This window comes from Hevea brasiliensis, chromosome 3, assembly GCF_030052815.1.
Source record: "Hevea brasiliensis isolate MT/VB/25A 57/8 chromosome 3, ASM3005281v1, whole genome shotgun sequence".
NCBI classification, from domain to species: Eukaryota; Viridiplantae; Streptophyta; class Magnoliopsida; order Malpighiales; family Euphorbiaceae; genus Hevea; species Hevea brasiliensis.
In genome coordinates, this window is record NC_079495.1 from 414,495 (window position 1) to 480,804 (window position 66,310).

The 66,310-nt window shown below is 32.8% G+C and overlaps 6 protein-coding genes and 1 long non-coding RNA gene across 13 annotated transcripts; 5 read left to right on the forward strand and 2 right to left on the reverse strand.

Annotated features, from left to right (window-relative positions):
* The first annotated feature begins 2,341 nt into the window (after window positions 1–2,341).
* On the forward strand, window positions 2,342–5,868 carry LOC110655000 (uncharacterized). 2 transcript variants are annotated; one of them, XM_021811155.2, is made up of 4 exons: window positions 2,342–4,577; window positions 4,650–4,773; window positions 4,877–5,295; window positions 5,419–5,868. In XM_021811155.2, the coding sequence occupies exons 1-4, from the start codon at window positions 4,546–4,548 to the stop codon at window positions 5,573–5,575; spliced, it is 732 nt and encodes a 243-aa protein (XP_021666847.2). In that variant the 5' UTR covers window positions 2,342–4,545; the 3' UTR covers window positions 5,576–5,868. The 2 variants fall into 2 exon arrangements, with proteins under 2 accessions (XP_021666847.2, XP_021666848.2); XM_021811156.2 differs by having other exon boundaries at window positions 5,440–5,868.
* A 2,033-nt stretch (window positions 5,869–7,901) lies between these two features.
* LOC110655002 (probable protein phosphatase 2C 38) lies at window positions 7,902–14,204 on the forward strand. Its single transcript, XM_021811158.2, has 4 exons — window positions 7,902–8,291; window positions 12,164–12,531; window positions 12,635–12,871; window positions 13,200–14,204. Exons 1-4 carry the CDS (start codon window positions 8,012–8,014, stop codon window positions 13,476–13,478), a joined length of 1,164 nt encoding a protein of 387 aa, XP_021666850.2. The 5' UTR covers window positions 7,902–8,011; the 3' UTR covers window positions 13,479–14,204.
* Window positions 14,205–15,162: 958 nt separating this feature from the next.
* LOC110655001 (protein MODIFIER OF SNC1 11) lies at window positions 15,163–18,587 on the reverse strand. Of its 2 annotated transcripts, none has more exons than XR_002494840.2 (6): window positions 17,945–18,420; window positions 17,239–17,301; window positions 17,024–17,143; window positions 16,836–16,898; window positions 16,664–16,728; window positions 15,163–16,507 (listed from the first exon to the last, which is right to left on the reverse strand). XR_002494840.2 is itself a non-coding variant. In XM_021811157.2 (6 exons), exons 1-5 carry the CDS (start codon window positions 18,271–18,273, stop codon window positions 16,690–16,692), a joined length of 609 nt encoding a protein of 202 aa, XP_021666849.2. In that variant the 5' UTR covers window positions 18,274–18,587; the 3' UTR covers window positions 15,163–16,507; window positions 16,664–16,689. The 2 variants fall into 2 exon arrangements, 1 of the variants encoding a protein (XP_021666849.2); XM_021811157.2 differs by having other exon boundaries at window positions 16,841–16,898; window positions 17,945–18,587.
* A 59-nt stretch (window positions 18,588–18,646) lies between these two features.
* On the forward strand, window positions 18,647–20,384 carry LOC131178571 (uncharacterized). Of its 2 annotated transcripts, XR_009147475.1 has the most exons (7): window positions 18,647–18,750; window positions 18,853–18,933; window positions 19,059–19,122; window positions 19,199–19,287; window positions 19,587–19,693; window positions 19,927–20,036; window positions 20,133–20,384. It is a non-coding gene; the product is annotated as an uncharacterized LOC131178571 (long non-coding RNA). The 2 variants fall into 2 exon arrangements; XR_009147474.1 differs by lacking the exon at window positions 19,587–19,693 and having other exon boundaries at window positions 18,657–18,933.
* Window positions 20,385–23,722: 3,338 nt separating this feature from the next.
* On the forward strand, window positions 23,723–27,005 carry LOC131178572 (glutathione S-transferase L3-like). Of its 3 annotated transcripts, none has more exons than XR_009147476.1 (10): window positions 23,723–23,869; window positions 23,965–24,051; window positions 24,135–24,195; window positions 24,280–24,366; window positions 24,877–24,975; window positions 25,081–25,183; window positions 25,266–25,342; window positions 25,561–25,616; window positions 26,541–26,621; window positions 26,731–27,005. XR_009147476.1 is itself a non-coding variant. In XM_058143541.1 (10 exons), the coding sequence occupies exons 1-10, from the start codon at window positions 23,865–23,867 to the stop codon at window positions 26,737–26,739; spliced, it is 717 nt and encodes a 238-aa protein (XP_057999524.1). In that variant the 5' UTR covers window positions 23,723–23,864; the 3' UTR covers window positions 26,740–27,005. The 3 variants fall into 3 exon arrangements, 2 of the variants coding, with proteins under 2 accessions (XP_057999524.1, XP_057999525.1); XM_058143541.1 differs by having other exon boundaries at window positions 25,509–25,616; XM_058143542.1 differs by lacking the exon at window positions 24,280–24,366 and having other exon boundaries at window positions 25,509–25,616.
* A 2,715-nt stretch (window positions 27,006–29,720) lies between these two features.
* Window positions 29,721–32,338, forward strand: LOC110655008 (glutathione S-transferase L3). Of its 2 annotated transcripts, XM_021811168.2 has the most exons (10): window positions 29,722–29,878; window positions 29,958–30,041; window positions 30,170–30,230; window positions 30,311–30,397; window positions 30,786–30,884; window positions 30,976–31,078; window positions 31,169–31,245; window positions 31,412–31,519; window positions 31,945–32,025; window positions 32,132–32,338. In XM_021811168.2, exons 1-10 carry the CDS (start codon window positions 29,865–29,867, stop codon window positions 32,138–32,140), a joined length of 723 nt encoding a protein of 240 aa, XP_021666860.2. In that variant the 5' UTR covers window positions 29,722–29,864; the 3' UTR covers window positions 32,141–32,338. The 2 variants fall into 2 exon arrangements, with proteins under 2 accessions (XP_021666858.2, XP_021666860.2); XM_021811166.2 differs by lacking the exon at window positions 32,132–32,338 and having other exon boundaries at window positions 29,721–29,878; window positions 31,945–32,052.
* Window positions 32,339–43,041: 10,703 nt separating this feature from the next.
* On the reverse strand, window positions 43,042–47,784 carry LOC110655009 (WRKY transcription factor 44). Its single transcript, XM_021811169.2, has 7 exons — window positions 47,473–47,784; window positions 47,282–47,377; window positions 45,452–45,898; window positions 45,234–45,365; window positions 44,253–44,992; window positions 43,922–44,086; window positions 43,042–43,599 (listed from the first exon to the last, which is right to left on the reverse strand). The coding sequence occupies exons 3-7, from the start codon at window positions 45,668–45,670 to the stop codon at window positions 43,416–43,418; spliced, it is 1,440 nt and encodes a 479-aa protein (XP_021666861.2). The 5' UTR covers window positions 45,671–45,898; window positions 47,282–47,377; window positions 47,473–47,784; the 3' UTR covers window positions 43,042–43,415.
* Between the last annotated feature and the right edge of the window lie 18,526 nt (window positions 47,785–66,310).

Sequence of the window (66,310 nt, forward strand, 5' to 3'; positions counted from 1 at the left end):
TTTACTATTTTAGTTCGATTCTAATTTTTCATAAAGAATCAAACCGAAACTGAATAGAAAACCAATTTTATAAATATGAGCTTTAAGATATATTATAGAATTTCAACAAAATTATATATTTTTATATACAATTAAGATTATATATATATATATATATATATATATATATATATATATATATATATATATATATATAAACTTATTTGTCCTTAATTATACATTTGTTAATATGTAAAATGATATTAATTTTTATTATTTAATTTATAAATACATTAAATCATTTTATAGTAATTTATTATATGACAAAATTAACTTTTAATCATGTAGTACACTTTCTAATTGAAAATTATATAATTAAAAATTACAAATAAGACGGTAGAAAATAGTTATTATTTATTAAGATATACGTTATAAAGTAACTTAAAATTACATTGATTATCTTATTTTTAATTTTAAAAAGTTTTAATAACAATCTATAAAATTTTTATAAATAATATCTACTATATTAAAATTAAATTTATTTTTAATATTTTTATTATTGTGGATCAAAATTTGAACAAATCAAAATTATATATTTTCCAACAAAGTTAAAAGTTCAATGATAGTATATGGAAATTTTCTATATGAATCCTCTCTCTCCTCTTCCTATTTATATATATCTATTTCATTTCATGTATTATTATTCTTTCTATCTGTTATGTTTAAAACTGTGTAATAACTATCTTTAATAATTTTTATCTTATAACTATCTTACAAATAGATGAATGATTGTTAAATTATAATTTTTTTTCGTTGATATGCTCTTATTTTATAATTTGAAATGCAAAAATATTATGTGATTTATTATAGATATTTGATTTTATTTTATATTTTCATGTGAGAATAGTTAGTTTGATTTTATGTTACTTTTATTGATATTTTATTTTAATATTAGTAATATTATTTTTATTAATATTTTAATTTTAAAAATATATATTTTTTTCAAATAAAATATAATAATATTTCAATTTTGAGTGTAGGAATCGAAATTGAAATCAAAATCATAAATAAAATTAGAAACAAAATTATAACCGAATTAAAATTGAAAATATTAAACAACTAAAAGAACTGAACTTTAATTTCAATTTTTATCTCTGCAGAAAACTAAATCGGAACTAAAACTGCATACTTAGGGATGGGAACGATTAGGGTACCCGCGAAATCGTCCTATATGAACCCGAATCCAAACCCGATTAATATTCTCAAAACTCGAATCCATCCTAAACCCGATTAAAATTTATTCTCAACTATCCGAACTCGTCCCAAACCCGATTATTATTACTCGAAAAATACCTGAACCAGTTTAATTTTATATATTTAATTAATAATCTATACAAAAAATTATTTTCATTAATAATTTATATTTTAAAAATTTAATAATTTTAAAAAATATTTTAATTTTATTTTATATAAAATAAAATATATAAAAATTTATAAATATTATTAAAAAATATATATTATATATTTAATTAAATATTTATATAAACGGATTAGGGTAATTGATACCCAACATATAAAATCCGAATCCTATCTAAACCCATCACGGATATTAAATTTTAAATTTAATTATACACTACTCAAATTTATTCTATTAAAATTTGATCGAATCAGATACTCATAAAAACTCGATCTGTTTGCGCATACTATTACCTGCAGATGATCATTGGAGGCCATATGAGAGTGAACTGGGCTTTTTGTATGGGTGGTCTGCGTTATTAGGTTCAGGTTGGAGACCATAAGTTAGGCTTCACAACTAACTTTGGCATCCAATGCCATCCGCTGATGCCAATATTTTCAAAATCAGTCTGGTAATTGAACTGGTACGGGAAAAGGTTAAAAGAGTTTAAGATTTAATCCACATCAAATTAGGGTTTGATAATTTAAGATTTATACATTCTTCACAGTTTTGGTTTGGAGAGATCTTCAGTACAGGCTCATTGGTATTTTTACTAAATTATAATATATATAATATTTTTAAAAGTATTCTAAAATTTTTAATTGAAATTTTAAATTTTGATCTATTAAAATTTTATGGCATAGTAAATATAGAAAATTTTATATATTTATGAAATATATATATATATATATATATATATATAATTTTGGCCAAAAATAATAAAAAAAAAAAAAAGCAGAAGATGGCTTCATGAAATTGAAATTTTCAATTTTATTTTAAAAGAAAAAGATAATTGATAATGTAGAGAAGACAACGAAAGCTGGCTCCACCCAGAATGGAATTGTAGCCCTACAATTAAACATGAAAAGAATGTATAAATGTACAACTGGAAATTAATGGTGGAGAGTTTTGATTGATAAAAATTTAACAATTTTATGGACCAGGGAGGCGACTGGCGGTGGACCAGCTTTAGCAATAGACTTCCCCAAGATGTTATTTGTCATATTGCAGCAGGTCTGCCACCGTTTAATTGTTTTGACGAAGATGCTATTTTCTGGGCACCTTCTTCTTTAGGTCGTTTTTCCTTCAAAACTGCGTATCTTCATTTGTTTCACGGAAATGGTAATATCTCTTCCCCAATTTGGGGAAAATTTGGAGGTGGATTAGGCCCCAAAGGGCAAGGATGTTCTATGGCTGATTCTGAATAATGGTTTGTTAACCAATTTGGAGAAATGCAGAAGGCATTTTGGGTGTTTCCTTTTATGTTCTTTGTGTTCTGCTGATGTTGAGTCTCTTGGATTTGAAGGAAGAAAAAACTAAGAAAGTTAAGAGAGATTTATATTAGAACAAGTAGAAGAGAAGAAAACACAATTTCATTACTAAAACAGAGGATTTACATACATACATTCGAAGATTTTTTCTTTATTTTCTTTCTCATTTTGTTAGTTCTCTCAAAACTCTTCTTTAACTCTCTGCACTCTCTCCTTCTTCCAGCAGCAACCTCTTCCTTTTTATAGGAAAATATTGCTTTCTTTTCTAAACTAATGCCATACTTACACCATGCATATGTATGACTCTTTTCTTTACTTGTACACATCTTGAGGGATTGTCCAATGACTGCGAATGTCTGGCGGAGACTCCGGCCGCCCATGAATTGGGATTTCTTTTGTGGTCCAAGTTTATCTGTTGAGGATTGGATTTCTTCTAATTTGAGCAATTTCGTTCTGTTTGTCCAACGATTGCCATAGAATCTCTTAATAGGTGTAGGCTGGTGGCACTTGTGGCATTCTCGAAATGATTTTATGTTTAATAATAAATTTCTGGGAGTAGATGGTTTGGTGAATGAGATCCTTCTTATTGCGACCTTTTAAAATAGCTTTTAACAAAGTTTCAGTTAATTTGTTCGGTTGTCCTCGAGAACCTCTCTCTGTTAGTTGGAAGCTCCCACCAGCTCATTTCTTTAAGATCAACACAAATGGATATTTTCATAATTTTTCTGGGCAGGCGTTTGGTGGATTCGAAATTGGTCGGCAATTGGGTCAGCGGTTTTGTTTCTAACTTGGATAAATGCTAGATTGTCAAAGCTGAGCTATGGGCAATGTTTCATGGATTGCAGTTAGCCGAAGGCTTGGGAATTTCTAATATAATTGCTGAATGTGATAAACTTGTGTGTAGTCAATATGCTTTCTGGTTCGATTAGTCCCATTGGCATTGGCAATTGTGTATCTTTAGTTAAATCCATTCAGCTGCTTTTGCAAAGTTTCTCTCAAGCTCGGGTTCTGCACGTGTACAGGGAGGGTAATTTTGCTGCAGATTGGCTACATACTTCAGCTGCTTCTTATCTTTTGGGTTTTCATGTTCTTAGTGACCAACCTGTTGGCCTTGTTTCTTGGCTTTCCCACTGTTTCTATTCTAGTCTGTATTTAAAAAAAAAGTTTCAAGTGCTAATAACTAGTTTCTTTTCTTTGAGTCTAATGCAAGCTGCTTCTTTACTTTCAATATCACAAATACACAATCCATTAACTGCAAAACAAACCACATTTTAAAAAGAAGGATACAGTGGAAGAAGAAGACGATTTGGGGTCAGACCTCATGTGAAAAACAAGCTCCAATCAAAATAAGTGTTCTTGTGATATCTTTCAATTTCAAAACTTGAATGTACTCTCACATTGGTCACCTTCTTTTGTGTCGTTGCCCAATGCCCACCAATATAAACGCAACTTGCATTCTACTTACATTGAAGATTAGATTTCATTTATGCTTAAAAAAAAATGTTGAATCTAAAACAATCGCATTGGTTTGTTCAGTGTAGAGTCACCAAAAAGAATTATTGTTTTCTTTATATTAAATAAAGTTGTTAGAATAATAAATATTTTTATATAAAAGTAAGAAGCCATGATTTACATTGATGTCCTACAATCTTGTATTTGCAGCAACTTAATTATTCACTTGTCCCTTCTTTTTTCTTCATAAAAATTGTACAATTTTAGGCTCTAAAAATCAGAAACAGTGGTAAGGTGGAGATGGCTCTTCTCTTCTCTTTCTTTCTCCTGTAGTTTTGGCCCTTGCTTAGGATTAAACTCATTAAGCTGCTACCAGAGGAAAAGAAAATGACTGCTGCAAAGGAAGACAAAAGATTGAGGTGGGTTCATGCTAAATCTCTCTTCTTCTTCTTCTTCTCGTTTCTCACATTGTGATATGGGCCATCTCTCAGTGAAAAGAAGAAAATGGAAGTAGAGGATAGCTTGAGGACTTTAGAATGTCTAAGAGGAAGATTGCTTGCAGAGAGACAAGCTTCAAGGGTTGCTAAAGAGGAAGCACAGCTCATGGGTAATAAGGTCTGCTCTTTTCCTTTGTTGGGTACTTATTGATCCATGTTACCGCATGAAGTATATTATCTACAGGGTACTCATTCTGATATCTCTGGTTTCTTTATTACAGTTGATAGAGCTGGAGAACAAACTCAGAGAAGAGACCAAACTGAGGCAAAAAGCTGAAAAGAAGCTTAAATTTTTGAAGAAGAAGCTCGAGTCCCTGAAAATTTCTCCCGCATTAGAGGAATTAGATCAGTCAGATTCATATGAGAATTGTGGGTCTTCTTGCACATCATCTGCTACTACTTCAGGCCCCAAAGACCAAGAATCCGTGACAAAGGCCCAAGACTTTGAAGATATGAAGGAGAATGTCCAAGACACAGCTGCATCTATTCAAAATCATTCTAGTCTTCCCACTGAAAGCAGTTCAAGCACTCGAGATACTTTAGATACCAACTATGATTCTAACCTCAAAGATTCTCTGCTACCCAAATCTAGATACCAGTGCACTCCAAGTTGTCAAGATTCAAAGGCAGAAACTCAGAGGTAAAGCAATGTCCTTTTTTATTTATATTTTCTTAAAATGTCCTTATGTATACTAACTCATATTTGCATGATGGGATTTGTTTAAGCTAAGTATTGATGAATTCTGATTATGTATGGTAATAGTAATAATAATAATGCATTCAGCTATTCAAAGTTAGAAGCTCCTATGGAGAGTAATGAAAGAAGAAGTGAGAGTGATAATGAGGACTATGTGGATAACTCATTGGCATTAGTTCCTGTGGCTTTTGAGTACTATGGCAGAACCCACCAAGATCAGTGAGTTGAAGGTAGTGAACAAAAGCATTAGTGAAGTGCAAGAGAAAATATACAAAGCTCAATGGACAGAAGAAACATGATTAGAGTTGGGCCAATTTGAATGATGCATGTGTGTTAATAGTAATGATGTTAGTTATATAAAACACATAGAGCAGAAAGGGACACTAGGGTAATGATCCTTAATTAATGCTCTTTTTGCTCTGAAAGAAAATGGCCAAAACAAAGATTAGGGGCCGAGTGCTGGCCAAATTTACTATTGCATTTAATGGAGACCGTAAAGCTATGTAATTGTGAGCATGTAAATTCTTGGACATTTTCTGTCAAGATCAGGATGCTTTAATCTGGGTCCCAACTCTGTTCCTACTTTTTGATTGACTTAAAAAAAAAAAAAATTTGATTGAATCTTTATGGTCGAGTGCAGTCAGTTGACTGAGCACCTTCGTTTTTTTTTTTCTTCCCCCTTGAATATACATATTAATGATGCCCACAGTACAAGGCCCTTGTTCTATTCATTTGGGCTGAAACCAAATCAAACCAGATGGCCATGAATAACAGGTCGTGGGTTATGGATTGGAACCTGGGAGGCTCTGTCCATCCAGAAGCTGTTTATCATGGGAACATTTTTTGCCGTTAAATTGACTGAGGTAAACCACCGGTAATAATAGATGAATTTTAATTCAATGATATTATATTTATTCCTTTAAAAACTATAAGATCCAATAACAGAAAAACCTTTAAAACAAGTATAGGTGTTTATTTCTTATGCTTCAGAAGCAGTGGAGAGCTCGGTCCACAACTAAACCTTCAACATTTGTTTTTGTTTACTCAAAAGACGCAAGTATTGCCTACTTATTAAGCTCCCAATGCTCCTTACAAAATGAAAAAGGGAGAAAAATCAAAGCATTAATCTTGTTCCTCCCATTTCAACGAGATATGTGTGAATCTTAATTACTTAAAATACGTATGGAAGTCATAAAATTAAAGAATTATATAGGATATATTCTAAAAAAATCCCAAATCACCAGTATATATGCACGTGCACATACATGTATCATACAAGCCTCTCCATATAATATAGCGTTGCCCCATTGCCTGCTGATGATATCCATTGACTGAGAATATCAGGCAGCACGAACTGACATCCATTGTCTTCTTGTAACCATCCAATAAATTATACGTTAGTTTACGCCATTCGGTGGGTGGTGGTGGTGGGGGGGTTGTATTTTGATGGTGGGTTGTGGCAGATGACATATGAAATGAGCCTATTTTTACTGACAAGGAAGTTTCCCAGTTGCAGACCAAGTTGGTGGAATCATATGCATTAGCTGTTTGGTGATGTTCTAGTGCATGTACCTCTCTTCAGTTTCTCTGCTGTACCCTGTTTGTCTATCCTGGCCCTGTTATGGAGATTAGACCCATTGATCTTTTTTTTTTCCCCTTTTCCTTTTCTCTTTTCCCTGTAATAATGATGAAGGAAAGGAAGACCCATCCATCTTTGTTCCATGCAACAAGAACGTACAAAAATGTGGGACAATATGGATCCTGCTTCGAGGTACCTAGCTACTTAGAACACGCATGCATAAGCAAGTTTTTGGTTTTTCATCTGGCTTTAATTCCGACTTGAACTCGAGACATCGTAACATAATTATAAAAATTACTCCATTGAGTAAAACTTATTAATGTATACACTATAATTTTAACGATGAGGGTTTCTTTGGTTTTATTAATTTTTCCAAGTGCATGTGCTTACTTAGAATTCATATTTTACAACCGTCTGACGACTGAGGATGCAATCTATCCTAAAGCCAAGAAATGGATTATGATTTAACTTCTTTTTTTTTTTTTTCAATGCAATTGAAGAAGAGAAGGGAAGCCATAGAAACCCCACTAGGCCACAGAAACTTAAAACACAGAAGACAAAGCAACATGAGAACAACAATGTCAAGCATTTTAATTTAAAATCTCTTTATTTTCCAATCCTTGGATCTCATCAGAAATAAAGATCTTGTACCTAAAAACTCCAAAGCCTTCTCTTATCCATTCCTCCCATTTATCTCTCTGATCTCAGACCAGACTCTGCCAATACCAAATCCATGTTTTCTTCTATATGTTTTTTTGAAATATGGCACACATGGAAGGACCAAACGTGCACTAACCAGATTCAAGGTGCATAGCACTTTCTCTAAACTCACATAAAAGCCATTGCCTTCTTGTCTCAATGTCCACTTATCAGTTCACTTAGCCCATACGCTTTTGGTCTTTATTTATGAATTGTACTTATTGACGCTGTCCGGTTTAAATGACTATATAGCTTCACTTTTCAATTCATTGTTTTCTTAGATTGGCTTCTATGAACATATCCATTGCTGGGTCTTTTGCATAAATATAAATATATACGTTGTATCCTAATCTTGTAGTCATCGGTTGCGATCTCTTAAAAATGGTTAAACCGTGTTGGAGACCTCGTGTTGACGATGATGCCAGCGGAAAGGTTGATGGATTGGTGTGGTACAAGGACTTGGGGAACCATCTTTATGGAAAGTTCTCAATGGCTGTTATTCAAGCCAACAATTTATTGGAGGACCAAAGCCAGCTTGAATCAGGGCCTTTGAGCTCTTGCAATTCAGGTCCTCAGGGAACTTTCATTGGGGTATATGATGGACATGCTGGAATTGAGGCTTCAAGGTTTATCAGTCACAATCTTTTCTCCAATTTCAAGGGTATGTTTCAGCCTTAATTGTTCTGATAATGTTACTGGTAAAGCTAGTTCTGTTGTCTGATCTGTTCAAAATCAGTTAATAGTGTTGACATAATATTTTGTCCGACCGAAAATAATTTTTTAAAAAAATAAAAATAAAATAAAATAGAAAAGTAAAGAAAAAACAATCAATCTATTAATTGACATTTTTTATTTCAATCTTTCCTTTTTTTATTTTATTTTCTTTTTTTAGTTTTGGTTCTCAAATAGTAATTTTATTTTTATTATTTAATTAAAAGTGCAAATTAAAAGGTTTGTTTGAATTCAATTTTGATTTTAATTTCAATCTTGAAATTCATTTTACATTTTCAATTTATCCTAAATTTTATTTATTTATTATAGGGAAAAGAAATATTCTATTGGGTTTTAATTTGTTGACATTAAATTTTAGTTATACAATTTTGTTTTGAAGAAACAAAAGAAAATAAAATCAATTAATGATGAATTAATTTTATTAAATTTCCTAAACTTTTTATCTACCTGTATAAGGAAACTCTTCATTTTTCCTTTGATTGCTCTCTTGAAAACAACTTAGCTCCATGTGAAAAGAGAAACATTTTCACTCCCTTTGACTCTCTCGAAAAAACAGAAGCTTCTCTTTAAAATGGGAGAACGAATCATCTCCAAAAAAAAAAATGTTGTCTCCTCCAAGATTTCATTCTTGCATCAGCTTTCTTCTGTCCAATTCTCAGTTTTGCTCCAAAGATTAAGGTCTCTTTCTTGATCTCAAACAACTCTATTAGATTAATTTTCATTCAATTTTAATGGGTTTTGTTAAAATAAATAAATTTATGGCTTTAATAAGATGATATTTGAAATTTGTAGCTTTAAAATTCAGGTTGTTTTAGTTGTTGAGTTGATTTCTTTTTACTTTGATAGTGATTGAGAAAATGAAACATTGATTGTTATTTATTGGTAATCAATTATAATGCTGGGTAAATTGAAAATGTACTTTGCTAAATGATTTATTGATATATGAATTGACTATTCAATTTTCTATGAGTTTAAAAATTATCTATCATGTTGAAATGAAATGTACGTGTTCGGATTATGTGTAATTTACAGAGTGTGAAAAACTTGTTAATTCATTTTAGATCTCATCAATTAATTTTTATTTATTTACTTTTATTATTTTTTTTTCTTTTCTTTTTTGTTGAGTCCAAATATAAGGCTCTTTTACATCCGGGTTATGGTTTGGATAGATAATTTATTTAAAAAAATAGTAAGAGTTCCATTGTAAATACTAAAAATAAATATTAAATAAATGAAATTAAAATTAATTAAAATTTTAAATTTACTAATATTTTCATCATAAATCTTGAAAAACAAAGTAAATAAACAAATTAAATTAAAGTAAAATTTAAATATCGGAGGTCTAATGATAATTTCATCTTATACCCTGTTTGTCATGAATTTAAAATTAATTATTCTAGGTTTATTGATAAGTGCATCTTAGACTTTGTAATTAAAAATATTAATTAAAAGATTGATTGGAATTTATTGATAATTTGATTATAAATCCTAAAAACAAAAAAATAAAATAAAAATGAGCAAATTGGATTAATGGAACAAGATCTTCGGTCTAATGATAATTGTATCATAGACCTCACAAAATCATATTAATTTATTAGGCTTATTGATAATTTTATCATAAATTCTAAAGATAAAAATCTAAATTAAAACTTTGGGGTTTAATTGTAATTTCACTACTTTAAATCCTATTTAAAAAAATTATAATTAATGTTTTAGGTTTAATGGTAATGTTACCCTATACCTATTAAAATAAAATAATTAATCTAAATTGTGAGTTTTAATGGGAAATTCTTCTTAAGCCCTATTAAAGTCCAATGGAAATGAATTAATTAAATCTTTGAGTTTATTGATAATTTCATCGTAGACCTTAATTAGTATTTGATGGTAATTTCAACTTAAACATATTTTTAAAAAGAAATCAATCGTTAATTAAAATTTGTTGGGTTGGTTGATAGTTTCATCACCTAAATATAAGATATAATCTTGAACTCCATAACAATAAACTAAAATAAAAAATTAAAAATAATTGGAGGTCTAATGATAGTTTCATTTTAGACCTTATTAATTACAAAATTAGAAATAAATATTTTAAGTCTAATGATAATTGTATCTTAAACCTCATGATTTTAAAATCTCAGGGTTGTTAGGATTTAATGATAATTTCATTTTAAATCCTACGAATTTAAAAATGAAGCATATAAAATTTGTTAGGGTTTAGTGATAACTTTATTTTAAATCCTATAAGTCAAATAGTTAAGACTTTTTTAGAGTTTAATGATAATTTCATCTTAAACTCTATAAATCAAATAAAATTAAAATAATAAAATCTTTGAGAAATTTAATGATAATTTCATCTTAAATCCCATAAAATGAAATAAAATGAAAATTTTAGGTTCGATGATAATTGCATCTTGAACCTAAAATTAATAAGTAATAGTTTATTAGGTGTGATGATAATACCCAATAAATCAAAATAATTAAAAGTAGCGATAGATGTAATAGATAACATTATTCTTGTGATATGAATTATTTGGCTGATTGAGAGCTGCAAATAGAAAGAAAATTTGACTTTGGGGGCATCTTGTTAAATCTTTCGATCAACTTGTAAGTAACATATGTGTTCAATTTATAAATTACATTTCATTAATAATTAAGCGCACCACACACATAACACCATCAGTTATTTAGACACCGATGATGGGATCAATAATGAAGAGTTGAAAGTTTTCACAATCTATTGGAATTCCTAAGAACTAAATGACACATTTCTTGGTATTAAAGTTTTAATTAAGAAAAAAGGAGGAAATTAATAAAATGTTAAGTAGGCATCACTTGCATCACATCTATGTTTGACTCCTTTTAACAATATTTATATTTAATAAAATAACTGAAACTTTTTAAAATAAAACTAAAATTTAATTTCTTAAAAATAATTGGCTTCTATTTTTTTAATAATGTGAATTAAAAAAAAATAAAATTAAAAATCTTAAAACCAATTATCTATTTTAAAATCCATTTTCAATTTCAAACATATTTTAATTTTCAAGTTAATCTAATTTCTAAAAATTTTAATTTATAAGTCAATTTTTTAAGATAATTTCATTTTAGGCAAGATTTTATTTCAACAAATTTAATTTTTAAAGCCCAATTTAATTTTCAAACCAAATTTAATTTTCAAATAAAATTTCATTAGATTATTCGTCAAATTTAGAAATTTAGAAGCCTCTTTAAAATAAAAAGTTTTTAAAAATAAACATAAAACAAAAATCAAATTAAGTCAAAATTCATTTTTAGGGTCGCTTGACTTACTTGTGTATTTGACTTACCCTAATAGTGAGATATTTAAGCGTTTCTACATTTATATATCCTATCAAATGCAAGGAACCAATATTAAGCTCTATTTCAAATTATTGACATTAATTCATTTGAGCACATCCTTAAATTCATCCATCTCTTAGGGGTGCTTAACACCTTCCCCCACACGTATAAAGACCCCGAACCTTGAATCTCTGGAATAGAAGAAGTTTCGAAAATATAATAAAAGGTTTTCTCTATTTTTCCTGCAAAAATTAGAATGGCGACTTCTTACATTTTCACACTTCAGTGTGAATTGCCTGACAACCGCAAAACACGTTGCGACAAATAGCAATAAAAAGATCCTATGCACTCAGTCGCTTGAGTTTAGATGGTTCTCATGTACAAGTGCAGGCATTGTTTCCAAATTCTAAGAGCTTGCGTATCTATTCAGGATGTAACTTTACCATCAGAAAGCTAAATCCTTGCAGTTACTTTATGATGCAGCATTGGTGTCTAAGCAGCAGGACGTATCAGGAAACGTTATTAAGAGAGCTTTTTCAGCAACAGAAGAGGACTTTGTTTCTCTTGTGAGAAAACAGTGGCTCAATAGACCCCAAATAGCATCGGTAGGATCTTGCTGTTTAGTGGGAGTTGTATGCTATGGACAGTTGTATATTGCGAATGCTGCAGACTCTCGGGCAGTCTTGGGGAGAGCAGAAACAGGAAAACTGAGAGTTAAAGCCATGCAATTATCTAGGGAGCACAATGCAAATATAGAATCTGTTAGAAATGAACTTCGATCTTTACATCCTGATGATTCCCAGATTGTTGTCTTGAAGCACAAAGTGTGGTGTGTCAAAGGCATCATACAGGTAATTTCCATTCCTAGAGCACAAAAACTATCTGTATACCATAAATGTTGTTTGTACTAAATTGATCAACCATTTTGGATTTCTTGATGAGTTATCATTGCAGGTTTCAAGATCCATTGGGGATGCCTATCTTAAAAGGGCAGAATTCAACAAAGATCCTCTACAGTCCAAGTACAGATCGGCTGAACCATTCCACAAGCCAATCCTCAGTTCAGAGCCATCAATCTTAGTCCATAAACTCCAATCAGAAGATCAGTTCCTCATATTTGCTTCTGATGGTTTATGGGAGCATCTTAGCAACCAAGAGGCTGTTGAAATTGTGCAAAATTTCCCTCGCCATGTAAGTTCAATCCTCACTTCCATGTTTTGCAAAATAGATTTTATTACCTTAACCACTGTTGCGTGAATATTATTATAGTACATATACAACACTACCCAGATTATTAGCATCAATTGTAATCACCTCAAGATCTCCACTACCATGGATTTTTCTTTGCTGGTTTTTATGGCTAAACGACGTTAGTTTTTATCCTGCAAGAAAAATCTGAAATTAACTAATCCATTATAATACAAATAATGGTATGGCTTCGGGAAAGAGAAAAAAAAAATAGTATGGAGCATATGTTGCCTCAAACCATTAACCAAAGCATGTTTTGATTTCAATGCAGGGAATAACCAAAAGACTCGCTAAAGCTGCACTTAAGGAAGCAGCCAAAAAAAGGGAAATGAGGTATTCAGATTTGGAAAAAATTAAACCAGGGTTGAGAAGACATTTTCATGATGATATCACAGTCGTGGTTGTGTTCGTAGATTCTCACATAATCAACAGAAGCTTGTCTAATAGTTATCCATTTTCAATTCGAAGAGGGGTCCCCAGCCCAACTGAGTTACAGTCAGCAAGATTCAGTGCATTACCTAGAACTACAATTGCTAAAATGTTCACTTAACAAAGATTGATTTTCTTTGAGCTTTACCTGAAACTCCATTTAGAGAGCCAAGATTGGCTCTGGTTGATTTGGGCGCAGAAAATTGGATGTGAAAACAAAGTTAAAATACATGTTATTGTATAGATATTAAACCGAGCAACCAGTAGTAGCTTGTTTACCGTACCAATCAAAATTGTTGATGTCAAGTAGAAATAATCGATCATATATGCTTCATTGATGTAAAGATTGGTGCAGTATTGCAGTCTTTAGAACTAAAAGTTAACCAAATTGCTGATCTACTGCTTCAACAATGGCAGAGCCTACAAATGCCTTTCTCTGCCGGATTTTCAAATAATCTCCCATAACTACAGGAATGGTCCTCCATGAACCGTGATTCAAGGATTTGGCCAGTAAAACAAAGCTTGAGTTTCCTCAACAGCAAACTGGTGACTAATGCACATTAGACCATACAAAACAAAGCTGAGTTCCTACATTTTCATCCCAAACACAGCACCCAACTTTTGGGAAGACTTGATTTTTTTCCCCCATTTTCTATAACCCATATTGTTATTTTTCACCTTTACATTGTAATTGCTTCAATCTTCAATGATGGCATGCTGATAGTTTTGTAATCATGTGAAGTGCAAAACAAAGATTGCATTAACAAATGCTCATAACATTTTTCATGACTCGCAAGCCTCTGCGCTGTATCCAATCCCACCCTAATGATAAAAGTAAAATCAAGTGTTTTCATAACCATACCCACCCTGAAACCCACCCATCTGATTGCTTATATAATGCAGAACGCAGATCAATACATTTATAAACCATATAAATAAACTAGAAAATTATCCGAACTAATACGAGTAACTATTAATAATTTTAATTTATATATTTTTTAATTTAAATATATAAAATAATATAATATCTTTATTTTTATTTTTTTAAAACTTTTTAATAAAAATTTCATAATATAAATAATTAAAATATATCTATATATAATATAATATATTTAATAAGTATAAATACATAAATATATTTAATTAATATATATTAATATATTACAACTTACCTTATAATAATGACTACGTATTATAATATTAAAAGGATAACTATTAAATAAATTACAACTTACATAGATAATACCTAAAATGTTACAAAAGAAAATGCCACGTGACAATGCTGATATAATATATTTAACATGAACTTTTGAAATAAACCATCACAAAACAACTATAAGATCGAATAGCATTGCCTAACTGTAACTACAAAAGCTTTTTTTTTTTGTCAAACACACCATTTAATGACAAGAATTGATGACCATTAAAATTATAGCAATTTTAATGAAGTGCTCATTCCCCATATTCCTCGTACTCCCACATACTCCACAACCTCACACCGACTCTCCCTCTCCTGTTTCTCACTCAGACTTTAATTAGATCCCTGCAAGGAATTCTAAAGACTAGAACAATATTTGTCTTGTCTCAGATATCTGCTCATCAAATGCAAGGTGATACATAAATGCTAGTCTGCCACTATTAATAAAATATTAAAACATAACATGATAACATCCAATATAAATTTCCCAACTGCGCAGCCTATCAAGAGATGGAAAAATAAATTATCACCAAATATACATATAAATATATATATATACACACACACACACACACACACGCACAAAACAACTACTTAAAAATACATGTTCTACCAATCAAAACCCCCAGTTCTTCCTTCCCAAAATATATGACCATGAACCCAGATATAGTGTTTAACATTTTATAACAGAACACTTCAAACAAAAATACTAAAAAATTACACGGTTAAATAACAATCCTGAATACCAAAATATCATCTGTTCCCTTGCAGCTAGGCAATTTACTGTTGAGGCCAAAACGAAATCAACACCACCTTTGTAATGTTCACTACTCTCAAAATACAGACCAGGAATATCAGAAATTCTGAAGCAATAAATTAGACATCTTCAATTTTGGATCCCATTTATCAATTTGATGATCAATAATTACCACCAAAAGTTCATTGATACCTTCATGTATATTTAACCCATGTCAACACGCCATTTCCAAACAAGTATCTCATGATCAAACTTCTAAAAACACTATTAAGTACATATGTATTTATGTCCCGATCTAACACAATACTATTCTTCTAGTTCCATGAAAACAAAGGAGCACCTACAAGACCTGAACTAATGTCACCCAATTCATGATTAGTAATAAAATATCTTCTCCTACAGCACCAAACTATGAGATGGAAAAAAAATATAAAACAAAAGAGACTAACAAAATAAATTTAAGGCTGAAGACAAGTTGATCTATGACTAAAAATACATGCATGCTTTGCAGATCTCATGAATGAATTTCCTAATGTTTGCTGCAGTTGTAGGCTTCTAAGATGGCCATTGGTCTTATATTTCAACTTCTACAACCTACAACTCCAAATGCCCATACAACCATAGACCTATGAATGATCAACCAAAATGAGACTTGCTACCAAGTAATTTGCAAGCTTAATTAGCCATTCTAAAATTCAATAGGAAAGTTACAAGTAATCCCCTATTTCCTAATGAGGAAAAAAAAAAACAACACTTTGAAATCTCAAAAATTGATAATACTACTTAATACTGCTGTTTGCTGATGGATCATGAGAGTGCAACTATATATAAGAATGAGACACAGGTCACGTGTCACTGTAACAGTAGTTGAAAAATGGGAACGGGCAACCATTAAATACTTTGTGCAAATTATAGCGCTTCAAGAGAGATGTAATTAATAGATTCAAAACTCAGAATTTCTGATATGTCTAGTATATTTTAAGATAAGTTAACAAAATAAGGTGGTTGTTGATTACTTTAGGCCTCAGGTGCATCTGAAACCAAGAAAAATTCCTCCTACCAAGAAAAATCTTGTCCTACACCCTGTAGAGAATTATCTGTCTAATAATGAACACTGCTGCATCTGGGAATTCACGTTGGAAAATAAAGATATGGACGGAAACCACTGAGAGAATCACAAGTTAGAACACTAGACCTGCCCAAATAACAGCAGAGTAAATAAACAAAAGGATAAAGCAGCCCAGACAATATTTTTATCAAACGCGACAGTCCAATGTATAAGAATTATTCCAACTCAACTGAATATAATTGGTGCAAAAATTGTCAATGGAAAGCATAAAGTAAACAATACCTAACATTTATGGAGGCTATCTCTTTTCAGGACCCTCCAACAGCCTTGCCTGCAATAGCTACCTTCTGATTTAAGGAACAAGAGAAAAGTTTGGTTACAAAATAGTATATTTACAAATAGTAATTTTGCCTATCCATATGATATGCAATAGGAATCTCCTGGAAAAAAGGACCTTACAGACTCAATATTTCCTTTTCCATTCGTTGACAGAGAATTTGACGAAGGTTGTGAAAATCTAGGAGATAAGAGAGTAATATGTTAGCTCCGACTGTAAAGCATATCAGATTGTAAGCTATATAAAGCATTTAATGATGAAATGTCATAAAGCAATGAAAAATGGAGTATACAGTTCATAAAAACCTGATATCCCTTGCTTTCCTTTTCTCTTCTTCCAGTGTATCTGTTTTAGAAGTTGGTGCAAATCTCTCAAGTCGAGCTTTTTTCTTTGCTTCCTCATCAGCAGTCACAGGAAGTCCAAACCTAAAAAACAACAGAAAAAGATTAGTAACAACCTGCTTGAAAAGTAATTAGCAAAGGTGCTGCAATTCAACTTCTAGAAGCATGTAATCAATGACCTCTCTGCTCTAGCCTTCTTCTTCAGCTGCTCTGAAGTCTTTAATTCAACCCCAGTGCCAAACCTGCAACACGTAAGTTTTGCATACAACAAGTTTAGCCAATGAATTCAGGCTCTATATGAATATTTTAAGGAGGAGGCCAGGAGGGTGTGAAGTTAGGTGAGGCGTACTTGGAAAAGAATTTGATAAAAGCCACAGTACACAAACATACAGTCAAAAACACACCCATATATTACACTGATCAAATGATATAAAAAGATTCATGTGCCAAGCTAGCTAAAGACTCTTGTTATTACTTTGCAGAACCTAAAAATATAATAATGAGAAACCATTTGCACACTTGCTACCCTAAAAACCTCCAGATTAATGCCCAAGCAATTGTAGAAGCAAAATTACAGTTCAATTAACAAATACAAACAGCAAGTAGCGGATTAAGTTGCTATAAGTAATTCCGCCATTAGTATCACCTACCGCAGAAGCACAATTAACAAAAACAGCATCATTCAACAAATAACAAGAACACCCACCATTGCAGAGCTACTGGAATTCTGATGCCTCAGTAATTAATACGTGCGTGTGAATAAGGTGAATTACTTTGATTAGCTTAAACTTAAACCTAACTATAAAAAAAATAATAAAAAAAAAACTCAAATCTCGCATAAACAAAAATAACTAAGAATAAAAACACGAAAAATATCTCAGATACCTTTCAGCTCGAGAATTGCGTTTCTCTTCCTCAGACAACTGAACAGTGATCCCAAAACGCTCAGCGCGGCGGATCTTCTTCTCTGTGTCAGTGACTGGGGCTGTATCTCCTGAACGCGAGCTAACCGCCGTGCCCTTGCCGCTCTTTGAATCCTCGCCGTCCTTCTTAAGAGCGTCCGCATCTGAATTAACGATGGATGGGGAGATGATGGTGGAATCCTCGAGACGATCTGGCTTGGCGAGCGCAGGAGCTGTCGCGTCTAGGGTTTTGCTAGGATTGTCTTGGAGAAGAGTGGTGCCGGTGGCGAGATTCTCCGTGCCGGTTGTCATTTCGAGAGAGAAGATGATAATGGAGAGTGCGAGAGAGGTTGGCTGGGAATGCGTGGGTGATTTGGGGACTTTATCGCGAGGCAAGAAAAAGGGGACTTCAGACTATAACAAAACCAAGTCAAGTGATTAGCGGCCTAAAACGATTGATTGGGCTTCTTTTTCCGAGTCATGGTCACGGTTTAACCCCACAAGGAACCGCACCCTAACCCGAGTCGAGTCGAGTCGAGTCTCGCTCAGAAAAATTTACGAGGGCTCGAAATGAGACGCGTACACCACTGATCTGGGCTTGGCCAGCTCCAAAGGTTAATGCATTTGCAACTTAAAAAGGTGACACCTCGCAAGAACAGGTTCCAACTCGCGATATATGATAATGATATGACCTTAGCTACCGTTTATAATCTTTCACCCTCACTTGCCCAAACTCCCACCGTTTCACTTTGATAGTCGCTCTTGGTCAAGTTTGGCTATGGCAACCGAGTAAAGATTGCAACACACTACTTAATTATCAGAGATAGATACTCTCCATGTTGTTATTATATTATTCAAAATTTCTCTCTTATTGTAAAGTTGCTTATACAGGAACAGGAACGCTCAAGAGGTTCTTCCTCCATCACTCAATTCTACTTCCACCCGCCCTCCTCTTTTTGATGGAACTACCATGTTGTTAATCTATTTTTAACTCCTCTTTTATATTTCTTTTGAGTTTATATTCTCACTTGCCATTTTCTGAGTAGAGTGTTTGTTGTTGCTAAAATCATTTTCATCTTCATCTGTTTTTTTGCAAGGTTGAACATAAAGCTACAGAAGTCCATTCGCTCAACGGGCTTGGATTACAAGGAATTACACAAGGTTTTGATTTGTGATTCTATTTTACTTTTTAAAAATTTTTCTTTTCGTGTTTTTGACGTGTTTTTCTTTTGTGTAGGGACAACAAGAAAAGAAAAGATTGTATTAGTTGCTATCGACCTAGAAAATAAGCCTCTTTGGTGCAAAGAAGTGTATTCTGCAAAAAAGGTGATAACTTTACAGGGCATTTATAAAATTAATTTGAAGATAATCTGCAAGAAGTGATATTCTATTATTGGTTGCTACAGGTGCCAGCATTGGAACACGATAACAAAGTTATAGTTGAGAGTCTCGATATAATTAAATACATTGAGAGCAACTTAGAAAGGCCTTCTCTATTATTCCCTGATGTAATTTAGTCTATATATGCCTATGCTTTTACTTTCAATCATGTGTATTTTCAGAGCAAGTAGAGATTAAGTTCAGAGTAAAGTTGTTTTGCAAATAATCACTAATTAATAATGTAGGATCCTGCAAGAAGAGAATTTGGAGAGGAATTGCCATCTTACTCTGAAACATTTAATAATATGGTCTATAACTCGATCATTTAAAGGAGTAGTAGTTAGAGAAGCTGGTAAGATTAATAACGTTTTATTTTCAATATTATTGATTTATGGAAACTAGCTCGATTGATTACTCGTTCTATAATATCAGATCCTGCTTTTGATGTATTAGAAGCTGCCTTCAACAAATTTGATGATGGGGCATTTTTCCTTAGCGATTGATGCCTTTACTTTAATATAATTTTTTTTTTTTTAGATCATACGTATACTGATGCACTAATTCTATTATTTTATGGCCTTTTAGGTGTATATGGCATATATCCCATTTGGTTGAAAGAGCCCACATATTCTTACCTCAAGTGTGGAAGTATGATATCACCAAGGGCAGGCATAAAACAAGCATCATGGATTGAGGTATATATTAATTTCAGTGACAAACAAAGTTTATAGTTTTTGTTGGTGATCAGATATTAGTTGAAATTAATCTTCCTCTCATCCATTAATTTACAGGAAATGAACAAAATTGATGCTTGTAAGCAAACAAAGATTGATCCAAAAGAGATCATTGAATTTTACAAGAAGCGCTTCCTGGTACCATACCTCTTTTACACAAACAACCATATATATATATATGTCCACACACACTGCGAATATGATTTTTGCTGGTTTCTTTTCCCTCCTATTTATTTTGGCTGCAGGCCCAACAATGAGCATGCCAATATTTGTTCTTTTTTTAAAGTCTTAAATTTTATTTTTATATGAATTTCCACATATTTTAATATTAAAATCAGCGGCTTTCTGAAAAAATTATGTGTTTTAATTTCAATGTTAAGCAGGCTCTTATCGCCTAGCTCAATAATGCGATTTTATCCAAGATGTGAAGTCAGTAATGCAATGTTTGGAATTAATTAAAAGAAAAGATCATAGCCATGTTTGTTAATTACCCACTTATATTTGTTAAATTTTCATTATAAATTTCATGATTTTATACAAGCAATTAGACCCGAGCTATCTTGAGGGGCCAAAAGAAGCTATTAATATTATAAAAACTGTTAGTAATTTGATGTAGATATTAATTTAATTAAAAATTTATTTGCAGAATTTTAAAAAATTGTTTCTTTAATTTATAATTTTAACGTCTATTTAAATCTATTTGCTATTAATATAATATATAGTGCATAATTGATAAAGAATTTGTTTTTATATATAACGTCACATTAAAAATTGTTTAAATATATTTTTATTAAATTACAATATTTATAAAAATTTGTATTGTACACAAGTTCATTATGAATATATGTAAAGATTAAAGTAAAATTCTATTTTACAAATTAATAGTATTGAATGTAAATTAAAAGATTTATCATAGTGAATTTTTTTTTTTACTTATAAAACATTATTTTATTATTATTATTATTTTACAATTTATTTATTTAAATAGTTAGTCCATAAAAGGAAATTAATTTTTAAAATTAAATATTAAAACTTATAAAGCAAATTTAACTATTATTAAAAAAATTGTTTTTAAAAATAATTAATTGAATAATTATATATTATTAAATAAAAAAGAAAGCTATGCTTGGAAAGCCAAGGCTTAGTCACTAAAAATTAATTAAATATATATATCTAATAATTAAAAATTAATTAAATATCACATATATTAATATAAATAAATAAATTTAATTAATTAAATTTTAATAAATAAAAATTTTAATATTTATTAAATTATATTTTTATAAATTTTAATAATATTTTTAAATTTTATAAAATATTTTATTTTAAATATTATAATTATTTTTTACTATTTATGAGTAATAAATAAAATTTTTTTATAAATGTGTAATTTTATCTTAATATTTATGAAATATTAATTATATGTTAAAATATAAATAAATATATTATTTTATAAAATTTATTACCTTATATATATATATATATTTTTTTTTTAAATAATAAATATATAATTATCATGTTAGCTGTTTAAAAGACCTCCTATGAGGTCTCGGGCTCAACCCTTTCACTCTGATTAAAAAAATTTTTTGGTCTTATTGATTGATTGGTCTTAATCTGGTTTAACTATAAATTTATAGCGATTAAGGGTCCTATTCACCGTTGGCTCAAATTTAATAACACTGCTTTGTAATACCACTGTAGACCGGGCATGATTTAATTTGCATTCCAACTGAATCAGAGTTTTACAAATTTAAATTAAATTGAACTTTTTTTTACCGGGAGAGTAGTATAATATGACCTATATTTATTATATATTTTTAAAAATTTAACTCAAAATCATTTAGAGTGAAGAAAACGAATTCATATAATTGAGGTTAAATTTTTGAAATAAATGTTTAGTTAAGTTAAGTTAAACTTTTTTTTTATTGGATTGGAATGGAGCCGATTTGATTTAAAATTAAAAGTTATGTAGTTTTATACTCAACTTAACTAAGCCTTTATTCCAAAAATTTAGGGTCGGCTATATGGATTCGCTTTATTCACTCTGAACGATTTTAGGTTAAATCCTTAGAAATGTGTAATACTTTTAGGTCATGTTGTACTACTCTCCTCAAAGTCAATTTAACTCTATCCCTTTTTTTCTTTCTATCCTCTAACCTAACCTAATGTGCTCTACTTATTTAACTGGAGCCTCCATATATCTACGCTTTATATGACCAAACCACCTCAATCTCTCTTCTCTCGACTTATCTAGTAATATTTAATTTTTGAATTAATTTTGGGAATTAAAATAGTAATTTTAAGAAAAAATTATTATTTAGTTTTAATATTTTAATAAAATTATTTACTTAGTAAATGTATTTTATTTTTGTTAAACTATTGAGTCTCTTAATTAAATTTGTTATTATTTATGATATTCAAATTACTATTTAGTCTCTCTATTCTAGAAACTAATTAATTGATTTCTATATTTTAAAAAATATTATTATTTAATCTCTCTATTTTAATAAAATTTATTATTTGATTTATATATTTTGAAAAATATAATATTTTAAAAAATATATTATTGAATAAAAATAAAAATTTTATTATGTGATACTAAATTTAAATTTATATATTTTTTTAAAATTTTAATTTCTTGAATATTATTTTTATATTTTTTTATTGAAAAATAATTTTCTTTGATTGTTGTTTATAACTTGCATCGTTTTTATTAACAAATGAAAACAAAAATAAAATAAATAGAGAAGGGTGGGATGGTAGAGTAGAAGAAATATAAAGAGAAAGAATAAATATAAAGAGAGAAATAATGAAAGAAAATGAATAGAGAAGGGTACGATGGTAGAGTAGAAGAAATATAAAAAGAAAAATAATAAAAGATAAGAGAAAAATAAGAAGAAGAGAATAGGGTAATTTATAAAAATTAATGAAATTAAATTATAAAAATTAATTAATATATTTTTTTAAAATATGAAGATTAATTAATTAATTTTATTAGAATAGGAAAATTAAATAATAATTTAAAATTAATGAATAAATCAAATAATTTAATGAAAATAAAATATATAAGTTAAATAATATATTTTTTAAAATATAAAGATTAAATAATTAAATTTATTAAAATATAAAAATTAAATAATAATTTTAAAATAAAAAATATTTTATTAATAAAAAATATAATAAAAAAATATAAATCACCGTAATAAATTTAATCCATTCAATTATTATACTCAATAAAAGAAAAAAAAAAAAACTCAATTTGCTTTTTATAATTCAATGTTAGTATAAAGACAAACAAATGTTGTATATTTAGCCTGTCTCTGGAATCTTCCTGCAGTTGAGGTTACATGAAGTCGAGCAAAATTAGAGCTGTACAGTGAAAATGATAACTTACCATCACTATTTTATAAAATTAATTATTTTGTTTTTATTTTTAAATTTAATTAAAATATCTTTATATTTTATGAAATTAAACTCGCTAAATTTATTTTACATTTTTATGAAAGAAAACATTAATTCACTTATTTTAACTTTAATCAGCGAATTACTTTACAGATATTAAATAATATAAATATTTAAAATAAAATAATTTAATTATAATAAGAAAATTAAATTTTATAAAATATAATAATATTTTAATTAATAAATAATTTCTCATTCCAATCTGGCTTAGATTTCGTCACTGCTGTGCTCATTCATTTTGACGTTGGGCAGTACCATATCACTAACCCTCCCGCGTTGCACAGAAGACACATTTCAGTCTCAAGTCTTCGCTGATCAAAGAAGCAAATGGCGTAAGAATCTCTCATTTTTCTCTTACAATTTTCCTTCTTCTGCAGATTTCTTTCTAATTTCTCTCTCTCTCTTTTTTCTTTTGTGGAAATTTAAGTTTATTAGATAAGAGCGTGCCAGAGAATTTGCCTCCGGTGTTGGATGCCACTGCAGACCAACCTCCACTCTTCGACGGAACCACAAGGTCTTCTTTTTTTCTTTTATTAGTTTAATTGAAATCGCATGGAATGATGGAATTGATGATTTGATTTTGGAAATTACTTGAAGGCTGTACACTGCATACACATGTCCATTTGCACAGCGTGTGTGGATCACTAGGAACTATAAGGTTGTTTAATCTTTTCTCTCCTTTGTCTTTCCTGTTTTCCTCCTTCAACTGCTTTTAATTTGTGTGATTTTGAGAGAGTTGCAGGGATTACAAGACAAAATCCACCTTGTTCCTTTAAACCTTCAAAGTAGGCCTTCTTGGTATGGGGAGAAAGTTTACTCTGTTAATAGGGTCAGTGCATATCATGCATTTCCTTTTTTTATCTTCAGAAGCTGGAATTCTTTATGAGATATTTAAATTAAAGAAACTGCGATTTCTTCTTTATTATGCTCTTTGGCTCTTGGGACGCATAAGGCCCATGTTTACTTTGCTTTGGAATGTAATTCTTATGATAGGATCATGGATTCTTTTTCTTTTTTGGTACCCAGAGAATGCAAATTTCTTTGTGTTTGATTTGCTTGAATTTTGGTGAAAATATGGATGCCATCAAACTATATTTGAACATCCAAAATCTCCAATTCTTTTTCAGAAGCAAACCAAACATGCCCTAAAAGATAATTGTCTTGGAATTTCTCATTATTTTTGGACTTCTAAAGCTTCTCTGTCAGTTTAAAATTTTGAGCTATTTCAGTAAACTGCATTGTTTTTCAACTTTATCTACTTTAATTTTTATTATTATTGATGAGGATAAGAAGCTGTTTAATTTTTCTTCGTTGATATTGAAATATTCCTTGTTTACAGGTGCCAGCTTTGGAACACAATGGCAAAATCATTGGGGAGAGTCTTGATTTGATTAAATACCTTGATAGCAACTTTGAAGGACAATCTCTTCTTCCTGATGTAAGATGTGCAGAATTTTGTTTGCGTCCATTATGAAAGGCCAATTCTGATTTGTGTATCTTTGTGTGGGGAGTTGGACTAAATTAATGCTGTAAATTGCTGTAGGATCCTGCTAAAAAGGAGTTTGCTGAAGAGTCATTTTCCTATACTGATACATTTAACAAAACTGTGTTTACTTCATTTAAGGGAGATGTGGCAAAAGAAGCTGGTCAGTTGTGGAACTTGCTGTGATTATTACGATAACTTTCTCTGTATAAAATCTGCTAACTAAAGTCATTAACTTGCTTTAGGTCCTGCTTTTGATTACTTGGAAAATGCTCTTCACAAATTTGATGATGGCCCATTCTTGCTTGGCCAATTCAGTTTGGTAAGATGTATTCTCAGTTTTGTGTTGATATTTCTCCACATCTATAATATTAGATATGGATTCTCTATTTTGCAATCTGGAAATTAGTGTTGTTATTAAATTATTGTCATAGCACATTATTTTAGTATGATTCCTTTGACTATGGATAAAATTGTGTGTTCTTCAGGTGGATATAGCCTATATACCATTTGTTGAAAGATTCCAAATCTTCTTGTCAGAGGTATTCAAATATGATATCACTGCAGGCAGGCCTAAACTTGCTGCTTGGATTGAGGTAAGTTATATTTCGGTTCCTATGTAACTCGGCTTTATTCTGTTTAAAAGATACTTATTCCCCTCTCCAATTAGTGCTATAATTAGTGGCAGATCTAGAAAAAAAAATTTTCTGGGGTCAATATATAAGTAAATTAAATAATATATTTGGTGCACTAAAAAATAGTACACTTAATACTCATATAAAAACAGTTTATTAAATTTAAGAAGATAAAATTCATAGTTTGCTCAATATCTATTGATTTCCTATTAGTAGAAATACATTTTCCATTAAGAAAGAGAGTTTAATTCTTAAATTTATGAGAATTCAATTCAATAAATATATAGTAGTAATTTCAGGGAAAAAAAAAATACGAGTCAATTGACCCCTCTTTTCTTGAATTGCATCCATCTCTGGCTATAATTTATAATAATGGCACCTTCAAATCTTCTTCTTCTAGAGGTCTACTGCTTTTCTTAATTTGCTCTCTTCTCTCTTTTATTTTATTTTATTTTTTTGGGTCAAAATTTGTTCTCTTCTCTCAGTTATCCATTTTCTTCACCCTTGGTGAGCTTCTCTTTGCATATGCACACAACCACCTTTCTTCTTCCTCCAGTACAGAGACACCCGTTGGTGAGCTTCTCCTTGCATATGCACGAAACCACCTTTCTTCTTCCTCCAGTACAAAGACATCCGTTATCTGCAACTCAGTGTTCTAGACCTTCTCTATGTTTGAGTTTCATCAAGGCTCATTCTTAGCATCTTCTTGTTGTCCTGAGCTTGTGAACAATCATTTGCTGCTGCACAGCTCAACATTGGAACAAATTTTGAAGTACTGCTTAATTCTAATATTAAACAAGGATCTTGTAAAAGAGTGAGTGGTTGTTGGGCAAGAGTGCTAATTTGTTGGTTGTTAACTTTTCTTTTCACAAAATCCATGTGCAGGAGATAAACAAGCTTGGGGCTTACAAGCAGACAAAAACAGATCCTAAAGAGCTTGTTGAATTTTACAAGAAGCGAATTCTGGTGAGCTATTAGACCTCATTTTAATATGAACATCAAATTTTAATTATTTGCTTTAAATCATGGTAGTTGTGACAAAAGAATTGATATCTTCAATGTTTTCTCCTTGCAGGGTCAGTAATTGTCTTGCCGGTGTTTGTTTTACGTATAAGACTGAATAAGAGCCTTCATATCTCCTAAGGAATGTCGCTTTGGTTGAATTTTTTTTTTCTTTTTTTTGGTGTTATTTTGTTAGGGATAATATATGTGTGCTTGTTAATATTTGAACTATCAAGTTTGGTCTTAGTTCTGTAAGGATCAAACTCGTGATATTATTGTGTTGATGAATGGTCTACCTATATATGTGTTGAGTGCATAAATAAAGATGAAAAATCTGCAGTTACTGTATATGTGTTAACTCTTTTTTCCTGTTTCAGTTACTTTAAGGGGAACTATATTAATATTCCATGTTGTTTGTCCAAGATTCTTTCAAGGGTAAGAGCATTGAGAATAAAATTTGTAAGGGTTCCTCCACCTAGACAACTATAGTTAGAGAAACGCTTCTGGTGGTGGCGTGCGCTGAAGTGTACTTATAAGCTCTTCAAACTGTTGAATGAAATGGCAACGTGTGATTGTGACCACGTTCAACTCTTTTCTGTAAATATTGGTGTTTGAATTTGTTATACTTTGGAAGTAAAGGGATGATTGCGAACATCTTATTGCATTTTAATTATGACAGAAAGTGTTGTTCATTTATTGGATTAGTATAATTATCATCGTTCCTCTTAACAGGAAAGTAAACAGTAAATGAATCACAACTTAAAGCTATTTTAGATTCAATTACATACTATCTGAATTTCTTATATACAAATCAGATTAAATATTCAACTTTGTTATCATTAAGTTGTATTTAGATGTATGCATATGAATTTCAAAATTTGGATTTGAAATTTAAAATTTAAATTTAAATTTAAAATTTTTTTATTTAACTAGTATAAAAAATTTCAAATTTTGAATTTGAAATTTGTTATTTGAATGGTTAAATAACCATGTATTTGAATTTATAATAAATTTAGTATTGAGAATTTAATCTTCACTTATTCGAATTCGATTTTATTTGATGGGAACCCAAGTCCTCTGTAAATGAACTGTACAAACATGAGAAGGAAGAACAGCAGTCGGTGCAGGGTGCTCGTGCTTCCGTCTGCAGAGATCTACCATGGAACGGCCACCAGTTTTCAACGTGCACGGACGCGAACTAGTATAGTTCAAGTGCACATGATGATGTTAGAGGGTGTATGTTTTACTTTACAGACTGCTTAAATCAAATTACAGGTTTTAGAAATAAATTTATTTATTTGTTTATAATATTTTTTGAACTTATTAAATTAAAAGAAAAATTAGAGGGGATTAATTTTTTATTTTAGTACTTATAAGTATAATATTTATGTAAGTTTAAATAAATATTTTATTTTATTATATTATTCTCATTTAATTTTTAAAATTTTATTATAAAATTCATTCAATATCTTTTTAATAATTTTAATAATAAATATATTTATATCTAATTCTTTACTTAAACACATAAATAACTTATCAGTTATTTATAAATATTTTAAACTAAATATATAATCACTTTTAAATACTTATAAATTTAAATTAATTTATAAATACTGTAAGTAAAAAACTCTCTCAATTAGTTAGGGAGAATGATAAAACTTAAAAGATTAATATTATTATTTTAAAAATCTAATTTTTAAGCGGTAACATAACAGAAAGAATTTAAGCTAAATTCAAATCAATTTCCTTTTGGGATATCCAAATAATGTATGAGTGCCAAATCCAATCTCCCCATCCAAACACAAAAGAAACGCTATTTCCACTATTTTCATCTAATTAAACTCTATCGTAACTCAATAAATGAATTTTTTATTGAAACAAAAATGAATTTTTTTTTTAGATAAATAAAATCTCTCAAATCATATATATGACATTGTATTAATAGATAATCCATAATAATTGAAACAAGAATATTCTCCCAAGAGAGGGATATTTTCTCTTAACTGTAAGGATCGCTATTCTTCTCGGACTAAGCGAGTTTCAATGCTTTTTCATCAGCTTCCCCTGCCTTTGGGTAAGGAAGGTCTCTAGATGCTGGTTTTTTCTAGTTTTGGCCTGATCGAGGGACAACCTCATCCAAATGGATCAATTTGTATATGGGTTTAGTGTAGTTTGGGTTGATCTCTTTGCATGCATATGATCTTTAGTGAGAGAGCATGTTTAATGACCTACTCTTGCTAGTGAAGGTTAGAATGGCCTTGGTGGAAGGATGGGCATGCTCTCTACAATGAGTGGGTCTCTTTGCTTTGACTATAATTCATATCTGGAATCTACTTCCACATCAAAATTGGGAAGGTCTTTCCATTTGACTTTACGTGTCAGCGAGCCTTGCAGTAGGCTTAATTGTCATAGTCAAGTTTAGCTTATGTGTTTGATGTGCGACTTTGTGTTTCTTGCGCTGCTGGCAAAAGATGCTGACTCCGACATTTAGGTCGGAAATGATTGTTCTGTGAGTTGGCTTGGGTTGTGAATATGGGTTGGACCTATTGTCATCTCTGTTGTTGGCTTTCCTTTTATTTTTTTCATTTTTAAGACTCTGTAAGTTTGTATGTGCGCCCATGGGCTTTTTAATACAATTTGGATATTAATGCTTCTTTTGCAAAAAATAACTTAAATAATATTTTTTTAAAAATTAATTTTCATAAAAATATTTTTTATTATTTAATTATAATATATAAATATTTTTACATTTCAATCAAAATGAGAATTTAGTTTTATTTTTAATTAAAAAAATATTTTTTATTAATTTATTTTTTTTAATATTTTAAATATTATAAGATATTAAAATATATATATTTTTTTAAAAATATCTCGTATAAAATAAATGAAGAAGAAAAAAAACTCATTATTTGGACATGAATTTTCAGCCATCAACTGTCAAATTTAGAAAGCTAACTGACTTTGGCTAACCTATTTCTAGCTGGCAAAAAAAAAAAAGAGTTACTCATCTGTACCTGCCCCGTTTTTGAGATAAATTCAACCTCTTCTCTCTCATGTCTCGCATGTTATTTCGTCACTGCTAAGATCACTATCACTCTCAGCAACTCTATATAATGATCACTCTAGAGCTTATCCACTTACCATCTCATCGCTCTCCCAACACAATAACCCTTTGCCAGTTCTCCACACAAGAACTCACACCAACCAATGGCTGCTATTGCGTAAGAATCTCTACTTTCTCTCCAATTCCTCTTCTTTGCTGATTTCTCTAATTTTTTTTCTTTCTTTCTTTCTTTACAGTTTGGACAAGAGCGTGCCGGAGAAATTACCTCCGGTGCTGGATCCTACTGCAGAGCAACCTCCACTCTTCGATGGAACCATAAGGTTTTATTTTTTTATTAAAATAATCTGCCTTTGCTGCTAATCTCAATTTTTTATTCTTTATAAGTCACATGGAAATAGGGATTTGTTTTTGGCTGTATTTACTGCTTTTCCCCCCTCTACACGTGAAGGTTGTATGTCGCCTACATATGTCCATATGCACAGCGAGTGTGGATCATCAGGAACTATAAGGTTGGTTAATCTTTTTTCTCCATTGGGTTGTCCGCTTTTTAAAGGCTTCTTAAATTTTTAAGTGTGTCTGTGTGGAGCAGGGATTACAAGACAAGATCAAGCTGATTCCTCTCAATCTTCAAAGTAGGCCTGCTTGGTATGGAGAGAAAGTTTACCCTCCCAATAAGGTCTGAATAATCTGTATAAATCATACATTTTCTTTTTCATGAATCATTTAAGTTTAGCTGCAATTGACCTGTTGTTGTTATATTTCTCCTGTGGAAAATGTAAGTATTCATGAGGCGTTTAAATAAAAGAACCATCGATTCTGCTTTATTATGATCTATGACTCTTGAGAAGCATTAAGGCCATGTTTAGTTTGGCTTAGCTGCATTCCTGGAATCTGCCATTGTTTTTGGACTTAAAAAGATTTTGTATCAGTTAAAAAATTTGTGCTAATTCAGTAAACTGCAATTTTCTTCAACTTTATCTACTTATGCTAATTGCATATTATTGTTGATGAGGATGAGAAGCTGTTCCTAGTTTTCTTGGTTGATATTGGAATCTTCCTTGTAGGTGCCATCTTTGGAACACAATGGAAAAATCATTGGGGAGAGTCTTGATTTGATTAAATACCTTGATAGCAACTTTGAAGGGCAATCTCTTCTTCCTGAAGTAAGATGTGCAGAATTATGATGAAAAGCCGCATTCTGTGTCTGTGTATGTTTGTGTGGAAGGACTAAATTAATGCTCTAAATTACTGCAGGATCCTGCTAAAAGGGAATTCGCTGAAGAGTTACTTGCCTATTCTGATACATTCAACAAAATTGTGTTTACTTCATTTAAGGGCGATCCAACCAAAGAAGCTGGTTAGCTGTGGAACTTGCAGTGTTTTTTTTTTTTTTTTAGGTACCTTTCCATGTGTAAAATGTCTAACTGAAGTCACTAACTTGCTCTAGGTCCTGCTTTTGATTACTTGGAAAATGCTCTTCACAAATTTGATGATGGGCCATTCTTGCTTGGCCAATTCAGTTTGGTAAGCTGCATTCTCAATTTTTTGTTGATATTTTTTCCTAACTAACGTATTAAATATTGATCATTTTTAATTTGCAATTTGGAAATGAGTGTCATTGTTAAATTATTGTCATAACATTATTTGATTGTTCTTCTTTTGACTTTGGATAAATTTGTGTGTTCTTCAGGTAGATATAGCCTATATTCCCTTTGTTGAAAGATTCCACGTCTTCTTATTAGAGGTATTCAAATATGATATCATCGCAGGCAGGCCTAAACTTGAAGCTTGGATTGAGGTATGATTGATTTATTTCTATTCATGCTTAAGATACTCTGTTTAAAAGGTATTCATTCCCTATTAGAATAATTATATTTTGAGATCTTCTTCTAGTGTTCTAATTCTTTCGCTCTTACATTTCCTCTTCCTTGGCAAGCTTCCCCCTCACATGCGCACATAATCATCCACCTTCTCTGGTTCAAGACACCCTTTACTCGTAACTAAGTATTTTGGCCCATTTTCTTATCTGAGTTTAATCAAGTCCAACTCTTAAGCTTTTGAGCAAGCATTCGCTATTGCGCAACTTATTGTTAGAGCTAAAACTGAAAGTATTCCTTTATTTTTATCTTGAACAAGGATTTGGGAAATAAACTGGTGATGGTTATTGGGCCTGAAGTTTAATTGCTAATCCATAACTTTCCTTTTCACAAAATCTGTGTGCAGGAGATAAACAAGATTGAGGCTTACAAGCAGACGAAAATAGATCCTAAAGAGAATGTTGAAGCATTCAAGAAGCGCTTTCTGGTGAACACCTAATCTCAATATGATCATGACATAGTAGTAATTTGCTTAAATTCATTGCAGTTGCAACAAAAGAGCTGACATCTTCAATGTGTTTGCTCATTTGCAGGCTCGGTAATGTGCTAGATAGTGGTGGTTTTACTTATAGACTGAATAAGGGACTTGATGTCTCCTACATAATTTATCTTGCTTGAATAAAACATTTCGTGTATTAGTTTTGTAAGGATCAAACTCGTGTTAGTAATGTATTGATGAACAGTGCCAGTATGTGTCTCGACTCTTGATTGAATGAATAAAAATCAAACTAATTTAGTGATGTGTTTATGTGTTAATCTTACTTGTTTGAGTTACTTTCAGTAATTAAACTATTAATCTTTCATGTTTGTTATTCAAGAATCTTTAGTTTAGGAGCATTGAGAATATGAGTATATGTATGATTCCGTCGATCGTTGATGGAAGCATCATGGCCATTATAGTGACAAAAATGCTTTTCGTAGTGGCACTGAAGTATATATTCTAAGCTCTTGAACCGTTGCACAAAAGAGCAACCTATGAATGCTATTACTAGCTAGCCATTGAACTTTGTATTTGAGCTTCTTAAAATGTTCAACAACGAAATGTTGGATGTCATTTTTCTGCATCGTATAACAGTTCCTATTTTAGAAACGATTCCAAGTCTTTCTTTCAGTTCCTATATATATTTGCATTACATTATTAGATGAAAAAGAAATGACTGACAAGCTTATTGGGTGGGAAGCATGTCTGATATTCCTGGAAGATTAAAAAATTGCAGATGTGGGATAACACAAACAGCTTCAGTGATTAAACAAGAACAAAGAAAGAATTACAGAAACAGAAAAAAAAAAAAAATAAAAATAAAAAATAAAAATCCTAAGAACAACTACAATCTCTCTCTTTCATTTATACAGTTCTAAAGAGTATGAGGTCCAACTTTACTACAATGAGCTAGCCTCAATTATGGCCATCACATTAACTAAATGTATGGTGGAAGTTTGTTTTAAAGTGTGATATGAAGCAAGAGAGGAAGATAAATACATGGTTGACTCACAACCCACCGGCTCAAGCTTTCAGTTTAAACTGCAATGCCTAAGTTGGGCCTTTGATGTTTTTTTCTCTTATTCTACCAAGCCCAATTCCTAGATTTGGTATGATAGCCTATCGGACTATTCATGGAGCTCATGCTCAGCTTTAGATTGACATGGTGAGAATGTGAATTCTCCTAATTATCCCATTCAAAGGCACTTGCACACTCTACACATATTGGATTTTTAGCTCAAGGGAAGGCTATATGTTACGCCACTCACTGTGAGCATTTCGCTGTCTACGCTGACTCATGTATATGCGGGCAAAGAACCCAACAAAAACAAGGAGGATTCTTAAAACTTATTTCTCAAGAATAATGCGGAAGCTTTAACAACTGCAGGGGTTTCTTACCCAAGCAGCAAGATTATGCTCCCCTGTAGCTTCTGAACTGTCAATTGCCTTCCGGCCAGTATTGATTTCCAAAAGAACAACCCCATAGTTATAAATATCTGATTTAAGAGACAGCTGACCTGTCATTGCATATTATGGAGCACAGTATCCATAGGCGCCCATGACTCTAGTGTATGCATGGGTGTTATCTCCAACAGGCCCAAGTTTAACCAGTAATGAAACTAAAACCACAATTATTGACATCTAACAAGCAAATAACAATCAGAAACTGAGCTGGATTTTTGCGATGAAGCAAAGAAAACAAAGAAATTCTAAGCATTACTATCCATGTCCAGCAAAGATGCTTAAAAATAATCCATCGCTCAGATTAGGAATTGACATCTTACATATGATCTATTATGATATTTCAGAAATCACCAACACATTAGATGTGTGAAAACCCATATACAATTATTATTTATTATTATTTTATTTTAATTAGTTAACAATAATTTAATATATTTATAAAAAAATATATATATTTTATTAGATGGTCTACTTATTTATTTTTAGATATATATATTATTTTTAAAATTAAATATATATCTACAATCTGAACAACCCAGTTCAATAATAACTCTATTTCTATTCTACACCTAATAGAACTCTTGAAATATATATATACCCTAATCATCTTTTCTGCTAAACTTTGCTCTCAAAACCTGTTTGTCACCTCCTTTTCCTACCAAATACTCTCAACAAGTACTTTCATAATCTTTTAATTATTGTTATACGTACATATATAAAATAATTTGATGTGCGCAGATAATTCTTAAATTTTTATTTCTCAATTTATTACCTTTGATTATATTTTCAAAATAAAAATTATCGTTCTTTGATCAATAATGGGTGAATTTGATTTTATTCTCTCCTTACAACTACTCTATAAATTTATTTTCTTTTCTTTGACTATTGGTACTGAATTGGTTTAATAATAATTAATGTGAGACAATAACTTTAAATATATATATATAGTTGGCTTCTATGCTTGAAGCGTGCGTCCTGCGTCCCTGCGTCCTGCGTCCCTGTTCATTCCTGCGCGTGTATATATATATATATATATATATATATATATATATATATATATATATATATATATATATATATATTAAAATCATTTTATTTTATTGTTATTTGATATTTCTCTTTAATATTTTGGGTGTGTAGGAGATTCGAATATTCAATCAGTCATTTGAAATTGTCTCTCTTCCATTGAAAATAACTATTGTCTTGGAGGTTCCAGGTGAGTGGTAATTATAGTACATAGCACTGTTTTTGTCCCTTTAAAAATTTCTTAGCATTAAGTTTGTTATTAAATGAAATTTTAAATCAATATTTTAACAATGATTTTATATGTGATTTTCTAAAATTTTATTTTATTATTGAATTTTATTTCGATTTTGATTAAATAATTAATTTTGTCAACTATTTCTGCATTAGACCCATTATGATTCCGGGAACAGGACTTTAATGTATTATTATTGATTGATATTTGACTATAAAATTTATCGATGTATTACTAAATTGATTTGAGATTGATTTGATTTTATTGAAGTGATTTGAGATTGATTTGATTTTATTGAATTGATTTGAGATTGATTTGATTTTATTGACTCTCTGAAACTATTGAAATATACTATTGGAATTGCACTATCAGTTATTATTGATTTTGATTGATTTGTACAAAATTGGTTTTCTGTTTTGAGTTGGTACATGCCCGATGTCACATTTACATTATCGGCCGCGTGTGGACTATCACGGTATTAGATTGCATTGTTGAGTCATGCATCATTGCAGTTTATGGTTTGCATTAGTATCATATGCATTGATATCTGTGAAGGAGGAGGAAAGTATCTGATATCTGGTAGCGCGCTTACCATCTGGCCTTTGGTGATGTGGGGTATCATCACCACAGTGCCTTAATACCATAAAATTTTTATTGAATAAATTTTTTTTATATTTATGTTTTATGAAGTTATTTTATTAATGATTTTTGACAGCATGAGCATGATTTTATTGAATAGAAAATTTATTGTAAAATTAATCAAGCGTCTGCCTGTTCCTATTTCGTTGTGTGCTATAATTATCATTCACTGAGCATCTAGCTCAAACCACGTTTTCTCTATCTGTTATCTGTTTCAGATCAGTAGAATTCTGCAGCTGATCCAAATATTCAGTCCATTTTCTGGAGAGGGACAACTTCGATTTATTCTCATGGTATGCCCGAATTCATGTTTTCTCGGGCTAATAATTAGTTTAGTTTATTGAACAGTTTAAGTTTTTATTTAAATCTGTAGAGACTCCGCAGTTTACCTATGGGATATTTAAGATGTTTATTCAGCATTTTGTTTATTTGGATTTTGTCTATTTTTGGGATTAGTAAGTGACAATATATTCATTCAATATACTCTGATAAGGCTTGCATGATTTAAGAATACTTAAATTATGCGCCATCCTGATTGTAATTTTGGGTCGTGACAAAGTTGGTATCAGAGCTCGGTTGAGGTCTGTAAACTTACGGAGCATAGGATCCTTAACGTCTTTTCAGTTTATCATTGCTTCAGATATCTGCGTCTTTCGTACTTTTTCACCTGTCTTAATTTGGCTCACATTTTCATATTTAATACTTGTTTATTAAAATGAATAGGTGCCTGAGTCTGTTAAACGTAAGAGGAGAGCTAGGGCCAAGGGTCTTAATGGTGCAAACCTTGATCCAACAAGGGAGGTACCACTTCAAACTATTAATCAGACATCTAAACAGACGCCTATGGCTAAGACTGGGGTACAACCATTCCTTTATTTCTCCATACTTTTCCATTAGATTTAGTACACCACCTACTTTGTTAGAGTATCTTCTATCTGTATCAACACCTATGGGGAATGCAATAGACACTGATATGGTGTATAGGGGATGTATAGTTCACATTGGAGATAGGGAATTAGCTGCAGTTCTTGTTTCTTTGGATTTGTTTGAGTTTGATGTGATTTTAGGCATGGATTGGTTAGCCACTTATCACGTTTCATTGGATTGTCATAATAAAATTGTACTCTTTAAAATTCCTGGGGAGGCAGAATTTCAATTTCAGGGAGATCGCAGTATAGCCTCTAGTAATCTTATCTCCGTAGTGAGTGCTAGACGATTATTGCGAAAGAGGTATAAGGGGTATCTAGCTTATGTTAGAGATGTTCAGGTAGAAGGTGCAGGTTTGGAGATTGTTGCAGTGGTTAAGGAGTTTCCTGATGTGTTTCCAGAAGATTTATCAGGTTTACCCCCGGAGCGAGAGGTAGAGTTTGGTATAGACTTAGTTCCTGAAATTGAGCCCATATCTATACCACCTTATCGTATGGCACCCGCAGAACTTAAAGAGTTAAAGGAGCAACTACAGGACCTACTAGATAAGGGGTTTATTCGCCCTAGTGTTTCTCCATGGGGTGCTCCTGTGTTATTTATACGGAAAAAGGATGAGTCTTTGGGAATGTGCATTGATTATAGGCAATTGAATAAGGTAATTGTGCATAATAAGTATCCTATTCCACGCATAGATGACCTGTTTGACCAACTTTAAGGTGCAAAGTATTTTTGCAAGATTGATCTTCGATCTGGGTATCATCAATTGAGGGTCAAGAAAGAAGACATACTCAAGACGGCCTTTAGGACTAGGTATGGACACTATGAATTTCTTGTAATGTCATTTGGTCTTACCAATGCTCCGGCCGCTTTTATGGATCTCATGAATAGAGTTTTCAAGCCTTTCTTAGATCAATTTGTTATAGTGTTCATCGATGATATTCTAGTGTACTCAAAGAGTAAAGAGGAGCATGAGCAGCATTTGAGAATTGTCCTTCATACCTTACGAGAACACAAGCTATATGCCAAGTTCTCAAAATGTGAGTTCTGGTTAGATAGTGTGGCTTTCCTAGGCCATACAGTATCGAAGGATGGGGTGTGCATTGATAAGAAGAAAGTTGAGGTAGTGCTTCATTGGCCTAGACCCACAACTGTGTCAGAGATTCGTAGTTTCTTGGGTTTAGTAGGGTATTATAGACGGTTTGTTCAAGACTTCTCTCGTATTGCAGCACCTTTAACTAAGTTGACACAGAAGACTGTGAAATTTTAGTGGTCTGAGGCTTGTGAAAAAAAAGTTTTCAGGAGCTTAAGACTCGTTTAACTACAAAACCAGTGTTAGCCCTTCCATCTGGATCAGGGGGTTATGTAGTATATTGTGATGCTTCTAGGATTGGTTTAGGATGTGTTTTGATGCAGCATGGACGGGTTATTGCATATGCTTCTCGTCAGTTGAAAAGACACGAGCAGAATTATCCAACTCATGATTTGGAAATGGCTGCAGTAATTTTTGCTTTGAAAATCTGGAGGCACTATCTGTATGGTGAGACTTGTGAAATCTTCACTGACCACAAAAGTCTCAAATACATATTTGACCAACGTGATCTTAATCTTAGGCAAAGGAGATGGGTAGAATTGCTGAAGGATTATGATTGCACCATACAGTATCATCCTGGAAAAGCTAATGTAGTGGCTGATGCTCTAAGCACGAAGTCTTCTGGTAGTTTAGCCCATATATCTACCAAGATGAGGCCTCTGATTGGTGAATTACATGAGTTGCTAGATTAGGGAATAGAGTTTGAAATCATAGCTAGATCATTCTTAGCACATTTTCAAGTTAGGCCTATCTTGATTGATAGAATTAAGGCTGCTCAAAAGAGGGACTCTCAGCTGTGTGAGATTATAGATAGTATTCATCAAGACCAAGCTCAAGGATTCATGTTGAATGATGATGGAGTTCTTCGTTATGGCACTAGACTTTGTGTCCCCAATGTTGATGAGTTGAGAAGAGAAATCATGGAGGAGGCACACCATTCTGCTTACACAGTACACCCAGGTTCAACTAAGATTTATCGTGATTTAAGGGAGCATTATTGGTGGGGTGGCATGAAGAGGGATATTGCAGACTTTGTTGCTAAATGTTTAACTTGTCAGCAGGTTAAGGCAAAACATCAGAGACCATCTGAGTTACTTCAGCCATTGCCTATTCCCGAGTGGAAATGGAAGCATATTGCCATGGACTTTGTTGTGGGTTTACCTAGTACACGAGGTGGTTACAATGCAATATGGGTGATAGTAGACAGATTGACAAAATCTGCTCATTTCCTTCCTGTGAAGACTACATATAACTTTGCTAAACTTGCACAGTTGTATATAAACAAGATTGTTAGTCTTCATGGAGTTCCAGTTTCCATTGTCTCTGATCGTGGTACTCAGTTTACTTCTCGATTTTGGAAGAAATTCCAAGAAGCTTTAGGAACACGAGTAGACTTTAGTCACTTTTCACCCTCAGACGGATGGACAGTCAGAAAGGACCATACAGACATTAGAGGACATGCTTCGTGCATGCGTTATGGAGTTTGGTGGCTGTTGGGATCATCATTTGCCTTTAGTGGAGTTTGCTTATAATAACAGTTATCAGGCAAGTATAGAGATGGCTCCATATGAGGCATTATATGGTCGAAAGTGTAGATCACCGGTTTGTTGGGATGAAGTTGGAGAAAGAAGGCTTACTGGACCAGAGTTGATACAATTAACTTCAGAGAAGGTTCGACTAATTCGTGATCGACTTTTGACTGCTCAAAGTCGACAGAGAAGTTATGCTGATCCTAAGCGTAAAGATGTAGAATTTATGATTGGTGATCATGTATTTCTGAGAGTTTCCCCTATGAAAAGAATCATGAGGTTTGGGAAGAAAGGGAAGCTTAGCCCTCGTTTTGTTGGTCCATTTGAAATTTTGGACAGAATTGGAGCAGTTGCTTACCGTTTAGCCCTTCTACCTGGTTTTGCACATGTACATCCAGTTTTCCATATTTCTATGCTTAGGAAGTATGTACCAGATCCATCTCATGTTTTACAACCTCAAACCATGCAATTTAGGGATGATATGTCATATGAGGAGCAACCAGTAAAGATTTTAGATCGACAAATTAGGAAACTTCGGTGTAAGGAAGTGGCTTTGGTCAAAGTCTTGTGGCATAATCACTCAAGTAGTGAGGCCACATGGGAGGCAGAATCTGAAATGCAAGCCAAATATCCTCACTTATTTGATTCTTCAGGTTAGAATTTTGTTTATTCAAATTCGGGGACCAAATTTTTTTTAAGGGGGGAAGTATGTGAAAACCCATATACAATTATTATTTATTATTATTTTATTTTAATTAGCTAACAATAATTTAATATATTTATAAAAATATATATATATTTTATTAGATGGTCTACTTATTTATTTTTAGATATATATATTATTTTTAAAATTAAATATATATCTGCAATCTGAACAATCCAGTTCAATAATAACTCTATTTCTATTCTACACCTAATAGAACTCTTGAAATATATATATACCCTAATCATCTTTTCTGCTAAACTTTGCTCTCAAAACCTGTTTGTCACCTCCTTTTCCTACCAAATACTCTCAACAGGTACTTTCATAATCTTTTAATTATTGTTATACGTACATATATAAAATAATCTGATGTGCGCAGATAATTCTTAAATTTTTATTTCTCAATTTATCACCTTTGATTATATTTTCAAAATAAAAATTCTCGTTCTTTGATCAATAATAGGTGAATTTGATTTTATTCTCTCCTTACAACTACTCTATAAATTTATTTTCTTCTCTTTGACTATTGGTACTGAATTGGTTTAATAATAATTAATGTGAGACAATAACTTTAAATATATATATATATATATATATATATATATATATAGTTGGCTTCTATGCGTGAAGCGTGCGTCCTGCGTCCCAGCGTCCTGCGTCCCTGTTCATTCCTGCGTGTGTGTGTATATATATATATATATATATATATATATATATTAAAATGATTTTATTTTATTATTATTTGATATTTCTCTTTAATACTTTGGGTGTGTAGGAGATTCGAATATTCAATCAGTCATTTGAAATTGTCTCTCTTTCATTGAAAATAACTATTGTCTTGGAGGTTCCAGGTGAGTGGTAATTATAGTACATAGCACTGTTTTTGTCCCTTTAAAAATTTCTTAGCATTAAGTTTGTTATTAAATGAAATTTTAAATCAATATTTTAACAATGATTTTATATGTGATTTTCTAGAATTTTATTTTATTATTGAATTTTATTTCGATTTTGATTAAATAATTGATTTTGTCAACTATTTCTGCATTAGACCCATTATGATTCCGGGAACAGGCCTTTAATGTATTATTATTGATTGATATTTGACTATAAAATTTATCGATGTGTTACTGAATTGATTTGAGATTGATTTGATTTTATTGAAGTGATTTGAGATTGATTTAATTTTATTGAATTGATTTGAGATTGATTTGATTTTATTGACTCTCTGAAACTATTGAAATATACTATTGGAATTGCACTATCAGTTATTATTTGATATCTGAAATTTTTTATTGATTTTGATTGATTTGTACAAAATTGGTTTTCTGTTTTGAGTTGGTACCTGTGCCCAGTATCTGTTTCTGTTATCTGGCCCCGCCGTGTGGACTATCACGGTATTAGGTTGCATTGTTGAGTCATGCATCATTGCAGTTTATGTTTTGCATTAGTATCATATGCATTGATATCTGTGAAGGAGGAGGAAAGTATCTGATATCTGGTAGCGCGCTTACCATCTGGCCTTTGGTGATGTGGGGTATCATCACCCTGGTGCACTGTACCATAAAATTTTTATTGAATAAATTTTTTTTATATTTATGTTTTATGAAGTTATTTTATTAATGATTTTTGACAGCATGAGCATGATTTTATTGAATAGAAAATTTATTGTAAAATTAATCAAGCGTCTGCCTGTTCCTATTTCGTTGTGTGCTATAATTATCATTCACTGAGCATCTAGCTCAAACCACGTTTTCTCATGCATTATCTTTTGGATCAGTAGAATTCTGCAGCTGATCCAAATATTCAGTCCATTTTCTGGAGAGGGACAACTTCGATTTATTCTCATGGTATGCCCGAATTCATGTTTTCTCGGGCTAATAATTAGTTTAGTTTATTGAATAGTTTAAGTTTTTATTTAAATCTGTAGAGACTCCGCAGTTTACCTATGGGATATTTAAAATGTTTATTCAGCATTTTGTTTATTTGGATTTTGTCTATTTTTGGGATTAGTAAGTGACAATATATTCATTCAAGATACTCTGATAAGGCTTGCATGATTTAAGAATACTTAAATTATGCGCCGGTCACGGTTCAGAATTTTGGGTCGTGACAAGATGCTACAAAGGATTTTGCTCAAAATAAGCAACAAAAGATTAAGCATCATCAATAATCCATAGAAACATAAACAAGATTTCGATTATTAAAACAATTATATTATCCACCACTAGGAGCTAGCATTTAGCTGCTGTCGTGTAATTTTGTGAGATAGGAACACCGCAATTCTCAACGAAACTAGGAATAGTCAACAAGCAATTAAATACCTAAACATTTGTTAAAAAGAAAATTGTTCACAACAAAAACAGCAAAAGATCTTTAGTCCTGAAGTGATTCCATGAAAGGGGTCAAAACTGTTTGTGAATAAATAGAAACCTGAAGTGGGTGGGTTTGATCTGTTCAAGTGACTTCTGGTTGATTATCATCAATTTCTTCTTGTTCTTTGAGTTGTTGGCTCTTGAAATCTCGGAAGAGGGAATCCATCCCTCCTCGATTAGCACCAGTGAAGTAATTTATTAAAAGAAATAGAAATTGAAGAATTCAAAGTGATAGTTACTGTGATATATAATGGCCATGGAATAGATAAGTTGAAATGGTGTATATTATAAATTTCCTTTGAGATGGGAAAAGAAAGAAGCAGTCATGAATCAACCAACCATCTCTCTTCCTTCCCAGTAATTATATGGTGAATCCCTTATTCCATGGAATAGATAGGTAAGCAGAAAACTTGCAAGCCAAAGCCATGGATCAATTAGCAATATATAAACTTGGTGGACTGAACAAATCATCTTCTTTTGCTTAACAAAGTATCCATTTGGCGTTACTTGTTTATATATTTAAGTTAAAAGTCATTAAAAATTAATTTTAAGTTGAATTTAACATGCTTTAATTATAAGAAAATCAAAATAATTAAACAACTGTTTTAAAATTATTTTTTTTTCATCATTTAAAATGATTTTTTTTTTCTAAAAAAAAAGAACATTGAAAATTAAACATTTCAACAAAACCTAGATAAAGAAAATCAAACATTTCTTTATGTAACATGTATATAACTTTAAAAAGATTCAAAACAATTATATGCATGATAGCATTTGGCTTTACAATTACTTGTAAATGAGTGAGAGCTTCATTACTCCCTCACATGCAAATCCAACATCAAATTTGCTCAACTATAGCTTTAGTTCAATTATACTATAATTATCTCTAAGACTATGAAGTTTTAAGTTCGAGTTCCAATCAGAGCTAATTCTACTCTAAAAAAAAAATCTCAATTATATAATAATAAACTTCTTTAAAGTGATAGGAATTGGAACTGCATGCATATTACAAATTGATTATCCAAGATAAGTCATAAAACTTCATTATTATGCTTAATTAAAAAAATATTTGGAAATCAAAAAAAAAAAATTAAATTTTGTTCCTAAATAATAAAGCTAAACACAGGCTGCAATAATGTGAATTACCAAACACAAAACTGTCTTCACCAAGAAGTGCCTGCCTATTGATTTCACAGGACAAGGATATGGAAATATGCCTCAGAACATCGTCATATGTCAGGCTTTACAGCTTCTCCTAATTATTTAGCTTCTGAAGCTATGAACTCGTTTCTGTTCAGACTCTTTTGGTTGTAGGAACCATTAAGTAGCAAATAGCCTCCTTCAACACTTGAGATCATGCCTTGCTTCTTGTAGTAGGAACCCGTGAATTGGGTTCAGATACCGAAATTGTACCCCTAGCAGGCATCTCATGGTTATGTTTCCCCTCATATGTTGTAATAAAAGCTCCTGGATCATCTGATACTCTCTCCACATACTTGCGGACATTGCATTTTAGACCCGTGCATCGATAGTAACTTCTGCAAGATGAATATAAAAATGTTGCGAGGAAAGTTAAAGAAAATGCTGAAGAAAGAGTGTTCATAAGAGGGTGAAATTAAATACAGCTCCTATTCTGATGTTTCTGAAAAAACTAGCAAACAACTTAACACTAGAAGTGATCATGGAATCTAAATCAAAAGATTGTGACTATTGCAGATACAATTCCAAGCATTGCATAAATGGCCAGAAAGCTCATTTCTTCAAAAGGTTTGTTAAGAGATCATATCAAACCTTGAATCCAGATAAAAATAAGAAAATCAAAAAATATTATACATCCTAAACAAGTCCTTGAGTATCAACCTGGGATATGGATTTCCTTTCACAACCTTCTGCCCATATTTTCTCCAGCGAAAACCATCACCCACAATCTCAGTTTCATTAGAACTTTGCACCAATAGACAGGGCTCTCGTGCTTGTGCACCTTCGCCCGATATGCCTGCTTCATTTGATTGATTATCATTTTTCCTGAAAGAGTATCAATAAAGTCATAATGAAGATCATCATTCAAGAAATATCAATAGCATTCAATGTCAACTGATGAAGGATCAGATAATTATCACTTTTCTGAACAATATGCGAATGTGGAGAAGGCCACAGATTGTCAAACTATCTATAATGCCTCATCTCTTACCTCCTTTTAGCTTTAGGCTCATCATCATCTCCATCCATTCCCTTACTTCCTTCATCACATTCCCCACTAAGCCCACAAGAGTTGTCAGAAGTTACAACACCAGCATTAATCGATCCAATTCCAACAGGATCATGGGATGGAGGAGCTTTACCCTGATAAGTTGAATGAACAGGCAATCCTGTTTCATTCTGATCTTCAACTCTACCTTCAGAACCTTCATTTCTATCATTCAGGTGATTGTTCGATAATGGGGTGCTCATATCTTGACCATTGCCATCGGACACAATTCCTAGCCCTTGCATCCCTGATGAGTTGCGTTTAGGAGGCTGAGGCTTTGAATGGTTGTGTTCACCCTTGTAGACAATTTCTGCAATCTGCCCAGCCAATGATCTTTCAACCTTCTTTTTCACTGGACAATTTGGATGTGTGCACTTGTAGTAACTTCGCGGATACTCACTTCCTTTTACTTGCTTTTGCCCATATTTTCTCCAATTATAACCATCATATGAAGGTCGATCCCCATTAGATGCAGCAGATAAGTTTTTTGGATCCTCCTCCTGGATCTGAGATGTTAACCTTGAGGGTTCGGTAGTCTCATCTGTTTGTGCATGAGATTGAATATTCTGGGAAAATTTTGAGGTAATCTGGGATGTAAAATTGTGTTTGTCTTGGATTATACTTTGAACTCGAGCCTCAACCAATGGTAGTGATTGTTGTTGATGACTCACATCGAAATTTCCCTGGTCAGAAGAAATTATTCTTGCATTTTAGTGTCTCAAAAGCAGAGCAGAGATATATATATATTATGCATATTCAACATCATATAATAGACATCTATTTCAGAAGAACATGAACAGCTCTCACAGTCTCACTACGCTGTCCATAGCAAGAAAGAGAAGAGAAGAGGAAGAGGAAGAGGAAGAAGAAGAAGATAAAGAAAAGAGAACTCAAGCTACAGGAAAGAAGAATATGACTACTAACCATATTTGCCAAAAGAGAAACGGTTGTCTTCGATACAAACTTGGCCTGTGGTTTATATATAACAGTGGGTTTACTATCTGGATTTGAAACTTTATCAGACGAACTGAAAAGTGCTGTTCCAGAGAGATCAGCCTGAAATCATCCCAAAAAAAAATGGTAAAGTTCAGGAAAAAGATCTCTTGAAGGGGAAGAACAACTCAGAGGAACTAAGTGGTCACCTGGGAAGAAACCGATGCAGCTGGAGCACGACTCACCATTGGCTTGAACCTCACTGTCTTTGGTCTGATAGCAGCAACTGTGGTTTCTGAACACACATTAGGGGGTGAACCATTAATGGAACCTTCAAGAAGCTCTGAGAAAGACCTAAAATTGGAGCAAGTAGGCCTGGAAGCTACTGGCTTAGCAATAACTACCCTTTCTGCTTCCTTGATTTCCATTTTGAAGAGTATCAGGAATGTCAATTACATTTTATTAGTGAATGTTATGCCAATTGAAAGGAAAGCTTGGAACTACAATGTTATTGCCCCCTAATTCCCAATTTTACTAAATGCCAAAACTGTGGAGAAGGAGAACTTGGCAGAGAAGGAAGATGAGTAGATGCTAAGGAATTGCTTTTCTTCAAGTTGGGTCCAACAGCACAGGGATCAAACTTAACTTCTGTGAACCTGCACCATATGAGAATTATGTTGATAATTAACAAAAAACTGAAGATTAAATTGACAAGAAGCAATAAGAGTACTAGACCATAAAGAACAGTGTTATGCTATTAACTTCTTACAGTTAAGAAGAAACTATTGCTTTGAATCATACTGAAAACTACAACATCTTTTCATTCTCCAATACCGATACAAATCTTAAAAAGTGCAGACACTTCTTTTAAGCTAAAATTGAACTAATCACAGAAGGTAAGGCAATGAGCAATGCGCTATTTGCAAAATCTCTTAATACAAATATAAGATGAAAAACTGCAGGGCAGTTGTGTGGCCACTGGTTTGGCAAAGAATGAACCAGGTAATGAATTAAAGAAATGACTAAGTTCTCTAACTACACATACTAGAGTCTAAACTCTCTTGAAATCATGTATAATTGCAGGGATCCCAGAAAAATTTCTGCGCTCTCAACTTTGAATTTAAATCACTAATGATGCTTAATATCAGTAAGAAAAGTAGCAAACTGATAGCCAATCGGGTTTCTTTCAGCTTGGGGGACAGAAAGTTGAACCATCTTCTTGATTTCCAACCAAATACAAATTAACTGGTACAGTTAAGAAACCATTACCAGTACTCACTTTTTCCATTCTTAACTCAATAGTCTTTACTCTTTAAGTCTTAACTACAACCAGTGTTGCCTGATAAGATCTAAAACATAATTTCTATAACTTAATATACCTATACATCTCTAAAAAACTTCTCCCCTAGCGCACCCAAAAAAAAAACTTTGAGATAAAATTCTGCAATAATTTCCCAGTTATTTATACATTAGAAATAAAGTTGGAATTCCCAACTTCACTCACCGCTAGCATGCATCTACTCTTTGGTAAACAAAAATTTTCAACTGCAGTTACTAGTTTGCAGTTAATACCTCAAGGAAGGTCATGCTATATGATATAGTTGCTTCTAAAAATCTTTTAGCAGAATTACTTAGCTTCCTAAGATAATAAATTGTTCAGCAGCAGAAGAACAAAAACATGCAGAATTGAAAATTTTGGTTTTAGCGTTATGTTCCCCTGCCAAGAAATTAAATACCTTCATCTCAATATGGGATCATTTTTAATCTCAAAACTTCCTCGGTTAACTAAAGTTCTCTTAGGGAAAATAAAAACACATTAATCAATACAGAAAGGAGATTAACAGAAACAAAAAGGAAGTTCAGATAACTAAGGATTCTTAAACAAAAATTAGCATAAATCAATAAGGTTAATAAAAATAAAAAATTTTATGAGAATTCGGAAGGTTTGGTAGAAAAGATTCAAACCCTAGAAATCCTAACAAGTAAAGAGTGTAAAGAGAAGACAGAAATAAAAGAAAGAAGAAGAAGTGGAAACTAACCAAAATGTGAACAATTAAGCAATAATGAAGATCATAAGGTTGGAGAAGCTGTCATTTAGCATCTCTGTGTAAGGGTATAAAACAATAAACATAAACCTGCATTGTAGAAGCAGCAACTCAATAAGAAATGAGAAGAAATTGATACAGAAACAAAGAAACTAAAGAAGGCGACATAAGTGAAGCAACTTGACCTTGGATTTGGAGAAAAGAGACCTTAACACATGAATACAATACTACCACTAGTAGTCTAATGCAAAATTGCAAGCAATGAGCATTGGTTTTCTCCTTTTCTTTCTTTTTAAGTTCTTGCTTAGGATATATTAACATATGAAAAGAAAAAAAAGGGAGAAGAAGGAGAAAAAAAAAATCTCTAGAAAGAAAGGGTGTTTTCCTAGAAAGTTGAAAGCTTCAGTCTTCAGCAGCTAATAGTGAGACAGATGAAAAATTGCAGAAGGAAAAAGAAGAAAATGTTTTTTTTTAAAATAAAAATAGTAGAAAATAAATAAAAAATTGGAGAAAAAAAGAGAGAGTAATAACAAAAAGAAAGAAGGCAGGAATGGTTGGTATTTAAGGAAAGACAAGTGAAATGAAGCGATGGTACGGCCAACTAACTGTCTCGTAAGGCCTTTTGACTCTCTGATTATATATATCAGCGATGAATACTCCACTGTATTTTGTTTGTTGAGTTTATTACTCAACTCCCAATGCAAACCTCAAAAAGAAGAGAGTATCCATTAATGAAAACACCAATATTCACCGCTAATAAGATTCAAGAATACATTCTCTTTTATTAACAAATAATTATGACAATACGATATTATTTTATTTTAAAAGAAAATATAATCTTTTTTTACAAAAAAAAAAATCAAAGAGCAATCAAAATGAGATTAATAATTTTAATCCCTCATTAATATTATTTTACACTTAAAAAAAAATAACATTTAATTCTTAATTTTTCAACAACCAATCAAACACATTAATTAAATCTTAAATTGTTAACTGGATTTGAAATCCTTGATTAAACTTACCCAAGTATAATTGAAAATAGCAACTAGTATTAAATGACTGAGAATTTCCATTGGGATTTGGTAATTTTGTGAGCATAGTTGACAAAGGAAACCCGCCGAATGATCTAGCCTTTGAAACATTAAAGCCCTATAGGCTGTAGGACACATTTGACAATATTAAAATAAAGAAGTGATGTATTAAATCTAATAATTAGGAAAATACTACACTTTTATACATGGACATGTGTCTTTTATTTAAAAATTAGCTAATTAAATTGTATCAGTTTTATTTAATCATTATATTTTAATTTTTTTCAATAAAATTATTTATTTTTTATTTTTTATTTTTTTTATAATCATTCATATCAAAATTTAATAAAATTTCTACGTGCATATCTTACGTAGCTTTAAATTATATAAAAAAAATTATATTTTTGCCATATTAGATTAAAATTTATTTTTTTTTTTATTTTTATCTAAAAATAGAGACTAATCTATGTAATAATTTAATGATTATAATATAAGAATTAAAAATTTAAATTCTAATAATTCCAACTTTTAAATTTCTAAAATATATATAAAAGAAGCACATAATGGTTATGCTAAAATCGTAAGAAATGGTTTAATTATGAAAATATTAAAACATAAAATAATGAGGTGATAAAGGTAACAAGAAAGCAAGATTAGTTGAGAATACAAATATGGATTTGGAATGTTAGTTGGGGGCAGATGAAGACACGTGGGGCCGTGACCCCGCCAATCCTACAAGCTGAAATTCCACGTCCACGACTAGTAGTTGTGTCCTTCGCCGCACGTGCCAATAACAACTCCCTTATTTTCAGAATTATCAAATTAATTAATTAATAAATAATAACTTTCCCCCTAAAATAATCCGTTTACCGTTGAGTTTTAAATATTCTGTATGGGAGAGTTATCACCGACAGATGTAGAAGCCAATTTTCAAAAGCTTTGAATTAAATAATGGAAGAAGCAACACCACTAAGAATAGAGGAATTTTATTTTGGGGAAGAAAGTCTCTAATTAATTAGGGTTTATTTAAGAGTAACTTTGGAGGTTTCTTTAGAGGTTGATCTGGTATAGGTAATTAAGGGACCTGTCAACGGTAGAGTATGATTAGGAAAACAATTAATAATTTAATTAGTAAATGTTACGACCCAACCTATGGTAGGGCCAAGACTAGGACACAGGCCACCTAAAGCCCCGAGGCCCGTAGTAAGCCTAACTGTTCATTAACCCAACTCTAAGGCCCATTTGGGCCCAAGATCAAGAAAACAAGCGGACAGAGTCCGCCATAAAATGGACTTTCCAACGGGAGTTTTCGACTCACGACCTGTAAACACAATAAATACTCAATTGGGGAGCTCAGCTCACCCTCCACATACTCATATCCTCATAATAATAAATGAGAGCTCAGCTCCCTCATCCAATCCATCAAACATGCATATCATTATACGTTTATAGGTCCAATATGATAATAATATTACAGACCATAATCAATAAATACTTCTAACACATGCGGAAATTCTAGGAGTAAATAAAATTACACAAATATTGATAAACAACCTGCGAAGTAGAAAAGCAGGTTAACCCAGAATAAAATATCCTCTTGTGGCCTGTAAAAATTTTTGAACATGAGTGAGCGTTCGACTCAGAGAGTAAAATATCAATTTTAATCATAATCTCTATAACTATCTAAAACTAATGCACCCTGTAGAGTGAAATGCAACATCAACAACATTTTCACATCATAACATCAAAAAGGTAAATTTGGAGCACTCACGCACCCTGTAACATCAATCATAATATATGGGAGCTGATCCCCTATACAGCTCTCTTAAATCCAACCTGGTGCCAGCGAAGAACTCAGCTCGGACTTCCACTTAATAACCAAATCGAGGGTCCCAAATGAAGAACTCAAGCCGTGACTACCTCGAATGATCGGGTCCCAGAGAAGAACTCAAGCCGTGACTACCCGTCCTATCCATAGTCCACACCACATCACACGCACGCCAACGCACGCACACTGCTCCAAATTACCGCAACAACATTCATGGCACTTTAACAGTTATCAATGCAACATAAATCGTGCCTAGAGTTTAACTACATAATTATATGCATATAAGTGATGCATGGGCATGCTGACATATAATAATATCGAAATTCAATTAAAATTAATATTTTACTCACAGACTTGACGGCAATCACTGTGGCGGCTGGGCGGAGGAAGAAGGTCATCGGCTCACGACAATTATATTACAATTATTTAATACAAATGACCCAATACAAATCAAGAAAAGACCTAATACGTCCTAAATCGTGCCGAAAATCCGGCAGAGTCTCCCCTATACCTAGGACCTACCCAACCTGCAAAAGGGCTCAAAACACACTTCTATATCCACAATCCATATATCCACAACTCAATCACATCACACAGCCCCTCCCGCCCATCAAATCAATCATTCATCACAATATGTAAAATTTCAATTTAGTTCTTATAATTGATCATTTTTGCAAAAAGCGCTCAAATAAGCTCTAAAAATTATAAAACTCGCATGGTCCTTAGAAATATTACTAAGCTATTGCAAAAAGAATCGTGATTTTCTAAGCTATCACGAATATTTTATGGATTTTTAATCCTATTTAAGCACTAGAAAATTACGAAAAAGCAAGGTTCGGGTTTACCTTTGCCGATTCCGACTTCGGGAACGCGCTCGGGATGCCTGACAATGGTGGGGTAGCCAAAACCTCGATCCAATTCGGAGACTTTTCCGGTAGCTAGTTCATCGACCGGAAATTCACGAATCCCATTAACTGTCGAATTTCCTCGAATTGAGGATACCTACACGAAGCCTAATAATAATATATAAAAAATCAGGGGTGTTACATTCTTCCCCCCTTGCAGAAAATTCGTCCTCGAATTTTACACAAGGCAGAATAAAGTACATGATTACACATTGAACAGATAAGGGTACTTGCTACGCATGTCCCGTTCTGACTCCCAGGTGCACTCTTCCACTGACTGGCTCCTCCACAAAACCTTAACCATAGGGATCTGTTTTGATCTTAGCTGTCTCACTTGGTAGTCCACTATGGCTACAGGTTGCTCCTCAAATGTCAAGTTCTCCTTTAGTTCTATTACATCCGACTGTAGTACATGAGAAGGATCGGGAATATATTTCCTGAGCATAGAGATGTGAAACACGGGATGAACGTGAGAAAGGTTGGGTGGTAGCTCCAACCGGTAGGCAACTGCTCCAACTCTATCAGTAACCTCAAAAGGTCCAATATACCGAGGTGCCAACTTGCCCTTCTTTCCAAATCTCATGACTCCCTTCATTGGAGAAACCTTCAGGAATACATAGTCGCCCACTGCAAACTCCACATCCCTCCGTCTGGGGTCTGCATAACTCTTCTGCCTACTGAAAGCTGTTTTCAGTCGTTCCCTGATTAAAGGAACTATCTCTGAAGTGTACTGCACTAGGTTTACATCATGCACCTTCGCTTCCCCCATTTCTGTCCAACACAGAGGAGACCTACACTTTCTTCCATATAGTGCCTCATAGGGTGCCATTCCTATGCTGGAGTGATAACTGTTGTTGTAGGCAAACTCCACCAAAGCTAGCTGATCATCCCATTGACCTCCAAAATCCAAAACACTCATGCGAAGCATGTCTTCCAGTGTTTGGATTGTCCTTTCGGACTGTCCGTCTGTCTGAGGGTGGAAAGCCGTACTAAAGTTCAACTGTGTGCCAAGTGCCTCCTGCAACTTTCTCCAAAACCGAGAAGTGAACTGGGGCCCTCTGTCAGATATTATGGAAGCCGGAACTCCATGCAATCTGACTATTTCTCGAATGTAGAGCCGGGCATACTGTGCCACAGAGTATGTAGTCTTTACAGGTAAGAAGTGAGCTGATTTGGTCAAGCTGTCTACAATTACCCATATCGAATCATATCCTCGCGTGGTACGAGGCAACCCAGTCACAAAATCCATAGTGATCATTTCCCACTTCCATTCTGGGATAGGGAGCTCTTGCAGCTTCCCTGACGGTCTCTAGTGTTCAAACTGTAGGAACGGAAGCGTGAAAAACACAAGATTATACCATTGAATTCAAAAATTTTCACCTAGGGTCACAAGCACCATGCAAGATTTATTTTTATCTATTTGATTTCAATGATAAACAACATATTAAAACTCTTTTAATATGTTTTTGGATCTGTATTTGCCATTTAAGATTTTAAAATTAATCAGATTAATTTTAGAACCCTAGATTAAATCAAGAACGATTACACTAACCTCTTGATGTCTTTGCGTGTCTGCGCCTTTGAGATTCGTCTTGAGACACCGGATGTTGTCCCTCTAGCTTGTCCACACCAAGAACACCTATGGCAGTCCTTGAACAGCTTCTAAAGCCTTTTCTATTAATTAGAAATTCAAGTTACGCCTTTTAAGAGATTAGAGATGCAAGCAGACACTAGAAACAATTTCTAGTGTTCTTAATTCAAGAGATTGATGGCTAATCTCTTTGAATTGATGAGAGATGAAGAGAAATAGCTGGAGAGGCTCAAAGTGGCGTGACATATGAGAGGAGAGGCTGCTAGTTATGTTTTCTTTTCATAACCCCACTTAAATAGCTAGGTTAACACATTAAACCCTAGCCACATGTCACCTTTTGATTAGCTCTAGGTTTAAGTGACCCAATCACATTGTGCCAAGTGTCAAACCTATATTTAATCTTGATTTTAATCATCTTACATGATTAAAAATATTTGGCAAGCTTATGTGTTATGCCATGTGTCACCATCTCATGGTGCCACGTGTCACACTGCAAAATGACCAAAATGCCCCTGTGTCTTAATTTTGAGTTCTTAACCCAAAATAATTATTTTCTTCTTCTAATTAATTTATATCAAATATAAATTAATTAATTAATCTCTATTAATTAATTTCTCATCAATTAAATTCATATTTAAACACTTTAAATATAAATTTAATTTATACTACACATCCAATCATCTAGATTTGGTTTCAAGTCATGCTAGGGACTTTGCAATTTTATTGCAAACCAAATCTATTTAATTAATCAATTAAACTCTTTAATTAATTAATTAAATCATATTTAAATAGGTGATAACTTGTGTATGTGTGTGACTTACTAGGCTCATCACTAATTGGCAATGAGACATGATATCAACTCTTAATATCATCAGAACTCTTTCTTATCATAAATGATTTCTCTAAATCATTTTATGAACCTCATAGACCATGGTTAACACCTAGCATAGCATGCCATGGCCACCCAATTAGTAATAAGATTTACCTTAAATGAACCTATAATCATATGTTACCATGCACTAGAATCTCTCTGCATACAAAATCCCAACTCAAGCTGAGTCATGGTTTATGTCAAACTCCATTTGCTATGAATATTATGTTCTCTTTTAATTCCAGTTCTTGATTAAAAGATTTTCTCATCGAAACTCTTTTACGAATAAATCTATCTGTCTGGCCAGAACTTGAAACATCAAGAACAATTAAATGAACATAGGATTTTATCTCTATTTACTTAGAGAACAGATTCCTTCTTGATCAACACCTACCTCCATATATAACTAGCAGAGTCAACACATGCCCATATACCCATACATAGTACAAGTATGAAAGCAGATCAAACTCAAACTACCTATATACAAGATAAGCTGTGCTATCTCAGTCTAAAGATTATATGCATCGATATGATTTATGACAAAACATTGACAAGAGTAAACTCCATGTGCTTGTCATAAGTGTCACCGGTTCGACCTACTTATCATTTATAAGTGCCTATCATGTTTGTTATATGGCATGAGACTCACCATTCCATCTTATTTATATCTCATATAAATAACTTGGGAACAAACATGAATACAATCTTTCTCGGATAAGTCATGTCCTTATTATGAAGTATCCTCGATTGTGAACCTATTTATGATACTTTGTGCTAGAAATATTGTCACTCATATTCTTAACAACTTAAGAATAATATTTCTAACAAAATATCAATGGACCTTTTCTATTACACATAAATATATTATGTAAACGGAAAAGTGGAAATGCCTTTTATTATTAAAAATATGTACAAGATACATACTAAATGATATGCTCTAGGGCATACTACTAACAATCTCCCACTAGCACTAGAGCCATTCATTACAATATCTTAGACCTATCTTCTCAAGATGTCGGTCTAAGCGAGTCTGTGACATAGGCTTAGTGAATGGATCACTTGATTTTCAGTGATGCTATTTTCTGCATGGCTACATCGCCTCGCCAACTATTTCTCGATAATGTGGTAGCGCCTTTCTATGTGTTTGGATTTCGGTGAGACCTTGGTTCCTTAGCTCAGATGATCGCTCCATTGTTGTCACGATTGTAATGGAACCGCTGACTCAATGGAAGGAATTACCGTAAGTTCATCACGAACTTCTTTATCCAAACGACTTCCTTTGCGAGATTCGATGCAAGAATATACTCGACCTCGATGAGTGGAATTTGCGATGCGTGCTCTGTTTGGAACTCTTCCAACCGATCGCACCTCCATTACAAATGAACACATATCCAGAGGTAGACTTTCTATCATCGATATCCGATTGGAAATCGTAATCGTATAACCATCCAATTGCAAGTCTCCACCTCCATAAATCAAGAATAAATCCTTAGTTCTTCTTAAGTACTTAAGAATATTCTTGTGACAATCCAGATGTTCCAAACTGGATTGGATTGATACCGCTAGTCAAACTAACGACATATGCGATATCCAGGCCTAGTACACAACATTGCATACATTAAACTTCCAATAGCCGAAGCATATGGAATCCTGGCCATCTTATCTCTTTCTTCAGGTGTCTTTGGAGACATCTCTTTAGAAAGGTGGATACCATGTCTCACTGGTAACAATCCTCTCTTGGAATCAAGCATGTTAAACCTCTTTAACACCTTTTCCAAGTATAGACTTTGGGATAAACCAATTATTCTTTTCGCTCTATCTCTATAGATGCGAATCCCAAGAATATAGGTTGCCTCCCCTAAGTCTTTCATGGAGAATGTATTTGACAACCATACCTTTATAGTCGTCAACATACCTGTCTCATTACCCATCAACAGTATGTCATCCACATATAAGACAAGGAAAGTGATAGCACTGTCACTAACCTTCTTATATACACATGGCTCATCCTCATTTTTGATAAAACCAAAAGATTTAATGGCTTCATCAAAACGGATGTTCCAACTCCTCGAAGCTTGTTTCAACCCATAAATGGATCGCTTTAGCTTGCATACCTTGGAACCATCTTGGGATTCAAATCCCTTAGGTTGTTCCATGAAAATGTTTTCTTCAATGTATCCATTGAGAAAAGGCATTTTGACATCCATCGCCAAATTTCATAATCATAGTATGCAGCTATTGCTAATAAAATCCTAATTGATTTAAGCATGGCAACAAAGTAGAAAGTCTCCTCATAGTCTATTCCTTGCCTTTGGCGAAACCCTTCGCTACTAGCCTTGCCTTATAGGTCTCTACCTTTCCATCGTAACCAATTTTCTTCTTGAAAACCCATTTGTTCCCTATAGGTACAATACCTTTAGGTGGGTCAACAAGATCCCAAACTTGATTCTTATACATGGAATCAATCTCGGATTTCATAGCATCAATCCATTTTGAAGAGTCTATATCGATATAGCTTCTTCATAGGTAAGTGGATCATCTCCATGATCTACTTCTTCATGAGTAGACAACTCTTGTTCTTCTTCATGAAGAAAACCATATCTCACCGGTGGGTGAGATACTGGTTGTTCTACGAGGAACAGTGTAGATGTTTCATCAATGGGTATAGGTTGACTAGATGGATCTATATCCATCGATGCTGGTTGGTCAGAATTCTCCAATTCTAACTCTATTTGCCTTCCTTTGCCTCCTTCTTGAACAAACTGTTGTTCAAGAAATGTGGCATCTCTACTTATCACAACCTTTTGTGAAGTAGGCAAATAAAAATAATATCCAAAACTATCTTTTGGATATCCAACAAATCGACCTTTTCTGATCTGGTCTCCAATTTATCAGTGTTCAGCTTTTTTGATATAAGCTGGACAACCCCAAATCTTAACATGCTTAAGACTTGGTTTTCTTCCATGCCATATCTCATAAGGTGTGGAAGAAACTGATTTTGATGGAATCCTATTCAGAATATATAAAGCTGATTCTAATGCAAATCCCCAAAAGGAGATTGGCATATCAGTATAGCTCATCATACTACGTACCATATCCAATAGGGTACGATTTCTCCTTTCAGATACACCATTCAGCTGTGGTGTTCCTGGAGGAGTCAGCTGAGAAACAATGCCATGCTCTCTCAAGTATTCATCAAATTCAGTACTCAAATATTCACCTCCACAATCTGATCGAAGAGCTTTAATATTTTTTCCTGTTTGATTTTCTACTTCAGATTTAAATTCTTTGAACTTTTCAAAGGATTCATGTTTGTATTTCATCAAATACAAATACCCAAACCTTGATTTATCATCAGTAAAGGTAATAAAATAATGAAAGCCCCCTCTAGCCATTTCTTTAAACGGACCACATACATCACTATGTATTAGTTCCAAAATATTTTCAGCTCTTAGCCCTTGTCCAACAAAGGGTGATCTAGTCATTTTGCCTTGAAGGCAAGATTCACAAGTTGGAGTAGGCTCAGAGCCCAATGAGGATAGAATCCCCATTTTCTCCAATTTTGCAATCCTATCTTCTGCAACATGACATAACCTTAAGTGCCAAATATATTTTGAACTTGAGTTGGTTTTCACCATGGCATTGTATTCTTTTAGATCACTTGCATTCATTTTGTGTTTGTCATTATTATCCAAATAATAAAGACCATCATTCATATAACCCGAACCAACATATTTATTTCCAAAATAAATATTGCAAACATCATCTGTGAACTGAAATTCATAGCCATTTCTAGTCAAACTAGATATAGAAATGATGTTCTTAAAAGCATCAGGTACATATAAAATATTATCCAAACACAAAACATGTCCAAACATGTAAAAAGATTTAGATCCTATGGCTAAAGCTTCAACAGTTGAGCCATTGCCAATCCGACTCTAATATCTTGAGAATGCAAGGCTCTTGTTTGCTAGTTCTGCATATCATTAGAAATGTGAGAACTGCACGATATCTAAAACCAAGCTGTAGATGAACTATAAGTATCATCGAATCTAAATAACAAGATATGGACATACCTTAGAAGGTGTATCCTTCTTGTCCTTCAGAGAAGCAAGATACTGCAGCGTTCCTTTTCCAGTGCCCATCCTTTTGGTGGAAACACTTTCCTTTGCCTTCATCGACTTTAGTCTTCCTTTTCTGCTTAGCTATTTTCTTGGAAGGACCAGAATCTGAGGTTTCTTTTTCTTATTGCCTTTCTTCTTGTTGGACTTTCCAGAAGAAGATGCAACAAAGCTACCTCTTTTCCTTTATTGCACGGCATATTCTTTTGGGCAATAACCAGATGTTGAGTAATTCACTAAGGTGCATTCTGTTTAGTCATATGGAAATTTGTCACAAAATTCCCAAAAGACTCGGAAGGGATCAAGGATCAAATCCGTTTGTAGTTGGAAATCCATGTTGAAGTCAAGATGTTCCAAGCTGCTCAATCACCGAATCATCTTGTGGACATGATCCCCAACATTCTGTCCCTCGGACATCCTCATACGGAATAAGCTGTTTAGATATCTCATACCTAGCATTCTCTTTGTGCTCACCATACAACTCTTGTAGGTGAAGGAGGATCTCACTAGCACTCTGCATGTTCTCATGTTGCTTCAGAACTCATTACTCATGGAAGCAAGCATGTAACACTTAGCTCTCATATCATGCTCCTTCCACTTGTCCAAAGTATCATGTTCCTCTTGTGTGGCCTCTGGAGGTAAGGGACCAGAACATTTGAATATAGAACATATCCTATATGTTCAAGGTTCGAGACAAGTTTCAAATTTCTTAGCCAATCGCATGATTAGGTCCTGTCAACTGTTGTGATCAAGTATGCTTGCAAGGATATTGGATGGTGGTGGTTGTTTTGTGCTCATTTTTATCGTAAAATTAACTGCAGAAAATAACCAGATTAATTAGTAAATGTATCATGTAATTAACCAAAATGATTATGGTCTTTTAATCAAATTGGTCCTCCCACTAACTTAGCGAATCCTACACTTCCAAAGTAGAAAGCGGAAATCCTAGTTGGATGGATTTCTAGTGGGTGATTGAATTCTTATAATTCTATTGATCATCCTCGGTACATCCATTATTGGAATTACAATAAACTATAAGTGAGCAACTCCTTGCCCATCACATCTCATGTGAGGTTCAATCCTTTACTAGCCCCTAATGCTCAAAATCTCGGTACATCCAATATTGACTTATCTTGCATTAGTTAAGTTGATCCCATTGAGCGATAATTATGCAAATAATTTTAATGTCCTCAGTACATCCAATATTGGCCACCAAACCATTTACATATTTACAACATCTCATGCTTAACAATTATTCTTAAGAAAATCTCTTAAATTAATTGCATCTCATGCAACTATTTAAAATTTCTTAAAATAATTGCCCCAATGGAGGGCTTATGTTATAATTACTTTAATTATAGCATTTCCAACTTAATCATGTGTTTGGAAGATTTTATAGCCATCCTAATTACTATTAAGGTTTCACTTTGCACATTATCCATTTAGCATGCATATATCATATAATTGCATACATTCCCATACATCTCATGCATTCATGGATAAGCGATAAATATGGTATGATCATGGACTTTCTAAGGGATTCAATTCGAGCCACCAAGAATTGAATCGGGCATTCCTAGGTGCATTTCATTCATTCATTTTACAAGAGTTGCTGAAGGAGTACATAATCAACACTTGATATTGAATTCCTCCCACCGGTCCCACCAATGCTCTTGACCTCCTTGAACTTCTTGCAATCCAATATTACATAGTAATCCTTGGCATACCAAGCGAATTTACAAGAACTTAAATAAAGGAAATTACAACCCCAAAAGATTACAAACTTAATAATACATGCCCAAAATAAATTAAAATAAATTAATTAATTTACAATCCCAAAGAAACATAAAAGAAATAAATCCAATCACATTGGTCTTTTATAGTCCATGATCATCCATCATGCATATCACTATTTAACAATTAAATAAAACATACATTCTTAAATTAAATTGAATATCTCATATTCAACTTAAAATTCAGATTTGAATATGATTCAAATAAATTTAAAAAGTCAGATTTGAATCTCATTCAAACAACTTTAAAAATTCAGATTTGAATCACATTCAAACAACTTCAAAAATTCAGAATTGAATCACATTCAAACATTTTTTAAAAAATCAGATTTGAATCACATTCAAATATTTTTTAAAAAATCAGATCTAATTTTATTGAATCAATTTTAAAAATTAGATTTAAATATGATTCAAACAACTTTAAAAATTCAGATTTGAATCTCATTCAAACAACTTTTAAAATTCAGATTTGAATCACATTCAAACATTTTTAAAATTCTGATTTGAATCATAATTTAATTGTGTGATTAAAACAACTACTTAAACACTTTAATTAGTCAAAGAATAGGCCTTAGATCATACAACAATTGCAGAATTAAAAGCCAAACCTTGAATCACCCATGGAACCATTGTTGCCGCCACCAATGGTGGCTTCTCCAAGTGTGACGCCACATCTCATGATCCAACCACCAATCAAACTAATGATCTCATGATCAAACACACAAATAAAATATATAAACAACAAACTAAATGTCAAATATAGTGGCTCGATACCAATTGTAGGAATGAAGCGTGAAAAACACAAGATTATAACTTTGAATTCAAAAATTTTCACCTAGGGTCACAAGCTCCATTCATTATTTATTTTTATCTATTTGATTTCAATGATAAACTACATATTAAAACTCTTTTAATATGTTTTTGGATCTGTATTTACCATTTAAGATTTTAAAATTAATCAGATTAATTTTAGAACCCTAGATTAAATCAAGAACGATTACACTAACCTCTTGATGTCTTTGCGCGTGTCTGCGCCTTTGAATTCGTCTTGAGGACACGGATGTTGTCCCTCTAGCTTGTCCACACCAAGAACACCTATGGCAGTCCTTGAACAGCTTCTAAAGCCTTTTCTATTAATTAGAAATTCAAGTTCTGCCTTTTAAGAGATTAGAGATGCAAACAGGACACTAGAAACAATTTCTAGTGTTCTTAATTCAAGAGATTGATGGCTAATCTCTTTGAATTGATGAGAGATGAAGAGAAATAGCTGGAGGCTCAAAGTGGCGTGACATATGAGAGGAGAGGCTGCTAGTTATGTTTTCTTTTCATAACCCCACTTAAATAGCTAGGTTAACACATTAAACCCTAGCCACATGTCACCTTTTGATTAGCTCTAGGTTTAAGTGACCCAATCACATTGTGCCAAGTGTCAAACCTATATTTAATCTTGATTTTAATCATCTTACATGATTAAAAATATTTTGCAAGCTTATGTGTTATGCCATGTGTCACCATCTCATGGTGCCACGTGTCACACTGCAAAATGACCAAAATGCACCTGTGTCTTAATTTTGAGTTCTTAACCCAAAATAATTATTTTCTTCTTCTAATTAATTTATATCAAATATAAATTAATTAATTAATCTCTATTAATTAATTTCTCATCAATTAAATTCATATTTAAACACTTTAAATATAAATTTAATTTATACTACACATCCAATCATCTAGATTTGGTTTCAAGTCATGCTAGGGACTTTGCAATTTTATTGCAAACCAAATCTATTTAATTAATCAATTAAACTCTTTAATTAATTAATTAAATCATATTTAAATAGGTGATAACTTGTGTATGTGTGTGACTTACTAGGCTCATCACTAATTGGCAATGAGACATGATATCAACTCTTAATATCATCAGAACTCTTTCTTATCATAAATGATTTCTCTAAATCATTTTATGAACCTCATAGACCATGGTTAACACCTAGCATAGCATGCCATGGCCACCCAATTAGTAATAAGATTTACCTTAAATGAACCTATAATCATATGTTACCATGCACTAGAATCTCTCATTACAAAATCCCAACTCAAATTTGAGTCATGGTTTATGTCAAACTCCATTTGCTATGAATATTATGTTCTCTTTTAATTCCAGTTCTTGATTAAAAGATTTTTCTCATCGAAACTCTTTTACGAATAAATCTATCTGTCTGGCAGAACTTGAAACATCAAGAACAATTAAATGAACATAGGATTTTATCTCTATTTACTTAGAGGAACAGATTCCTTCTTGATCAACACCTACCTCCATATATAACTAGCGAGAGCCAACACATGCCCATATACCCATACATAGTACAAGTATGAAAGCAGATCAAACTCAAACTACCTATATACAAGATAATCTGTGCTATCTCGTGTCTAAAGATTATATGCACTGATATGATTTATGACAAAACATTGACAAGAGTAAACTCCATGTGCTTGTCATAAGTGTCACTGGTTCGGCCTACTTATCATTTATAAGTGCCTATCATGTTTGTTATATGGCATGAGACTCACCATTCCATCTTATTTATATCTCATATAAATAACTTGGGAACAAACATGAATACAATCTTTCTGGATAAGTCATGTCCTTATTATGAAGTATCCTCGATTGTGAACCTATTTATGATACTTTGTGCTAGAAATATTGTCACTCATATTCTTAACAACTTAAGAATAATATTTCTAACAAAATATCAATGGACCTTTTCTATTACACATAAATATATTATGTAAACGGAAAAGTGGAAATGCCTTTTATTATTAAAAATATGTACAAGATACATACTAAATGATATGCTCTAGGGCATACTACTAACACAAACTTCACCTTCTGACAAGTCAAGCACTTGGACACAAAGTCTGCTATGTCTCTCTTCATGCCATTCCACCAATAGCTATCTTTCACATCATGGTACATCTTGGTGGAACTTGGGTGGACACTGTACAGTGTGTAGTGTGCCTCTCGCATGATTTCATTCCTGAGGTTGTCCACATCGGGCACACATATCCTAGAACCTTGCACTAGGGCGCCATCATTGGCAAATCCGAACTCACCACCTTCACCTTGCTGTACTCTTTCTATAATCTTCATCAATTGTTGGTCTCTGTGCTGGGAAACTCTAACTCTGTCCCTCAAGTCTGGCCTCACTGAAAAGTGAGCCAACAATACCCCCTCATCTGAAAGATCTAGGATTAAACATTGATCCATCAACTCATGTACCTCCTGAATCAACAGTCTCTTCTCTGCTGAAATGTGCGCCAAACTGCCAGAAGATTTTCTGCTTAAAGCATCTGCTACTACATTGGCCTTCCCAGGGTGGTACTGGATGGTGCAATCATAATCTTTCAAAATCTCCATCCATCTCCTCTGTCTCAAGTTTAAGTCCCTCTGTTGGAAGATGTACTTCAAACTCTTATGGTCGGTGTATATCTCGCACACTTCACCATACAGGTAGTGTCTTCAGATTTTTAGTGCAAAGATTACAGCCGCCATTTCCAAATCATGGGTGGGATAGTTCTGCTCATGCCTCTTCAGCTGCCTTGAAGCATAAGCCACTACTTTTCCATTCCGCATCAAAACACACCCTAGGCCAACTCTGAAGGCGTCACGATTGCAGTGTATCCTTCACCGCTCATTGGTTGTGTTAACACTGGGGCTGTGGTTTGACACTCCTTATCCTCATCATTATAACTGACTCTATCGAGCTCTCTTCCTGTCCTTTGGATCTTATCCACTTCCCTTTTCCTATTTTTGGTATTGTTGGTATCTTTTCAACCTGCTGTACTTATTCCTTAATTTTAGTCCTATCTCATCCTTACACCTTTTCCTTCAAAGATGTCTATCCCATCAACTTTAACTTTCTTTTTATTTCTTAGTCTTATCTTCATTACTAGTTTCATGACTACGAGAATTCTAACCCTATGATATACACCTACCAGACATTCTTCACCTTATGTAACACTTATAATTACCCATAGAGAATTTTTTTGTACCCCCTTTTTCCAACTTAACTATCGAACATTATCATTCCCTACCGGACTTAGTAGGAAATTGCTTATCTGGATGAATATGAGCCCCATAAACTATAAGTTCCATCTGAACTAACACTAGGAAATATGTGTCATGCCTTAATTCCAAACAAGATACTTCACGTGTTCATTCTCCTTAATATAATCATATATACTGCCCATAGCTTTCTAAACTTCAACCTCAAATTACCCATCAGCAACAATTTTATCTATTGAAACTCATCCATAAATAGTACTTCATCTAGCTCATAGTTTAAAACAGTCGCAAGCCTTAGTAGCTAACTCAATTTAACTCCTGTCATTACTCTGATCGTCCTTTCATACTTAACACTAGGTATGCACTTACTGTCATTCTCATATCAGGAAATTGTATATGAATTGGTGCCTATCAAAATCTCAAATAACTAGGTCTCCTTGCCTCAGTCTCTGCTCCTTATATAACGCTCTGGAATCAAAAACACGAGCTAAACTTGAAAAGAAAGAAAAATATCCTCTATATTCAACTATGCCCGATTGTCCATATAATAATGTTTAACCTATGTTTCTTAGTTTTTCTCTTCAAATTTCATCATCTCTTAGCACAATTGTGCTCTACCTATAAGGTATCATCTGCATGAACCCTTTACTATACCATCGTCCTTCCTGACATAATATTTTATAATTTATTAACTTTACTTATACTCGACCTATGATTCATATCTATCATCGTTTATATTGTGCCCTTAACCCTTGTTGAATCCTGAAAGATTTCTCCCGCTAATAGATTCTTCAAACACTAATTCCACCCTTATCTATGGTCATTAATTTGATCCTTAAACTTTCTAGTGATTTATTACCATCCATACTTGTCACTTTTTATTCTACCCCTACTATTGCTCTGTCGTTATTGCGTCACTGCAAAGTAATTCTGTTGATCACACTAAAAATGTTTGCCTGACATTCATAACGAACCTCTAACTACCTTCTCACTATCTCAAAAGTCTAACCTAAAACCTATGTGTCATTATCTATCATTCTTTTCCTCTCATCATACCTATTTGATCCCTTAGACTGACTTTTATTCAACTTACTGCTTACTAACTTCTTTTTCTCTACCTATTTAGGTAGTCCGCAATACCATCGCACACCTTCTAACATTTACTCATTATTATTGTATTCCATACCTCCATCACTTTTCTCACTAATGTGGTCCCATTTTGGGTTTTCCATCCTTGTCATTCTCCTTGCCAAGAATAACCCTTAGCCTATCCTATATCTTAACTTTGTTCCTTTTATTATGCGCTCTTTAGGTTGTCCTTTCATTTATTTCCTTTGTCTTACCCAAAATAGAACTTGACTATTCTATCCCTGGTTCCATTCTTCTTCCTAACATAATAAATTTGTACTTGCTAACTATATCTTTGAGTCTCTATCGTGTTATCATATGTCCGTGCTACTCAGTTTGGTCCTTTGACCACTCTAGCTAGTACTTCCACTAGCATTTAGATTATATTGCATCTGCAATCAATTGTCCAAACTTTCATTCTGCACTTTCTTTATCCATTGGCCTTCTATGATTTATCTTCGCTAATTTATTACTCTTAACACTATTATAATTAGATTATACTATTGTTTTGAATAATTTGAAATTAGAAAGGAACTCGAGAAATTACTGATCATACTTTTATTGTATGATCTCTATTCTTATCCTTTAGCTTACATAATACCCTTACCACCTCGAGAACTGATTCTGTAGTAATTTTATTTATTTGTTATCATTATTATTATCCATGTTTACTCAATTAGCCAAAACTTAAGGTTCCGGGCACCCAAACCCGTCATCCAATTCAAAGGATTTACATCCATCGTGATCTGATTATATATGATTCCTATAATAGAACTTGCATCCTCCGCAGTATACCCGAGCCAACTTCTCTCTACCACACTCTACAGTCCCATCTGGGTACTATTTTGTTGGTCACCATTATTAGTAATAACTTTCGATCCCTTACGAAAGATAGGACTATACCTAACTTAACTTGTAACAAAGATACTACATTTACCACCTTGCCCAAAACCATGTCAAATTAATGACTCTCCTATCATATTATAGCTCTGTGAATCTTCAATTCATAGTTCCGACTTTCCCTAGGTAGTAGGGTTGTACTTTATTTCATACTGATACACACAAGGTATACTATTCTCACTAAGTTCTAACCAAATGTTTGTCATACTGCAAAAACCATCCAAAATTCCATACTGAATACTAGATAATCTCACTCTATAGGTGTCACCTTTACTTTGCAACTAATCCGAAACCTCTGGTCTGATGGCAATTCTTATTGTAACTCTAGCTCATGCTAGGATAACTGAGTCACTGACTCTAGTTATCACCCCACTGTGACCTCTTAATATTCTAACTCTAGACCCCTAACTAGGAGTTCCCAACTCCTCTGCAGATATAGAACTCTGTTATGGTATTACTGTACCAAAACAGTACTCGCAAACATCCTCATCATAAGCACTACAGGAAGTACGCGACTCTACACAATAATCTCATGTCGGTACTATAATCTGCGACTACAGAGCAGACATCGAGAACATTGTATAGTTACTACGATACGTCCTGACAGACTAGGTCTCCTAATTTCTTATCTCTCCTGAATCTTCTATTATCACAAACTTATTATGACTGGGTCATCTACTGATGACTGCCAGTAGTGGTATCCTCATCCTTATCTAGGGCAACTGTACTTTTAAGACTCACTTTTATGTACTCGTACCTTACACGAAATGGGCACACCATTTAAACCCATAC

Coding starts and splice junctions, on each gene's coding strand:
- LOC110655000 (XM_021811155.2), top strand. CDS start 4,546: ATGACTGCTGCAAAGGAAGACAAAAGATTGAG. Junction 4,578..4,649: donor AAGGAAGACAAAAGATTGAG/GTGGGTTCATGC, acceptor GCCATCTCTCAG/TGAAAAGAAGAAAATGGAAG. Junction 5,296..5,418: donor TCAAAGGCAGAAACTCAGAG/GTAAAGCAATGT, acceptor GTATGGTAATAG/TAATAATAATAATGCATTCA.
- LOC110655002 (XM_021811158.2), top strand. CDS start 8,012: ATGGTTAAACCGTGTTGGAGACCTCGTGTTGACGATGATGCCAGCGGA. Junction 8,292..12,163: donor TCTTTTCTCCAATTTCAAGG/GTATGTTTCAGC, acceptor TTTATGATGCAG/CATTGGTGTCTAAGCAGCAG. Junction 12,872..13,199: donor TGCAAAATTTCCCTCGCCAT/GTAAGTTCAATC, acceptor ATTTCAATGCAG/GGAATAACCAAAAGACTCGC.
- LOC110655001 (XM_021811157.2), bottom strand. CDS start 18,273: ATGACAACCGGCACGGAGAATCTCGCCACCGGCACCACTCTTCTCCAA. Junction 17,144..17,238: donor AAGAAGGCTAGAGCAGAGAG/GTCATTGATTAC, acceptor GTTGTTTTTTAG/GTTTGGACTTCCTGTGACTG. Junction 16,899..17,023: donor AGGAAAGCAAGGGATATCAG/GTTTTTATGAAC, acceptor CTTATCTCCTAG/ATTTTCACAACCTTCGTCAA.
- LOC131178572 (XM_058143541.1), top strand. Junction 24,976..25,080: donor GACAATCTCTTCTTCCTGAT/GTAAGATGTGCA, acceptor AAATTGCTGTAG/GATCCTGCTAAAAAGGAGTT. Junction 25,343..25,508: donor TGCTTGGCCAATTCAGTTTG/GTAAGATGTATT, acceptor TGTGTTCTTCAG/GTGGATATAGCCTATATACC.
- LOC110655008 (XM_021811166.2), top strand. Junction 31,079..31,168: donor CGATCCAACCAAAGAAGCTG/GTTAGCTGTGGA, acceptor AACTTGCTCTAG/GTCCTGCTTTTGATTACTTG. Junction 31,246..31,411: donor TGCTTGGCCAATTCAGTTTG/GTAAGCTGCATT, acceptor TGTGTTCTTCAG/GTAGATATAGCCTATATTCC.
- LOC110655009 (XM_021811169.2), bottom strand. CDS start 45,670: ATGGAAATCAAGGAAGCAGAAAGGGTAGTTATTGCTAAGCCAGTAGCT. Junction 44,993..45,233: donor TTTCTCTTTTGGCAAATATG/GTTAGTAGTCAT, acceptor TCTTCTGACCAG/GGAAATTTCGATGTGAGTCA. Junction 43,600..43,921: donor AAAGGAAATCCATATCCCAG/GTTGATACTCAA, acceptor TTCATCTTGCAG/AAGTTACTATCGATGCACGG.